Here is a 60,948-nt window from a genome sequence, read left to right as displayed (position 1 = left end):
ATTTATTAAAGAGACAAAGATATTCTTTTTAATTTATTTCATATTTAAAATTAAAACTCAAAAATAAGGGAAAATAGATTTATATTATTTCATCTCACTTTTTAATAATAAATAATGAGATTTTTTATTTATTTTTTTGAATTTTTTACAAAACGATTAATAATAGAAAATTTTAAATATTTGTATTTTGAATTCATATTAGATCGAGTGTAACTCTTACGTACATTTCTAAATTAATGCATTTATTAAAATATATATAAAGGGAAAATCTTATCTATACCCATTACTGATAGACTGAAAATACAATAACATAATAGAATCTAAATGAAAATCAAGTTAAATCTACTTATTGTTGAATATAATTTATATAATAATTAAATCTTCTTTCTATTAATATAAGATCTTAAAAAAAAATAATTCAAAATACCACTCAAAATACGATAATATTTCAATTTATTTTTTTATTAGCGAAATAATTTTTACAGTTTATTCATCGTATTAATATATAAAGTGACATGGCATAATTATTATGTTTGCAGATTTCCATTCTTTAATCAAAATTTTAAAGCCTTAATTAGGTAGCTAGTTTTGCTACAAATTTCTCAATGTTCTTATCAGAACTTCCTCCTTCATCTACTGCTTCTTTAGCTAATTTCTCCCATTTCTGGCAATTTTCTCTAATCTCAATCGCAGTCTCTCCTTCCATGACTTCTCTTATACGTAGATCTATTTCTTCTTTCGCGACGATTCCTTCTTCTCCGACCTTAACCCTAACCCCTACTCTCCACACATCAGCGACAAATTTTGCATTAGTTGTTTGATCTGCCCACTGTGGCATTGCCACCATTGGCACTCCCAAGCTCATGGCCTCAAGAGTTGAGTTCCACCCACAATGAGTCATGAAGCACCCCACTGCCTTATGAGCTAGGACTTGTAACTGTGGACACCAAGTCACCACTAGACCCTTCTCTGATGTCTCATCTAAGAAGCTGCTTGGGATTTTTTCCTTCTCAATTTCTCTAACTACCCACAGGAAATAATGGTTGCTTCTTTTCAGGCTACATGCTATTTCTTCGATCTGCTTTTCTTTCAAGATAAACAAGCTTCCAAAGGACACATAGACTACTGAGCAAGTTTCCCTAGAGTCCAGCCAATCCATGCAACTTTCTATATCAGGTTTGAAGAGGCTGAGGCCATAATCTTTGTTATCCTTCACCCTCTTGTCCATGTAGGTTGATGGAATTGTTGGCCCTATTGGTGTGATTGAGTATTGCCTTCCCATCCATTTTAGTCCCTAATGAAGATTAACAAGTGTGTTTGAGCAATATATACTGAGAAATGTATATTATTATAATTTTCTATTACCAAACACTTCATATGGTTGAAGAGACATGTACCTCATCCTCCAAGCTGTTGAAAGTGTTGAAAAACACCCAATCAGCTTCTTCAATATTGAAAAACTGGCTGGTGCTTAGGCTTAAAGAGATAGGATAATTTTCCAAGTCGTAAAGGAAAGTGGGCAGATCATAAATTTCAAGTGGAGGCATTCCTTCTAATTCTACATGTGCCTTCTCAACAGGAACCTTTAGCTTCCCTTGATAAACTTCGTAATATATTTGAGTAACAGCACAAGATTGGGTGAAGAGAACAGCCCCAAAGAGCCCAAGCTGCTTGGCTATGTCTAGAGCCCAAGGCATCACCGAGTCATACACGAGGCAGCTTATTGGGTAGCCAGACTCACCATGTTTCGCTACGACTTCGGGTAATCTCCTCTTAACTGCAGCATACAAGTTTTTTAGATATACGTAGCCGCTCATTATATCGTCGTCTTCTTGACCAGAAACCGCAGAAAAAATAGTATCATCGAAGATTAACTCGACATTGACAGACCCATGTTCTTCAGATTTGGACCATTGCTTGTCTGTGAAGTTGAGTAGAGTGACTTTGAGTCCTTTGGAGGCTAGGCGTTTGGAGAATTGGAGCATAGGGTTCATGTGTCCTTGAAAAGGCATTGGAAGTGCTAGGATATGAGTTTCGGCGGCGACTCTCTGTTGGCTCCCCATTAGTTCCTTGAGGATTCTCTTAGCTCCCTCCGACTCTCCCTCACTCTCCCTTTGTGCATGCATAGTATTTGAATATTAAGCATACATATAAGGATGTATCCGATATTATTGTTGAAAGTATTGTTCAGAAAAAATCCCAATCCAAGGCATGCAATGGATGGACGCATATATAGTGTTTCTAATTTTGCAGAAAAGAAGTGGATGGTCTCCTTAGCAAGCTTCTTCTATCCATCCATTGTTGGTCTATGGTCTCCTTAGCAAGCTTCTTGTATCCATCCATTGTTGGTCTCCTTAATATTTACCATCCAACAAAATTTGGCTTAATCAGGCTTAATGGCGGTGGTCTATTGACCTAATTCAATTCTTTTTGTTTTTTTTTTTTTCTGGGGAAAGCTGGAAAGCCATCAATCTACGGAGGACAGGATATCACGGGAAGGCTAATTACCATCAATCTATAAATATTTTCAACCAACTTGGATATTTTATTATTATTATTATTGTTATTATTTAAATTGCATATAGAAATATATAGCCCTTCAAACTCACTTTGTACTTGCTATATATTCTAAATATCTTCTTACAGATTTGGTTGGAATATTCAAGTTATCTACTTATTCATTTTATTTACTCCTGTTTGCATTTATTATAAAAAAAAATTACTATTTAATTACTGTGATAGAGAAATTTATAAATTATTTCCTCGATTTTAAAAATATATTAATATTTTATTAATATTTTAAAAAATTTATTAATTAATTTTTAAGTGTTGTAAAAAAGTTTAAAATGTCTTTAATATTAAAAAATTAATTAGTAAAATTTTTAAGAATACGAGTGACCAACTAATAAATTTATTAATACTTAATGATAAAATTAACCGAAAAACTAATTATAAATTTTTTAAAATATTATAAATTTTTTAAAATATTAGAGACGTTTTAATATATTTTTTAAAATTAAAAAAATTAATCAATGAATTTAGGCTAAATAATAATTCTTTCTATTATAAAGGATGGAATGCTAGAGGTGGTCTCTTGAATTAAATTTAAATTTTAAGAGGAAATAAATTGAATATAAATTTATTTTTAATAAATTATTATTTAGCTATTAAATTTTTAATAAAAATTTTAAAAAAGTAATTTTAATAGTTAAATGTATATTTTAACTCTTTTTAAATGAAAACATTGTGTTATACAAAGATATAAATTAATTCATACCTAACCGATTAAAAAATTCAAGCTTTTGAGCAAGGGAACTTCAGATTACTTAATTACCAAAAAGGATTTTCAAAATTTATTGACTAAAAAGGTTATGATTTAACTTTTAAAATTCAAAGTCGTGTAAATTAAACTTATTACAATTTGTTCTACAGCCAGCTTACGTTTCTATATTCACTCTCATTATTCTTACACCTTCTCTGTCTAGGATAATCATTTTATAAAAAAAAAAAGTAAAACTATACAATAGAGGATAGAAAGCGAAACAGAGAAGTTGTTAGCCTTCTCTTGTTTCCATTTCTGTTTGTTTAATTTGTCTCAGAGTATGGGTTTGAGTTTTCGTATGGTTTGGTTGTTGTTTTGTTTAATTTGGTATCTGTTTTGGTCCTGCTGTGTCCGGCAATTTTTGAGGGGGTGAGGATCGATGACAACTCAATGTGATCTGAGATCTAAAAATAAGTAGAGTTTCTATCTGTACGAGAAAACTTAACCTGAACGGTTCATGCCTTTCTCTTTTATTTCTCTGTTTCCTTATTCTCTAGTAGTGACGCATAACCGTCACCCTGCTACAGTGCCATCTGTCACTGTTATTGTCATTGTCATATAGAACTGTATATACGAACATACCTGCCTTCTCACCACTGTCAGGCGGCCATTTAATTCCCCTTCGGCCCTCGTGCTACTAGGATCGTGGTATAGCTGGGCCTGTTTTCCTACTCCCCTATCACGTTAGAGGAGTTGGATCCCCTTCTGAGGAGCCCTGGCCCCGGTCAGCCCGGTCTGCTCGATTGGGGATGGGGTTGCGCACTAATGAGTCATCTTACATAGTGGACTCTGATGGATTTTGGGCCTGACTCTTGTACAAGGGTTCGATTACAGCCCAGACTCTCATACAAGGGCTCAACTACGGCCCAAATGCTAATGGCCCAGTGGTCATCACATAGCTTTCTTTAGGCTTATTTGAGCGTCTCCATGATTATAGTAGACTAGAAACGCTATGGGCCAACCTTTCTTTCTGATGGAAGCCGATGATGAGTGCAAGATGCTTCTGAATTTCGGTCTGGGTGTAGGGATAAATGACTAATTAAACTCCGTCAGGAGTTTTAATCAATATTATATGGCTAATACGATATAAGAGAAATGATAGGCTAAAAGATGAAGAGTCTTATTGAAAATTTTCAAAGATTGCAAAATGAGTTTCTAATAGCCAAGGGAGGCTATTTATAATAGAAATAAAACCCTAATATGCAAAATTACGTAAATATTTAAAATATCCAATAAAATAATTAAAATACAAAATTGACCCCCTAAATGATGGAATTTCAATATCGAACTTTTTAACTAGGTTTATGACCCTCGTCACACTTTTGAAAGTCGTGCGTCTTGAAATTCCCTTTTCGAAGAGCTATCATGAATCTCTATCAGACGTCGACAGCAAAGTTAGGTCCGGTCCAAGTCTGCCATAAAGTCCAAGACTAGTTGCTCCATGTCATTTATAATAGCTAGCGGCCTGCTTGCGGCTTCCGCAGACAGCTGACCGTCCTACACATCGTCATATTATAAAAAATCTAAATTGTATATAATAGCTAGCATAAAACTACTAAATAACTTGGGTTAACCATTTTGGACCAAGTGGAAAGTGGGTCCAAAAGTTATTTAGGTCAGTTTGGACCGGCTGTTTCAATTGATATCAGAGCCACCTTGGGTCAGACAAATTGTGCGGAACTAGTAGGCCTGCGAGAAAAGGGCTACCCGTGAGAGACGAGGTGGAGCCACCCGAGGTACTAGCGAACCACAATACCCAAGGGTCCAGTCTTGGTTAGCAATTGTATCCGATTCAGTTGCGATGAGAGTATCGCAAATTTAGCGGGACCGAGTGTAACGGTCGGCTGCCTGCTTGCGGCTTCCGTAGACAGCTGACCGTCCCACACATCGTCAGATTATAGAAAATCTAAATTGTATATAATAGATAGCATAAAACTACTAAATAACTTGGGTTAACCATTTTTGACTAAGTGGAAAGTGGGTCCAAAAGTTATTTGGGTCAGTATGGGCAGGGTTGTTTCAATTGGTATTAGAGCCACCCTGGATCAGACAAATTGTGCGGAGCTAGTGGGCCTGTGAGGAAAGGGCTACCCGTGAGAGACGAGGTAGAGTCACCCGAAGTACTAGCGAACCACAATATCCAAGGGTCCAGTCCTGGTTAGCAATTATATCCGATTCAGTTGCGATGAGGGTATCACAAATTTAGCGGGACCGAGTGTAACGGTCAGCTGCTTGCCTGCGGCTTCCGTCCCACATCGTCAGATTATAGAAAATCTAAATTGTATATAATAGTTAGCATGAAACTACTAAATAACTTGAGTTAACCATTTTGGACCAAGTGAAAGTGGGTTCAAAAGTTATTTGGGTCAGTTTGGGCCGACTGTTTCATCATTCCCTTCCACTTGTAAAGAATTCGACCTCGAGTTGTTATCAGCAGGGTAGTACTGAAATAGATCCGCCACATTAAATGTATTGAAAATTTTCATCTCATGTGGGAGGTCAAGAATATAGGCATTATCATTGATCTTCTGAATAATCCGAAATGGACCAATCTTCTTGGCGTCAAGATTTTTTTGTCATCCACCACGCTCCTTGCGTAAATATACTATAACTTGGTCACCGACATTGAAGGACTTGAAACGCCTATATTTATCAACCGTAGCTTTATATTTGTCATTGGCTTATATAAGACATTGTTGTACATGTTTAAAAATATCCACGTGCTGCTTTGCCAAGTTCCTTGTTGCAATACTGTTGTGAGCACTTGTGCGAAGGGCAATAAGATCAACTGTATGCACTGGGACTTTTTCCTGTACACAACAGTAAACGGTGATATCTTTGTGGAGCTGTGGACAGCACTGTTGTAAGAAAATTCTACTTTAGTAAGAGCAAGATCCAAAGCAGTTTCTTGTTATTGCAGATGCAGTGCAGAAAATTGCCAAGCAATTCACCACTTCAATTTGTACATCAGTTTGGAGATAGGCAGCACTGTTGCATGGAAGTTCAGATACGGTAATATAATTCACACAATAATTAAACATTCTTGCTATTAATACAAGATCTTTAAAAAAAAAAATTAAAGACACAATTCAGATACGATAATATTTCAATTTATTTTTTCAATATTAATATTGAGCGAAATAAAAATAATTAAAAATATAATTCAGATATGATAATATTTCAATTTATTTTTTCAAAATTAACTTTGAGTGAAATAAATTTTTACAGTTTATTCATCATATTACAATATAGAGTTATTTATTGACATGGCATAGTTATTATATTTGCAGATTTCCATTCTTTAATGAAAATTTTTAAGCCTTAATTAGGTAGCTAGTTTTGCTACAAATTTCTCAATGTTCTTTTCAGAATTTCCTCCTTCATCTACTGCTTCTTTAGCTAATTTCTCCCATTTCTGGCAATTCTTTCTAATCTCAATGGCAGTCTCTCCTTCCATGGCTTCTCGTATACGTAGATCTATTTCTTCTTTCGCGACGATTCCTTCTTCTCCGACCTTAACCCTAACCCCTACTCTCCACACATCAGTGACAAATTTCGCATTAGTTGTTTGATCTGCCCACTGTGGCATTGCCACCATTGGCACTCCCAAGCTCATGGCCTCAAGAGTTGAGTTCCACCCACAATGAGTCATGAAGCACCCCACTGCCTTATGAGCTAGGACTTGTAACTGTGGACACCAAGTCACCACTAGACCCTTCTCTGATGTCTCATCTAAGAAGCTGCTTGGGATTTTTTCCTTCTCAATTTCTCTAACTACCCACAGGAAATAATGGTTGCTTCTTTTCAGGCCACATGCTATTTCTTCTATCTGCTTTTCTTTCAAGGTAGACAAGCTTCCAAAGGACACATAGACTACTGAGCAAGTTTCCCTAGAGTCCAGCCAATCCATGCAACTTTCTGTATCAGGTTTGAAGAGGCTGAGGCCATAATCTTTGTTATCCTTCACCCTCTTGTCCATGTAGGTTGATGGAATTGTTGGCCCTATTGGAGTGATTGAGTATTGTCTTCCCATCCATTTTAGTCCCTAATGAAGATTAACAAGTGTGTTTGAGCAATATATACTGAGAAATGTATATTATTATAATTTTCTATTACCAAACACTTCATATGGTTGAAGAGACATGTACCTCATCCTCCAAGCTGTTGAAAGTGTTGAAAAACACCCAATCAGCTTCTTCAATATTGAAAAACTGGCTGGTGCTTAGGCTTAAAGAGATAGGATAATTTTCCAAGTCGTAAAGGAAAGTGGGCAGATCAGAAATTTCAAGTGGAGGCATTCCTTCTAATTCTACATGTGCCTTCTCAACAGGAACCTTTAGCTTCCCTTGATAAACTTCGCAATATATTTGATTAACAGCACAAGATTGGGTGAAGAGAACAGCCCCAAAGAGCCCAAGCTGCTTGGCTATGTCTAGAGCCCAAGGCATCAACGAGTCATACACGAGGCAGCTTATTGGGTAGCCAGATTCACCATGTTTAGCTACGACTTCCGGTAATCTCCTCTTAACTGCAGCATACAAGTTTTTTAGATATGCGTAGCCGCTCATTATATCGTCGTCTTCTTGACCAGAAACAGCAGAAAAAAGAGTATCATCGAAGATTAACTCGATATTGACAGACCCATGTTCTGCAGATTTGGACCATTGCTTGTCTGTGAAGTTGAGTAGAGTGACTTTGAGTCCTTTGGAGGCTAGGCGTTTGGAGAATTGGAGCATAGGGTTTATGTGGCCTTGAAAAGGCATTGGAAGTGCTAGGATATGAGTTCCGGCGGCGACTCTCTGTTGGCTCCCCATTAGTTCCTTCAGGATTCTCTTAGCTCCCTCCGACTCTCCCTCACTCTCCCTTTGTGCATGCGTAGTATTTGAATATTAAGCATACATATAAGGATGTTAGAGTATTGTTAAGAAAATTTTAAATATTTAAAATAAGATTTTTTTAAAAAAAATTATTTTGTTTTAACTTAAAAATTAGGAATCAAACGTATAAAATTAAATTTCTCATATTTATTTAGATATACTCGTCACAGACTAAATTAAATTTGTGAGGTGTTAAAAAAAATTAATATTTAAAAGTAATATTTTTTTAAATTTAAATATTTATTAAATTACGAATGATAAATAAAAATAATATACATTTAATCATATATATATATATATATATTCATTTATACAAAATTTTTACCTATTTAATTAACAAAATTACTTGATTTAAAAAAAAAAAAAAAGAACAGAAACCAATTACTGCAGAAGAAGTAGAAAAGTGTGATTCGGCTGAAAAGGAGAGGTTTCCATACGACCAAACAGAAATGCTTATAAGCATAACTGTGGCCACATAGATTGATTGTCGTTTTAAGGTTATACTGATCTTTATGTTTATGACTTCTGAGTTGGTATATCTATGTCTTGTAGTTTTGTCGTTTACGTTAAACGACAATTAATTAATTGACAATGGGGCAGCCGATCGGTGTATTGTAATGGGTAAAAGAACAACAATCGACTTTGTCTGAACTCTTACAAATACATAGAGCAGCTTAATTGGAAGTTGAATTAGGCAATTAATCAAAACGAAGGAAAACAAAACATGAAACGACATCCTTGACATAATTGCCTGTAAGATGGAGATATTCATGGAGAAGACAACGGCAAAATTACAAAAACATCATTATATATTGGGAGGCACGTGCGTTGAATGTTACCACACGTATATTCTAAATTAATGCATGTATTGAGACACCTACCATCAGGGGCATTTTCGGTATATCCTTAAACTCCTTTCTTTTATTTTGCATATCTCTTTTTTAAATGATTAAAATTGTATAATTAATTTAAATTTTTTTCAATTTGTACAATAAATAAATTATTTAAAAATAATTAGGTCTATTAGTGTCAAATTAAAAGTTAAAATTTTTCATCAATTTACAATTTAATCTAAATTTTTATTTAATTTTTAATTGAAAAAGTCGAAATTTTTAAAAAGATTAAAATCTCATTAAATTGTTTTAAGAAAAAAAAAAGTCGAGGAATAAATTCTTTTAAGAAAAAAGTTTCCTTTTTTTAAATCGATTTCCTTTTCTTTTAAAGTCTTTTGAATATATTTCTCAACATTGAGTTCTTTGAGAATGATAGAGAATTTATATCTTCTTGCTTTAATTCTTTTTCATTTGAAAACTTAGTTTACAAATAAATAAAAATTATATATGATTTTATAAAAATGGTATTGAATTCTTTTCTTATAAATAATTTATTCAAAATAAAGGATATCTAAAACCAACTTTGTAGTTCAATCAATAATAATTAATGTTTTCCATAGTTAATGAAAAATATTTTATTTTTCTATTTATTTATATTTAAGATATTTAAAAAATTCAATTATTAAAAAATATATTTTTAATTAAAAAATTATTTGAAAGAAAATAAATTTTTTTCTACGTTTTTTAATTCTTATTAAGATTTCTATATAAATTTATTAATAAATTTTATTTTTTAAATTAAAATTAAATAATAAAAAATAAGTTATTTTATGAGAAAATATTTTTTCACGGAAAATATTTTTTATAAAAACTAATTTTTAAATATAAATTATTTTTCATAAATAAATTAAAATTTTATATTTTTTCTCCGTTTATTAAAAAATAAAATTTATTAATAAATTTGTACACATATTTTAATAAAGATTTTAAAATGTGAAAAATGATTTTCTCCTTTTAGAAGAAAGTTATTTCCTTTAAAATTGACTTAATTTTTTTTTAATTAGAAAAATATTTTTCATTAATTAAATTTTTTGAGTACTCTAAACAACAATAAATAAGAAAATATTAAAAATGTTTTTCAAAAAATAAATGAATCTTTAAATTTAAAATTTTGATTTCAACTTGAACTTTAGGATTTGAAATTGAAATATATTATTTGGCTAATTAGGAAGAATTTCAAATTTATAATCACTGGCTTAATTTCATGGCAAGTATATTAAGTTGAATTTGAGAGCTCTTAAATTTAATTTTAAATTTTAAATTTTCTATTAAAAAAATGAAGAATTTCAAATTTAGGCTTGCTTTGTTTGTTTCAATGAAATAATTTATTTTTTTATTATTTAATTTTAATTTAAAAAATAAAATTTATTAATAAATTTATATATTGAAGACTTAATAAGAATTTTAAGGTGTAAAAAATTATTTTTTATTAATTAAATTTTTTGAATATTTTAAATATTAGAAAATATTTTCCGTGAAATAAAACCTTAAATTCAAAATGGAGTTGAATATTAATTTTTTAAAAAAAACCTTTGTTATGTTGAATAAAAATTTCATGTAACATAGTTTATTGTTATTTCAAATCCTTACTTGCTTTAAGTCTTTATATTTATTCTAGATTTGATTGAGATCCAAAATTCACATTTTTAAAACTTTCTAAACAAAATATTTCATATACATCCGCTAATTCACGATATCAATTTCAAACTAAATTCGCTATAACAAATTAAATCTTTTGTAATAAAGTTTTTTAGATAAAAAATCGGTAATAAAACTTTATTATTATAGTTTTACGGCGATTTATCAATAAATTTTAATTTTATCCGATGTATGTAGATATTACAATCAAACCATATTAAAATTTTTGGATTCTTTTTTTTTTCTCTCATTTATATCATAATCGCTAAACGTTAAATATGTATATAAATAATATTATGTATTTTTTTCAATATATAAGTTTTAATATTTATTATATTTATATATTTAATCTAATAATAAGTATATTCGAATAAATTTAAGAGATCTCAAATTTTACTAATTTTCATTTCAAAAATAAAAAATTTAACATTTATTATACGCATACAAGGCTTGTGTTTACAGTTTTATTATGCAGTAATATTACAAGTGACTTCTGCCACAAATCTCTCAACATTCTTGTCAGAACTTCCACCTTCAGCTACAGCTTCTTGGGCAAGCATTTTCCATTTCTCTGAGTTCCTTCTCAATATACTGGAGCTCTCTCCTTCCATGACTTCCCTTATACACATCTCTATTTCTTCTTTCGTGACAATTCCTTCTTCATTTACCTTAACCCTAACCCCAACCCTCCACACATCAGCAACAAATTTTGCATTAGTCGTTTGATCAGACCAGTAGGGCATTGCAACCATTGGCACACCCAAGCTCAATGCCTCAAGCGTTGAGTTCCAGCCACAGTGAGTCATGAAACAGCCCACAGATTTATGAGCAAGAACTTCTGGCTGCGGACACCAAGTAATAATTAGACCCTTCTCTGATGTCTCATTCATTAAGTTCTTTGGAAGTTTGTTCTCTTCAGATTCTCTGACTACCCACAAAAAATTGTAGTTGCTCAGTTTCAGTCCGCTTGCTATATCTTCCATCTGCTTTTCTTCCAAGGAAGCCAAGCTTCCAAATGCTACGTAAACTACTGAGCTAGCCTCCTTGGAGTCTAGCCATTGCATGAAACTGTTGGTTCTGGGTTTGAAGAGGCTGAGGCCGTATTCACTGTCGTCCAGCTCCAGTCTCTTGCTTAGGTACTTTGATGGTATTAATGGTCCTATTAGCTTGAGAGGGCATTGGCTTGCCATCCAGTTCATGACCTGATGAGAATTTAGGGATGTCTTATTTGAATGGACTAATTCTCATAAAATCTAAAATAATTATTGAACTTTGAATAACTGATAAAATGAGGGTTAATTCCACAATTCATATAACTAGATTTGAAAATGATGTATTTTGGTTAATTTAGTGAAATAAAATTATTTTTGAGGATTTTGTCATCTTTTTTATAAAATTCTAGTTTCCAAAGAGGGTGTAAAATGTCCGCTCAACACGAATCAAGCAAGATTTGAAGAATTTTTCAGAGTTAGAATATGTACTTACCTCTTCTTCTAACTCGTTGAAAGTGTTAATAAGGATCCAATCAACTTCCCCGACATTCGAAAACTGATCACTCATTAGGCTTATCATGGCTGGGCAGTTCTTCTCCAAGCCGCAAGCTGAAGAAGGCAGGTCACAGCTTTCAAGTGGAGGCATCCCTTCTAATGATACAAGGTCCACATCAGTTGGAATATTTAGCCTTCCTTTATAAACATGGTAGTAAATGGCTGAAACAGCACATGACTGTGTGAAGAATGAAGCTGCAGCAACACCAAGTTCTCTGGCCATGTCCAGAGCCCAAGGCATGATTGAATCATACACAAGGCAACTTATTGGACAGCAAGACTCGCCTTGTTTTTCGACGATTTCTGATAATTTCTGCCTTACCAAAGAGCTAAAATTTCTCCAGTAGTCTTCCATGGTCGAAATCTTAAAGTTTTCTTCACTGTTATTCGAAATAGACTCGACTACGACTGAGCCGTGTTTGGCTTTTGTCAGCTCGTTGTCGATGAAGGTGACTAGGGTTACTTTGAGTCCTTTGGAAACGAGGCGTTTAGAGAATTGGAGCATTGGATTAATATGACCTTGCGCTGGGAAAGGAAGTGCTATGATGTGAGTTTCGGCGGCGGCTCTTCGGGGGCTCTCCATTAATTTCTGCAATTCTTTATCAGTTTTGCTTCTCTGATCTCATGCAGACTTGTAGGAGATATCGTTAATTAAGAAGGCAATGGAGGAATAACTTGAGGTCGAATACTGATACAGAGATGGTGCCAAAACAAAAATTGACATGGTATTCATGTACATGCATTTGTTAAAGATTAAGGGAAAAAAATAAAAATAATAATAATCCCTCGTCAATGGTTTCTAGATTGATTGTGCAGTAAAATCACTAATTAATGATCTATAATTTTCTTTTTTTCTTTTTGGCTTTTCTCCATAAGAAAAAAATAATTATGAAATTTCATTAATAAATAATCAGTAATTTATTTTTGATTTAGGAAAAATTACTTTGTAGTCCCTGAGATATAGTATAATTAATGAATTCGTCCCTCTATTTTTAAAATCTGACACTTTCGTTACTGAAGTTTAATTCCGTCAAAATTAGAGGTCTCTCCGTAAAAAATGCCTGTTAGTGACAGAAAAAATGACTGAACTACCCTTTATAGAACCCAATATTTTAATCCCTGAAATTTAATTCTTACAAATTTATAGGTCACTCTCTCAAAGAATTGAAAGAAAAAATATGTTTTTATCCCTAAGATATTACATAATTAACATATTTGTCCCTCTATTTTTCGAATTCAACACTTTAGTTCTTGAAGTTTAACTTCGTCAAAATTCAAGAAAAAAAAATCTCAAACTCAATCTTCATAAACAAATAAAAATTTCAATAAATTTAATATTCAAATCCAGTAAAGATAATAAAAATCAAAATATATAAAATTTAAATTATTAAAAATAAAAAGCTAAAACTTAATAGAAATTACTTTTGTAATGCCGCTTGCTGTCGATCACTTCTCACTATTTGAAAATTTTATTAAAATGTCTCTAACATTTTAAAAAATCTACTAATTAGTCTTTTCGTTAATTTTAGTCGTTAAATATTATAAAAAAGTCTAAAATACCCATGATATGGAGGGACTAATTAGTAAATTTTTTTTAATAATTTGAGGGATCAACTAATAATTTTTTCTAAATTATAGGATCTAAATAGAAAAATATTTAATGATAAAATTAATAGAAAAATTAATTAATAGATTTTTTAATATGTCAATGATATTTTAATATATTTTTTAAAATTGAGAGGCTAAATAACGAATTTTTCTATATTATAAAAACTAAATAATAATTTTTTCATTTTAGTATTGATTATTTTCGAAATTATATTTATCCTCGACCAAATGAAAATCATACTTAATAGAAATTTTTGATAAGAGATTTTGAATTTTGATAGAATTAAATATTAAAAATAAAAATATTAAATTGTAAAAATAGGGGATAAATTTTTTAATTATATTATATTTTAAAAACTAAAAAAAAATTTCTCTATTTATAATTTCGTCGAATAAATTTTATGCAGCAATTAAGCTCTCTTTTGAGCAGAATCCAAAGCTCATAGATTCAGCCCATTCTCCTTTCCCGCCACATCTTCCTCGCAACACCCACCTGTTTAGAAGCTTCTCGCCATGCCTAAACCATCAGCCACTGTTTATGCCCATCTCCAATCACCTTTTCAAACCACCCACTCGATCTTCCACTGTTAATGCCACTTTCATCCAACCAAGATTCCTTCAACTGCTTTAATTAATCTGCTCATAAATTAAATTAATTTTAATTATTTTCTTCACTATGTTTACCTTAATTAATTTAACAAGGATCAATTGTGATGTGCCAGGCAGGATGGGCATATTAATTCCCTTAAAATTCAATTTGTAAATTCGGATAAAATTCGTTCAATTTGCATAATGCTCTTTATTTTGTCAAAATTATAAGACTAAAGGAAGGATTTGAGTTTTTAATACGGAACATCATTGTTAAATTTTATTAAAGATTTGGACCAAATTCAAGTTATAAGGAAACAGATGTAATTGTCAATTACCTTTAAGTGATGCCAATATGCTTGACATATGTCATTTCATATTCTATCACCGAACACTACTACTAATCGGTGAAATTGAATTAATTTAAAATTTTAATTTAATTTTTTATTATTTTTAATTTAATTTAATTTTTATTTTAAAATTTTAAATTATTTTGATTCAGTTTAATTTTAATTAAAAATAATTGATAAAATTAAATCAAATCGATTAATTATAATAATATATTATTTTTAATAATATAAAAATATTAAATTATAATTAAAATTAAAATATTTTAATTAAATTTTAAAATATTAAAAATAATATATAAAAAATAAAAAATTTATTAAAAAATACAATCGATCAAATCGAATTAAATTAAATTGAATTAGATCAATTCGATTCAAATTGATTTTTGCTTAAAATCAATTTAATTTTCAAAAATATTAAAATTCGATTCAATTATAAATCGAAACAACCGAATGCTTATTTATAAAAATAAATTTAGGACAATATTTATAATAAATTACTGTATTATATATTTAACTGTAATAATAAATTGATGACAAGTGTTTGCAAATTTTCAGTCATGGTTTTAGATGCAATGCTGCTTTTCCGCGATGATGCTGTTATCTATGTGCCCTGTGTAGAATGTGATCAGTTATGCCTTTGGGAAAGCTTTCTCATGAACTTACTTCTTTGGCTAATCCAATTTTGCTGATTGGTGATTTTAATCATTTTTTCATTTCCTCCATGTGTTGTTGGCAGAGTAGGTTGATCGCATCTCTATGTTTGTTGCTATACCAGTAGATCGTGTGCTGCCAATTCCTTTTTTTTTTTTCTTTTGGTTGACTGCTTCATTTGTTGTTGGTCACGTTTTTTCCTCAGCACGCCTCTGCTTTTAGGACGAATGTATAGGGATCATTGATATAGCTAAAAGTGTGATTAGCCTTGGAACTTGCTGAACTTGGAAGAGATTGTAATCGGAACATCTTCAGGCTTTTCTCTAATGGGACAAAGTACACTGATCAAGCCATCCATAGACACTATCCTCCAAAAAAGTGCAATCATAGCTTGATCATTTATCTCCAGCCAGCTCTGCCATCCATCGAAAAACGATGTGCGTAAGTTGCAATTGCAGGCATTAGATCAAATAAGGAATAATACGTACGAAAGTGCAAGAATTTACAAGGAAAAGACTAACACTTTTCACGACAAATCAATCTCTCAAAAAAATTTCAAAGTGGTTTAAAATTATTTTTAAAAAAATTAAAAACTCAATGGATTGGATCATTCATAGTGATAAAGTCATTTCTCATGGAACTGAGCAAATTCAAAGTATAAAAACTGAAAAATTTTAGACCATTTGCTATAATTAGACAATGTATTGCAAAGCTTAGACCATTTGCCCATCACATTCTGGTGGCTAAAAGGGCGGAGCAAAGCCTAATTGCAGAGTGAATCCAAATGTCAATAGCATGATAGCATGAAAAGATACGATCTGCTGTTTCTTTTCCACTAAAAAAGGTTAATCTAGAGAGATGGTAATTACAATCAATGGCGGATTTACTGTTGGGCCACCCCTGAAATTTTTTAAATTATGAAAGTGTATTTAAGTAATTTTTTTAATGTTAAATAAACAAGAGAAAATTATTATTAAATTTCTAAATTTTTTAAAAAATTATTATTCGATCCCTATTTAAAAATTCTACAATTGACCTACATTGAATATTTATCTTTTAGTGTATATAATTTTAATTATATATATTATTTAGTACTTAAAAATTTAAATATTTATAATAATTTTAATATAAAAATAAATTAGCGAAACTCTAAAAATTGAAGAACTTATAATAATTCTCTCATAAATAAAATAATAACTTTAAATATTATTTTCATAGCAAAAACTACTCCGTTCTTTTCCAATTCAAAAAAATTATTTTTAATTTTAAAATTTTAACTTAAATAATATTAATATTTTTTCTTTTAAAAATATTTATAAACTAAATTATTCACTATTATTAAATTTATTTTTATATAATAATTTTTTAATAATAAAAAGAAATAATTATTTTTATTTATTTCTATTTATACAATTAAAATTATATGTTAGACTATTTAGATTTATAAAAATTAATTTTTAAATTTTTAAAAAAGAAAAAATCTACTGATAATAAATTAATTCAATTTACTTTTTTTTGAATTATTTTGATTCTCAATTTAAAAATTTTGTGTTTAATTACATCTATATAAACAAACTTTTTTTTTTTTGAAAAGATCAAAATTAAAAATTTTGCTAAAAAATACAATTCAACTCTTTAAATTTAAATTTTTGGATTCGCTATTGATTATGATTACGAAGAAGGAAATTACAAGGAAACCTCCATAAGCAGAAAATCCAAAGGAAAATTAGGTGGAAAATGACAAAAAGAAAATTTAATTTAAAAGAGGTATTACGTTGACAACTTGACCACTGTACCTTAAATATATAATTATTATTTTTTATGACTAATGAGAATTTAATAAATCTATTAAGAAAAAGATTTCTTGCTAATCAAGTATATGATACGCATCTTTATGACTGGTCAGAATTAGTTTGCCGGTCACATACTCATCTTTTACTATATTTTCCGGTGGAAACATCATCACCCATCTTTTTCTCCTTTATAAAGGACTAGTAGATAATAATATTTTGACTTCGTTTTTTTGTTTTTATGCAGATTTCAATGGTTTGATAATGAGAAATGTTTATCTGTATGTCATTTTTTAGAGGTTTGTCTCTCTGCATGATATATATATTTTAAAATCGTACCTTTATGCTCGATGAATTACGCTCTTTTAGACCGTTAATTAGTTGAGACTTGCTGTTTTTTTTTTTGTGAGTCACTTATTTTTTTATAAAATGGTCTAATCGAGCGTTTTGAGATTCTTTTATTTAATATATGAAAGCTTATAATTATAATTTTTATTGCTTTTTTATTAACATCGTGGTATTAAAATCGAAGGTCACCACTTGATCGATTGATTTTCCTATTATGTGCTTGTGTTGCAATGTATTAGGCAGTTTGGCAGTGGATTGATATATTGAGCCAATTAGGTCGATTTGATTATGAATTTTGAATTGAATGTATTGAATTCTCGGCAGAAATCTTAAACTTAGTTTTAATTTTGGTTTTGTAGTTGGTTTGATTCACTTTTTTAAGGCCTTTTGATTTGATATTATCCTCTGTACCTGTGTTTTACCTATTTAGCCAATATAAAATACAGTAAAGTTGCATTGTTCAAAAAATTATTATTTAATTTTTTTAATTATACTTTTCTCCTACATTTAGATCATTTAGATTTTTTTTATTCATCCATATGAATTATTATATAATCATTAAATTGTAATTATTGATAATTTTAAACTTAATTTTATAATTATTTTTTAATTTTATTTTCTATTTCTCTCCTCCTAAAAATATATGTATAGTGCAAGATAAAAGAGTAGAAGTATAGGTTTCTAGTTTAGTGGTCTAAGACACCTTATAATTTATTTTTAGAGCGGAGATTGAGTTTTCCCTTCCCTTTAACATAGAATGTAGTATTTAAAAATACTTTAATGTATAGAAAAACATTATACTGAGAGATTAAATTATAAAAAAAATTACTAGTTAATCTCTATCTTGTAAAAAAATTTACTAGTTAATTTTTTAATTTTAAAAAATATATTAAAGAGGATTGTTAATCATTTAACGAATAAAAGAAAATGAAAGTATTTTTTAAGAGAAAGCGAATATAAAATCAGATTTAATCCAAAAGAAGATAAAGAATTCAATGGATTAATTTCAATAATAGAATTAAATAATGTGACTGTAAATAGAGTTTAACTAAAAATACATACCTTGATCTTCGTGTACATTTATTTTTATACTATAAGAAGATAGAGTTGATTATTAAAACTCTTAGAAATCCGACTAATATAAGCTAGTGCATAGAAAATTTCGCATTTATAGGTGTATGAAAATATGTTAGATTATATCTACCGGGTAACTTTCCATAAACACTCAACCTACTTAGTAGATGGCAAGTTTTGGTAAAAAACCAAACGCTAAAGTATCATGATCTTTTTTTCCATGAATGAAACTTCTGTGACCGCGTATCAGTTATATTAAATTTTGCCACTCGACCATATCTTATGATGACAACTCATAATTTACTTTAACATGCCGCATCAATTTCTATCGATAATTTCAGCAATAACAATTTATCTTAATTTTATTTCTAAATAATTTTAAAAATTTTATTAACTATACTCACTTCGGTTTATATTTTTTACCCATTTTATTAAAAAATTTTATTAACTATACTCACTTCGGTTTATATTTTTTATCCACATTATTTTTTACAGAAAAAAAATTATTAACTTTTCAATTACATTCAACTTTACGAATCAAATGCTGAAAGATATTTTAAATATTCATTTAAAAAAATAATAATTAATAAAAAATTATTTTAAAAATAAAATAAAATAAAATTATAACAATTAATTTATACGTCATGAGAAAAGTGAATAATAATTTTAAAATAATTAAAATAAAAAAATAATAAAAATTATGGGAAGCAGAGTATTAATTATGAAATATTAAAAATTAATTTAAAATAATATTTAATATTATTTAATTTTAAAAATTAAATTTACTCTTTTAACTATTTACTGTGACTAACATACTCATGATTGTTAAAGCTAAAAAGTTAAATTTACTCTTTGACTATTGTTTTATATAAATTTGTTATTTAAGACTATCACTACTCAGAAATTAACAACGTGATCTACACTCTTTTTAATTTGGCCTTCTTTAATCTTTTAATAATAATTTTAAAGTAAATCTAAAAAAAGTCAAATTTAATATTTTTTTATCTGAATATATAATTGGGTTTTTTTTTTTAATATTCAATCGTTTACTTAATAACTAATTTTTTTTCTTCCATTTCCCATTGTATTTATGTGGAGATGCTTAATGCTTTAATCAGAAAAATTCTTATCCGCTCCGCGAATAAGACCCTTAGATTATTATTCAGGCCAGGGCTCCCCGGCGGTATCCACTCCAAGAGAGATGGAGAAGTGTTACAAAGGCCATGTCCTCTTACTTCCATATCCAGGCCAAGGTCACATCAACCCTATGCTTCACTTCTCTCGCCGCTTAATCTCCAAAGGCCTCAAAGTCACCTTACTCAATTCCATTTTCATTTCAAACACCATGCACTTCGGTTCCTCCATCGGCTCCGTTCACCTTGACGTCATCTCCGACGGTTTCGACATCGGTGGCTTTGCAGAATCTGCCAGTATCGACGACTATCTTTCCCGACTAAAAGCTGCCGGTTCAAGAACTCTATCAGATCTTATCAAGAAATACAGGGAGTCTTCCGACCCAGTTGACTGTGTAATTTATGAGCCTTTCTTGCCTTGGGCTTTGGACGTGGCCAAAGAACATGGTCTGTTTGCTGCTGCGTTTTTTACTCAACCGTGTGCGGTTGATTTTATTTACTATAATATTCATCATAAGCTGTTGAAGTTGCCGGTTTCTTCCACGCCGGTGTCGATTTCTGGGTTACCGTTGCTTGAGCTTAGGGACTTGCCGTCATTTCTTAATGTTCCTGCATCATATCCGGCTTACTTTGAGATGGTGTTGAATCAATTTTCAAATACAGAGAAAGCTGATTATATTCTTATCAACACATTCTACAAACTAGAGAAAGAGGTAACTTATTTATCCAATAAATATATAATTTTTAATTAAAATTTTATATTTTTTTTATCTTATAATTTTTATTCACTTTATTATTAAAAAATATAATTTTTTTTATTAGAGCTATTGAATATAAAGAATCTCATATAGCTAACCTATACATTGGTTTTTTTTTTTTTTTTCTTACATTATGGCATGGTAATTGATGCATAGGTGGTGGATGCAATGTCAAAAGTTTGTCCAGTGCTGACAATTGGGCCAACAGTTCCATCAAAATACTTAGACAAAAGGATTCAAAATGATGATGAATATGGTCTAGATCTCTACACATTAGATGCCTCCATTTCCCTCAACTGGCTCACCACCAAGCCACCAAGGTCAGTTATATATGTAGCCTTTGGAAGCATGGCTGATCTAAGCAACAAGCAAATGGAAGAGCTTGCATGGGGTTTACAAACAAGCAATTTTAACTTCTTGTGGGTTGTTAGGGTTTCTGAGCAACCAAAACTTCCAAAAAGCTTCCTGCAATATTTGGGTGACAAAGGCTTGATAGTGAACTGGAGTCCTCAGGTGAAGCTTCTGCAAGATGAAGCTATTGGCTGTTTTTTTAGCCATTGTGGTTGGAATTCAACCATTGAAGCCTTGAGCTTGGGTGTGCCAATGGTGGGAATGCCTCAGTGGACTGACCAGCCACCCAATGCTAAACTTGTTGAAGATGTGTGGAAGGTGGGAGTTAGAGTGAAGGTTAATGAAGAGGGGATTGTGAGTAGAGAAGAAATTAAGAATTGTATAAGAGAAGTAATGGAGGGAGAGAGGAGTAGAGAGATTAGAGGAAATTGTGAAAAATGGAAGGAATTGGCTATTGAGGCTATTAGTGAAGGTGGAACTTCTGATAAAAATATTGATGAATTTGTGTCTAAATTAATTAGCTCTAAATGTATTTGAATTAAAAAGAGAACATTGGGTAAAAAATAAAACTTAAAGAGTATTGTTTGCCTATGTAATTTTCTTTTTACTTAATGTGTAAATTATAATTTGGTTTGCTTATAAATAAAAAGGTAATTTCATTTTAGACTTTATTCGGTTTATTCGGTTCAAATGCGAAAAGTAACTCCCTGAGGTGCGCAGTAATCAGTTCAAATCGAAAAAATCAATTGAATCGAATTAATTTGAAAATTCAGTTTGATTTTTTATTTCTTTCAGTTTGGTTCGATTTTTAATTTCAAATATTTTAATTATTTCAATTCGGTTCGATTTTAATAAAAAAAATTTAAAAAATCAAAAGCAAATTAATTAATAATAATAGTATATTATTTTCAATAATATAAAGAGATTAGATCATATTAAAGTAAAAATATTCTAATTAAATTTTAAAATATTAATAATAAAGTGTAAAAAATCAAAAAGCTATTAAAAATTCAAATCGATTAAATCAAATTGAATAGAACTAAATCAAACCGATTCAGTTCGATTTGATTTCTGACCAACATCAATTCAATTTGATTTTCACAAATATCAAAATTTTAATTTTCAATTTATTCGATTCGGTTCAATTTAAAATTAAACCAATTGAGTGCTCACTCCTACAAAATAACTTAACTAGATTGGAATAAGCAAATTATTTCTCCTCCACTAAGGGAAGAAAAACCTTAGATTTTCTAAAAAGTCAATAAAAAAATGTCAATTAAATAGAAACAATCACTTCTTGAAAACTCAATTTCCCTAATCAAATTACCTCCAACCAAACAATGTCTTATAAGTCAATTTAGAGTTTTTTGTCATATTTTAAAACTATTTGATTTTTTTTAATTAATAATAAATTTTTTATTGCTAATAAAAAAAATCTATTATTACATTTCTAATAACGAATTAAACATTTGTTATTATAAATTTTATTATTAATTTAATCATAATGAATTTAACGATACATTATTAATTTTGCAATGAATTTGAAATATATTATTAATTTAATAAAAATTAAAAAAAAAATAAAAAATATTAAAATTAAATCATTTATTAAATTTAATAACGGAATGAAATGATGTAAAAATCAATTATTGAAAATTTAATCCGTTACTATATATATATTATGTTAAATTATTGTTATTGTATTTTACATTAAAATATTAATTTAAAAAATTTATCATAAAATTAAATGAGGAAATTTTTTTAAAAAAGTAAAAGAAAATGTGAAAAAAATATGAGGAAAAATAGAGTGTGAAAAAAAAAAGGGAAAATGAAAGAAAATTATGATAGAAAAGTGAAGAGATATCGAGAAAAGGAGAAAATATTGAAGAAAATGAAAAAAAAAAAAAAGGAAAATGAGAAACATATGAAGAGAAATTGAGAGAAAGCGGAGGAAAATGATAGAAAAAAGATGAGAATAGGAGAGAAAATGAAGAACATGAAAGAAATGAAGAAGAAAATAAATAAATAATTAGAAGAAACTAAAAGAGAAGGAAAGAAAAATGACCAAAAAATTAGAGAAGAGAAATAATTTGGAGAGAATATAATAAAATGGGAGACGAATTTCTAAATTTATTACTAGTTTTTGAATTAATAACGAAATAAATATTTTATTAAATTAAAAAAGTATAAAATTTAAAATAAAAGGTAATTCTTTTATTTAAAATTTAATGAATTAATTACTAATTTAAAGAAATTAGTAACGAATTAAATTTATTATTTTTAACTATTATATAATTTAAAAATATATTTAACCTTTTTTAAAATATTAAAATTATTTTAACATATTTTTTAAAATAAATGAATTAATTAATAATTTCTTTTATAATACAAGATTAAATAGTAAATTTTTTTATTATTTTAATAATAAAATTAGAAACTGGATGTCAGCGAATCAAAACATTCAAAATCACACACTTGTCCATCCTAAACAGAGAAGGTAAAGGATCCTAAAAAACCAAGTGAAGAACTTGAGGATCTTCCCTTTCGAACCAGAAAGGAGAATTGGCACGCTCCAATCTCCATCTCCATGGACTTGTAACCTCGGAATTGCAGAGTTTGACAGAAACTGCTTCTTCTTTCTACTGAAACCATGAAACCTCTCAGAAAATCACTTCCCCACCGCCTTCTCCTTAGATCCAACCCCAGCATTTCATCCCTCCGACCCCTTTCTCCACATTCCACGACTAATGAGCTTGCCGAATCCTCCTTGTTCAATTCATTCAAACAACAGCATCCCACATCCAGTTTAGCATTTCTTTATCCCAATTCGTCCAGAGTCATTGAGACCAAATCATTTTCTATGTGCAATGGAGCCAGGGATCCCCTCTGTGCTAATTCGTGGAAAAATTTGAAACCCATTTTCTTTTCCTCGTTTTCTAATTCTCAAAATGGGCGTTTGTTAAATTCAAGTACAGTTTCAACGACGAAGGCTCGCTCTCTCAATGAATCCATCATGAGTACCCACTTGTCTAAGCTATCAACAGAATCAAAACTTCCATTCAAAATCTCATTCCGTGATCGAATCCCATGTTTTTTCATGCAAACGAGATATTTTTCAAGTGAAAATTCGGCCCCAAAAAATGGAATGCCAATTAGTTCACCACTTGAGAGCTCAGTTCCAATCGATGCAGGCTCTTCGATTCGAAAACCTATCACTTTATGGCCTGGAATGTATCATTCTCCTGTAACAAACGCTTTATGGGAAGCAAGATCAAGCATATTTGAGAAGGCTGCCGATTCACTTGATGGCACTTCGCAGGGTGAATTGGCAACAAAAACTCCATCTAAGAGCAGGACTAGTATTCTCTATAACTTTTCTTCTGATTTTGTACTCAGGGAGCAGTATAGGAACCCATGGAATGAGGTCAGGATGGGGAAGTTGGTTGAAGATCTCGATGCTCTTGCTGGAACCATTTCCTACAAGGTATAAAGGCTTTTGAAACTGTGTTTATCATTACCATGATCTCCAAGTGAACTGGGTTCTAATTGGTATTGAATATGGATTAATTATTTGCTTGAACTTTGAAATGATCATGAAATTTTCTCTCGATTTGGTTGCCTGATATTGCTTTGATGCTAAAGCCAATCCAAGCTTCATTTTATATTTCTTCAAAAGATGAACGATTTAGATGCTAAACTCTTGTAAGAGTTTCCACCAGGCAGCTAGAGCTAAATGGTGTACGAATGAAATGGCACTATGTGTATGTTCTATTAAAATTTTCCTATGAGATAAAGTACATGTCTGAATATTTAGTAGTAGAATTCTGTCTTAGGTTTTTACATAAATTGGCATAATCTGGATTTTCATTTCATTTTGTTTATTGATTGCTTATATGTTCATTATTTTGATTAGTAATTCACTTCTTGACCAGCACTGCAGCAATGAGGATGGCATGACAAGGCCTCTTTTATTGGTCACTGCTTCTGTTGACAGGATGGTTCTGAAAAAACCAATACGTGTTGATGCTGATCTGAAAATAGTTGGTGCTGTTACATGGGTTGGGCGGTCATCCATGGAGATTCAGTTGGAGGTGATTCAATCAACTGAAGGTACTTGATCGACAATGGATCTCTTCTCTCTCCATATCTCTCTCAAGCTAGATAATGATTGGGTCACAGTTTTTTAATTAGTACAAATTTGAGAATTGTTTCTCATCCCCTTTGAGTGTTCTTGGAGGTTCTACATCAACACCTTCTCAAATTTGAGAAGAAAGAATACTCAAGAATTAAGCTCTGGTACCATTGTTGAATCTATTGCTCTGATGCCACTTTTGAGATGTGGAATGTGATATCTGAGATTGTTTTGAAATGAAAAAGAGAACTTAGAATAGAACTTCCTTCTTCCATCTCCCCTTAAATTTCTAAATAATTGATATTCTAGAATAATTTATTTTCAGAAAACCTAATGACCAATGTGAAAAACTAAGGGTCTGTTTACTTATAGAAAAATAGTTTTAAATGAAGGCTTAATATCTTCTTCAATTACATTTTCTAAATATTTCAAGCTTGTTTTTTTCCCCTCTTTAGCAATGTTTTAGTGCGGAAACTTGTTATGCAGGGAGCTCCAATCCTTCAGATGCACTTGCTCTTACGGCAAATTTCACATTTGTGGCTCGTGACTCAAATACAGGAAAATCAGCTCCAGTTAACCAGATATCACCAGAAACTGAACAAGAAAAATTGCTTTGGGAAGAAGCAGAAGAAAGAAATAAAGCAAGGAAAAAGAAGAGAATAGAAAGTAAAAAAGATACTGAAAATAAAGACATGGAAAGGCTCAATGCACTGCTAGCTGAAGGAAGGGTCTTCTGCGACTTGCCAGCATTGGCAGACAGAGATAGCATTCTTTTACAGGATACTCGCCACCAGAACTCTTTGATATGTCAACCACAGCAACGGAACATTCATGGCCGCATCTTTGGGGGATTTTTGATGCGCAAAGCTTTTGAGCTGGCCTTTTCGAATGCTTATGCATTTGCTGGTGCAGCACCACGCTTTGTTGAAGTTGATCATGTTGATTTCTTTATACCAGTAAGTCAAAACCCTTCTTCTAACTAAGATTCATTCAGATTGCAAGACCTACTTAAAGTAGGCATGAACCTCAGAAAAAACTTGGAGCTCCATATCCTTCAGAGTGCATCTTACACTGTTTGAAAGGAGGTAAAATAAGATTTTCTAAAATATTGTTTTATAAGATACTGTTTTCATGATTTTTAAATCTTAATCATATTTTATTGTTTGGGACAAAGAGAAGGTTTTTTTAAGGTATATGGAGGTTTTCGAAGAGAAAACTAATTGGTGGGTTGAAATTAGAATTTTTTCAAGAATCTCCAAAAACCTTACTTTAAAAGACCTGCCCCTCTTCTAAACACTGATTTGGGGGTTTTAAATCTTGAAAAATCTTCCATTACTTCAAAAAACCCCTTTCCAAATAAAGGGTTAGTCAGTTTATTCTAGTTCCGTTTTCTGGCAGGGACTTGACACCATAAGATAAAATCACTTGTGTTGATAGCGATTCCATTAAATTGTGCAGAATGAACTTAGATGTTTTACTATTATACATAATTGATGCAGACAAATTTCATAGTTTCTGGGGCTGGCTACAATTTCATATTCACTATGTATTGATGGGATTGCAATATTTTTCACTGATGCAGGTGGATGTTGGAAATTTTCTTCGCTACAAGTCTTGCATTTTGTACACTGAACTTGAGGACCCGGCTAAACCTATGATAAATGTGGAAGTTGTAGCTCATGTTACAAGGCCTGAGCTAAGATCCAGTGAGGTAAGTACATGAATTCAAATAGACAAAAATGAAGGAACTGCAAAAGGAACCATCTTCTAAGTTTTCAATACTTTGTAATTCAAAGTAGAGCTTTGGCATGTAAAATATTTCCACCTCCGTTCTACAATATCTATCATTCTCCAAAACGACAGTTACTGAAGGGACAAACAGATGGGATGTAGAACACCAAAAGTTTAATGTAAAAGTGATTCCAGACAATTAAAATCCAGAAAAGTTCTCTCATTCCTCTAAACATATTAATTCAATATGAAGGAAAAATGGAATAGTTTTCTTGCATATCTTGATATCTAGTCATTTACAAGTCCAATTTCTTTCATCTTTCCATTCCTCATACTTCCACATCAACATTTTCTTCTGTTGCAATTTGAACAGGTATCTAACAAGTTCTATTTCACATTTACTGTCCGTCCTGAAGACATTAGAGCTGGATTAAAGATCCGGAATGTTGTTCCAGCTACAGAAGAAGAAGCTCGTCGAGTACTTGAACGTATGGATGCTGAGAACTCCCAGATCACAAAATCATGAAACTGCATCCATCCTCACCCAGTTGCTTCAACACTTGAAGTGCAAATGACATGTTTAGCTCTTGGGTTAAAATAAAAGCACTTTTCAATCATGTTTCTCCTGTAAAACCATGCTTAATTTTTTAATAAAAATAAAATTGACCACCTAGTTACATTTTCTTATAGGAATAATGCAATTTCCATGGCCATTTTGGGGCGTTTGCACTTGAAAATGTCAAATACTCCAGTGAACTATCTCCATTAGCATGCAGAAAAAATAGCGAAGTTGCATATTCTTGAGTTGATTTCAAGTTTGCAGTAATGACATTAACAAAATGACTTCAATTCAGCTTCTAAACGATTTACATCAGAGGAACAATAAGACTTCCAATTCAGCTTCCAACAAATTTACAAAGAAAGATTCAGCTATTCTAGCATTAGTACTTTATTACATCCTGACGTAATTTTTTTGGTATATTACACAAAATAAACAGAACCAAGATCTTGTAGAAAAAAGGCCAATCCATTAACCCAAAGACTCCATATCAAGAAAGCTCTAACTCAGATCCTCTTTTGAATGTGCCACTGATTGTCTGACAGGCATCTCAGTGAGGGATTCAGCAGAATTGCAGTCTCTCTCATGATGGAGATCAATATTGGGACAAGGATAAAGTTTCATCATCCAGTGTACCATAATGTTGTCTTCCAGTGAATCCTGGAAAAACTGGCGGAAGGTTTGAGTTTCCCGGCATTGGCCGGACTGAACTGCATATAGTTCTCTCATTGATCTTTCCAACTTCTTTGCATACATGATCAAGAATGGAAAGAAAATCCCTTACCACCATAAATATCCGGAATGGATGAGCTTCTTCTTTAGACGAGTTCCCATGGAAATACTCGGTTATTTCCTTCACCAGTGAGAGAGCAAGTTTCTCTTGTGCTTGAACCCTGACAATTTCTTCCTCTGCCTTCTTCAGGAATCTGGTCATTGATTCCGGGAACTTCCTGGTACTCTCCTTCAATGAAATATCCTCATTTAGTTTAAGAACTTCGCCGACTTTTGTAATTCCGATGCTCAGTTTTGCAACTTCATTGCTAAGCACATCTGAATCCATTGCTGCAGCTTTCTTCACGTTGGTGAGCTCTCCGCTCAAACCCGAAACAACTCGCAGGCCAAGCTTCTGAAATTGAACATCATCCTGGAATGTGGATTGTTGAGTTTTCTCTGCCATTTGATTATGATTTATACCAGAAACACGGGAACCTTCAGATCTGATGATTTCCTGTACAACAAAATGCAAGAGAGTAGTCTTTCCATCTGTCCCCTTAACATCAACCAGCTTAAGGAGTGTGTCAAGCTTGAAAGCATGAGCATCGCCACGATTAGTGCCAACATTCATGCGGTTCCCAGTTTTCAGTACTGCTTCTAAAAGCTTCAAGAACATTTTGCTGTTTCTCAATTCTTCGCAAGCTGCCTGAGGAAAAAGGAACAAATGAGATCAGCAGCTTAAAGATTATAAAGCACAGAAACAAATAAAAGTTATAAGCAAATTAAGATTTACCTCCAAAGTTTCAAAGGATCTTTTGAGGTATTCAACTTCTGAATCAAAATTAGCAATATAAAGCATAGCATCAATCCTCTTAAATGCAAAAGGAATATCGAGCACCGCTTTGAGAAATTTCTCTGCAGGACCAAGCTTAAATGGTGACTCATCCTTGAACTCCTTTAGTTTGCGCTCTTCTTCTTTAGTTGGTGCCATCTTTAATAAACTCTCCAGAAGCTCTGTTCCTAATGTATCCGAGTTTCCTGTCAGATCAGAGATGCATTAAAAATTTTTAACAATGGCCCGAGTTATGAGTGGACTGGTGAAGAAGATGTATCATCTTGTAGCTTTATAGAAAATCCAAAACAAGGGCAGTAAGCAGAGTGATTCATCTTTCAGTGTTGATGGAAAATGTTTTAAATGATCTCATATAGAGGTAGTAAGCCATTACCTTCCAAAAGGGCCTCGCATACTTCGGCAGAGGTCACATTTAACGCCCTCAACAATATTGCAATGTTCTGAGACTTCTTGGGATCAAGAACACGATTCTCCTGGTTCTGTAATGGCAGAGACTGTCGCCGAGCATTATTGTCTTTCACATTCAAATTTGAATTATTCACAGTAAACAGTGTCTCAATCATTTCCTCATTCAATCTGCAATCAAACCCACATTCTACAAACTTAAAAATCATATAGAAATCAATCAAATGGAACAAAGCAGAAGGAAAATCCATGTCAAAACATGAAAAGCTAAAAGATTGGCGTTAGAATCTCACTGAAAAGAACTGGAACTGATCTGATCCCACACCATAGCTCTATCAGAGCTCGCTCTAACTTTGTCCCAATGTAAAGGCTTCAACTTGGGCTTCATGGTCTCCTCACTCCTCTCTACGCTTAATTGCTCATTAGCTAAAATTGGCATTGCACTCTCAACAAAAACGGGCCTTGAAGCAGTAACAAGCACCGGAGGCCCAGAACCCCCTGAGCTCACACCCTGAGCCGGTCTCACCCCCACAGGAATCTCCCAAAACCGTGAAGGAGGAGGCGGTGGAGGAGGAGGCGTCAGTTTTGTGGGTGCAAATTGCTGAGAGGTACTCTCGATTCTCGTCGGGGAAAGGTTATTCTGGCCAAAAGAAACTGAATTTCGCTCCGGAGAGTTCTGGGTATTCCCTGAATCTCTCCCTGAAAAGGTTGGTGAAGAAGACAAAGAACTGGATAATGTTGATCGCTTTATCGACTGAATTGGAGCAGGGAAGCTGATAATAGTCTCCGGTGATTTAGATTTTGTGCTTATAGGACTCAAATTCGACAATGGAGAGGAACTATTGGGGATAGAATTTGTTGGAGAACAAGAATTTGAATATGGATATGAAGCAGTTCTGGAATTAAAACTTCTAGACCCAAAATTCCTTCCTTGAAGCTCTCGTCTAGAACTCGATCCTACACGTACTGGACTCTCTTGAATCGTCTCTTTTCCCCCAGATGATCCTCTCGGCGAAAAGAACAACTCTTCTTCTGTATCTGTAACAGCTTCATCATCCTTGCATGGCCGAAACGGAACTTCTCCGCTTCTATAAGTCGGCGTATAGCTATGTCTGGGTAATGGAGGAAGTGGGTTGAGCTCTGGAGAATCAAGTTTTTGATAAGGAGAGGATGATAAGCCAATCTTGATTCCAGCATTGCTCGAATTCGCAACATTCTGATGATCATCGATTCCACTTCGTGAGTTTACTAAGGTACCAAGGTACAAGAACTCTGAGCTGGTGTTGGGAACTTCTGGCCGACGTAGAAGTTTGGGGGGCTTAGGAGAGCCGTCGGAAGGGATACTGTTTGGTGGGAAAAGACGAAGGCTGTCGGATCGTAAAGTTTTATCGGAAGTGGTGGCGTAGTGGTGGTGCTGGCGACGGGAATAGAGAAAGAAAGCAAAAAGAGCTGCAAGGATGGCAACAAGGAGGAGAGAGAGGGAAATAGAGATGGCGATGATAAGGTGGCGGTGGGAGGTGGGGGAAGGTGGATGAGGAAAGAAGAGGGAGGAAATGTTGGCCGGAAAAGTGGTTGGAGTAGAAACGGAAGGAGGAGGAGGTGAGGGAAAGGAAGGAAAGAAAGGATTTTGTGGGATGTTGGGAGTGGTGGAGAAAGGATATTTTGGTTTAGAATGAGGCAGAAGAGGTTGGGGAGAAAGAGAAGGAGGTTGGCTTGGAGGGACAGTGGAAGCAGGAGGCAAAAAGGGTTGATGAAGGAGATGACGGTGAAGAGAGGAGGAGGTGGTGGTGGCCGCCAAGGTGTAAATGAAGGAGACAAGAAGGAGAATACTAGTGAAGGTAGCCATTATACACACACACAGTCTCTCTAATCAACTTGGTACCTCTTCCAATCAAGAAAAAGAGAGAAGAAAATGATTAAATGTAAAGTTATGATTAGTGGGATTGTAAGAGAAGTTTGTTCTGTAAACAAAGCTTCCACATTTCCTGCTCTGTGTCTGCTCTATTCTTGAAAGAGAAATTAGAAAAAGATGAGCTTTCAACTTCTGTTCTACAGAGTGAACAAAAGCCAAAGGAGAGAGACAGAATGGTAGTTGAGGATTACTCAGCAAAGCTTACAGAGCTTGGTTGATTTCCAACTACACAAAAACACTCTGCATTTTCATCATCATCAAAAACAAGAAGATGATAATAAGCCACTGTAAGCTATGCTTACATGTGAAAGATTAGGTGGTTACAGTTTGAAGGGAAAAGGGTCAAAACTGTAATAAAAGAAAATTATATGAAATGGCAGAGCCGAAAGCTTTTAGCTTTCACACTCTTTGCCGTTGAAAAGCGGTGATTTTGGCTTTGTCCTTTTTTTAGGGCTTTTAAACCTTTAACTACGATCACTGACCAGATAAATCCTTTTCGCTGTTTTTACAACACCCCCTTTGTCGCGCGTGGACATTCTGCAATTTGTTTTCATGTAAATTAGCTAAATTCTTGCCTAAAACAAGATTTATTATTTAATTTTTATATTATAAAAAAATAAATATTTATAATATTTTAAAAAATTTATGAATAATTAAACCAATTTAATTAATTTTTTTAATTTAAATTAAATACCATTACATGCCAGATCAATATTCCACTATTAGGGTGAGCATTCGGTCGGTTCAGTTTAAAATCGAATTGAATCGAATAAATCAAAAATTAAAATTTTAGTGTTTATAAAAATCGAACCGAATCGATTTTGGTCAGAAACCGAATCAAACCGAACCGGTTTGATTCGGTTCGGTTTGATCAATTTCAATTTTTAATAATATTTTTATTTTTTACACTTTATTTTTAATATTTTAAAATTTAATTAAAATATTTTAAGATTTAATTTCTCTATATGATTGAAAAAATATATTATTATCACTAATTGGTTCGGTTCGATTTTTTTAGTTTTTTCTGATCAAAATCGAACCGAATCGAAATAATTAAAATTTTTAAAATTAAAAACCGAACCGAAATATATAAAAAATCGAACCAAATTTTCAAATCGATTCGATTTGATCGATTTTTTTCGATTTAAACCGAATACCGGTCACCCCAACCCACTATTCCATAGTTGGAATATAGAAACTAGCATTTAGCCTATTGCCCGTTAATTAAACCAAGCTTTAATTAAACAAATATTTATTTATTATTTAAAAATAAACAAAAAAAAACAATTTGCAAATTTTATTCGATTTTCCAGCTACTGCATAGATGCTACTGCTTTTTCAAGCTTATAGAACAAAACAACGTTTAAAATGTTTATGTTATGTAATGAAATTAACATCAATAAAACTACCTTAACGAAAAAATTAGTATAAATGTTAACTGAAATTAGACAATAAATATTAACATAAAGTTCAACAATTTATGCAATAATTTATATTTAAATTTTCTCTAGAAGGGTAAAGAAATCCAACTAAAAAGTCTTTTAGCGATACTACAAAAGAAAGAGAGAAAAAAAAAAACTGCGTGTTACGAAAGGATATTCTCTACAGAATTTTCTATTGACATTTTTTAAATAGCTAAGTTTATTCATTTAGATTTAATTAAATATTTTAAAAGTGGATATAAAATTAACATATATTTGAAATTGTTTATTATTTCATCAATACTTTATCTATCTATTATTTTAATCTATTTTGTATAAATAATTTAAAAATATTATAATATAAATAAATTTAGAGAAAGATTGACATTTTAAAAAAAAAAAAAAAAAGGAATAGAGCTCTTATTTTATTAATCTAAACTATGAAAGCCCCAACCTATCAGCATTCAGTAAAAATTTAATAGTAACAGGAGGCCATTGATGAATTTTCAAATTAAAATTATCACCAATGTTTAAACTAGTCAAACGATCCGCTACCGCATTTGCTTCCCTATAAATTTTTACCATCTTGACTTCCCAGCTTCTATTGATAAGATCACGGCAATTCCTCACCAAATTAGCAACTCTAAAAACTCCTGCACCTCTACCTGCAAATAAATCTAACGCGAGTTGAGAATCCGTTTGAACTTCAATCTTCTTCCACCCTGAATACCATGCTAATACTAAAGCATAATATATTCCTCATAGCTCAGCTTCCATTGCTCTACAATTGCCCAAAAATCGTTGAAAGCCCAAAAGCCATCTATTTTCATTGTTTCGAAAACAACCTGCACAACTTGCCCTTCCTGCTGACAACAATGCACTACCATCGAAATTCACTACCACCTAGCCTGTTTCTGGCGGCTTCCACCCAACATACTTCAAATAAATAATTTAAAAATATTATAATATAAATAAATTTAGAAAAAAAATAAAAACTATATATTTAGTGTCTTTAAATAAAAAAGAATTAAATAATTAGTTTAGATTAAATAATAATTTTTTAATTAATAAATTTTATATCGTATTTTTTAATATTGATACTATGGGATCTAAAATAATAGATTCAAAATAATGAGATTTACTGTAGTTATTTGAGTTTAGATAGAGAATAAGAATATCATTTCCTTTTATTTCTTTTTATTTGTCTACTAGCGATATCCAACGACCTTCCTGTTATAATGCCACTTGTACATGTCATTCATATTCGTATATATATAAGCGTCAGACCCCTCTCTACGTCAATCGACCATTTAATTTTTTTGTCGCTTATACGGATAGAGTTGTAAAATGACTAGACTTGCTGTACTTCCTTGCGTCACGTCATCGAACTAAACTCTTCTTTACAGGTCTTGGGCTTGTGAGCGACCCGCCTTGGTCCTTATATCTAGGCTGGAATCGAAAATATCGGGTCAGACAAACGAGATGAGTTTTCAATGCTCGGATTTTATAGAATATTTTTGAATTCGATCTTTCTTTTGCGTGAATGAGTCCGACAGTTATTAAATACATTTATTTCAAATAATAATTATATATTTGTTAAATATAAACTTCCATAGAATAATTTAAAAAGAAGGAAAGAATGAAAGAAAGCTAATAATCATGGATAATTTTATAGTATTTGCACATTTTCAACGTCGAGCAGAAAGGAAATAGGAGTAGCATTTAAAGGGCAAGTGAAGAAAGAGGGAGAGGGCCCACAATCCTCACCACCAGCTCACAGGACAAACGGAGAATGGGAAATTGGGGATGCCCCACCTAATCTCTGTTTCACTCTTTTGACATTTTTGATTCGATCTCACTCTTTTTACATATAGTTTATTATAGGAAAAATATTTAGAAAAAAAATTGACCTTATATGATATTCTGAGATTTATGAAAACGTACAATTTCCATATGTATAGAAAAATTTTAGTTAAGAAACGTTACACTTCCCTTTTTTATTTTTTATTTTTATTTTTTAATGATATATAATTGCTATATTATTACAGTAACACTTGTTTCTGTCATGTAAAATCATAAAAACTGTAAGTACAATGATATTTATTTATTTATTTTTATCAGATGGCCATTTAATTTTTTTTCGGCATCCGTACTAATAGAATCGCGATTTAATTGGATTTACTCTCTTATACTTCGTCACATCAAACCAGCCAGGCTCTTTTCTAGTAGATTCGGACCCTCAATCAATTCAGCATGCTTTAATCGCGGATTGGATAATATATTGATGATCAGTTTGTTTAGTGGACTCTAATTAGTTTTGAACCTATCTCTTTCTCCATAACTTAATTTCACGATCCGCAGTATCAAAATAATATTTTATAATATTATATATATATTAAACAGTAAAATTAAAAGATTTTAAATGCAGTAAAAAAATATTAAAATAATAAATAAAATATAATTATTAATACTTTTTAAAAATATTTTTAAGAAAAATAAAAAAAATCATGTGATATTATTTTTTTATGTGATGATTTATATTTCAATTAGTATTAAAGCAGCATATCACGTCAATATTTTTTTAAATATTATTATTATTTTTTAATGATATAGCAGTGTAAAATATCATTTTAATATAAATTAAACTATAAATTTTTAAATTAAATAATTTTAGTGGAGAATTTATATCTTAGAGAGATATAATCAATCAATTGAATTGAGAATTTGGTATAAATTAATGCAATTGTTTTAATGATAAATTGCAAATTGAAATGTTAGTTATAAGAATATTTGGCCTCAAATCAATCTATTGAAAAGATCTCAAAAACCCATTAATAAATTCAAACAATAAATAAACAAATTAGGAAAATTATGGGTGATACGTAACTTCATTTGTTATCAAATGGGTACAAGTGTTCAAGTGATATTCATATGGAAATGGCAATTACCCTCTTTTATACTTGCAAAATTCTGCATAAATTCTTTTCTTTTTTTATTTTATTTTGTAGTTGGTAGGACAAACTTTTACCAATATTGAAATTTAACCCTCAAGAATTAAATGTACATCCAATTCAAGTCCTAAGAAAAGACAACAAAAGCTAGGCTTGTTTAAAATATTAATTAAAATTTAATATCAATTAATTAAATTGTTTATATGATAAAGATAATAATATATAGTATATCGTATAAATTAATTTAAATATAATTAAAATTAATTTAAAAAATTTATTATAATTAGAATAATTTTATATTTTATATTTTTTATTTAAAATTAAAAATTTAAATTATAAATATAAAAAATTATAAAATTATTGTCTTTTTAAATTTATTAGCCTCTATGAATTGATAACGACGTAGTTTCATTGTCGGTCAAAAGTGGAAAATGACTTGGGAGGAAAGTGAAAAAGGAGAAGCGTGACGCCATAGTAAGTAAACCCGTGAAGATCGCCGACGCGAAATCTGATAGATAACGCTTTGCCTCACAAAACGACACTCCTCCTCCGTTCATAGGGTCGCGTGCCTCACTGTTTCCTATTGACTACTCGCTGTTGGTAAGTATTTACCGGACGATTTGAAATTTAATTTTAAATATTATTATTATTAATGAATCAATTTTTATAATTTTAAAAATTTATTCTTTTATCAATAAAATAATATTTTTATTTTTTTTCTGTTAAAAATATAATAAAAAAATTAAATTATCTCCTTTATTTTCTACATTTTCTTTTTTCTTCTCATTCATTCATTCTTCCTTTTTCTGTTCCTCTTTGATTCTTTTTCTTATTTAATTTTTTTTTATTCTTTTTAATAAGGAAAATGATATTTTTTTATCGTTTATTTTCTTTTTTTTTTCTTTTTTTCATCATTATTTTTTTATATTTTTTTAAAGAAAATAGGTCGTTTCGTTGATAAAAAAAATAATAAATACGTTTTAAAAAAAAATAAAAATATTTTAATAAATTTTTAAAATATAAAAATTAATTTATTAATAATAATAATATTAAGAACTAAATAAGAAATTTTATTTGAGAGCAAAATAAAATTTTAAAAATTTTTTCTCTTATTAGAAAGAATAAACATATTTTAATAAATTTTAAAAAATAAAAAAATTAATTTATTAATAACAATAATAATCAAAGATTAAATAATAAATTTTTCATACATATTTCATCGTCCTAAATTAAAATATTTTAATTTAAAATTTTAATTTTAATTTATATTAAATTAATATTTTTTAGTATTTATTAATAATATAATATTATAAATATTATTTTAATATAAATTAATTATAAATTTTAAAATAAAAAATCAATAAAATATTTTTTATATTTTCTTTTATATTATATTATTCATTATATGATTGGTTGTATTGCATTTCATTGTGTAGCTCACCACATTATGATGACTCCATCATTAAGCAATTGGCTGAATAGCATAGGGGAAAACGGAAAACGTTATTCTTACTATCCACATGTAGTAATTAACAAATCTTACTTTTTCCTGGATTAAAAAAAATTACTTTAATAAGGAGTGGAATGCCATGCCAAAGTAAGAAGAAGAGAGAAAGGAAAAAATAAGAGGGAATTTTCTCTAAGCGAGAAGAGAGAAAAGGAAGAAAGAGGAATAAGGGAAAATAATTTTCTTGTGCTTTAGGGTTTGATTTATCATTTCATTCCTATTAGTCTTTACTTGAGTTTTCTTAAATTCTAATTGTATCTTTCATATTTTTTATTTTAGAGCACGAAAATGTAGGTATTTTTTGAAGCGACCGATCTTCTCAAACTTTTTTATTATGGATGAATAAATTAACTTTTATTTTTATTTTAATTTGTTGTTCGTTAGGTCTTCAATGTTGACAAATAGGGATGAAGTGAATGATCCAGTTAAAAATTATAATCTGAGTCGTGTTGAACACTGTTTTTAAAGATTTATTTTATAATTTTTCATAAATATTTAATAACCATAAAATTTTTAACAACCATAAAATATTTTAAAATTTAAATTAATTTTATAACAATTATTATATTTGAGTAATTTATTTCTCACTTATTATCATAAAATTCTTTATCTTTTAAAATATAAAAATTTTATTATCTTTTAATAAAATTGCATAAAAATCCCTTGGAGATGGTTGGTATGGATTCCTTTTCAAGGGTGCGCATATTCCTGAACTAATCAAAAAGATTTTACCATATCAACCAAATTGAAATTGTACTCAAATTTCAAAATTTAAAAAAAAAAAAAAACTGTATCCAAAAACTCAACTATTAATTTAGCATTCTAATTTGGTTTTGATTATTTGTTAAAAATTGAGTTGCAACTAGAATGAAATTATATCAAATCATAATCCAATTCAAAAATAATTTGAAAAATAATTTATTAACTATTTAAATATAATTTTATTAATATAAATGAAAATTTATTATTTAATTTCTAAATATTGCTATTATTAATAAATCATTTCTTATATTTTTAAAAATCTATTAAAATATTTTTATTTTTTTATTAATAAAATAGTCATTCCGCTAATTTATTTTTAAAAAATAGATGAAAAAAAAAAATTCAAATCTAATTTTGCTCTCAAATAAATCTTAATACCCGGATATTACCATTATTAACAAGTCAGTCCCTATATTTTTAAAAATCTATTAAAATATTTTTATTTTTTATCAAATCTATTAAAACGTCTTTATTTTTTTTCGTAAATAAAATAGTCCATCCTCTTTCTATTTAAAGAAAAAAATAAGAATATTTTAATAGATTTTTCAAAACTAAAGACTTACTTATTAATAACAACATATTCAGAAACTAAATAATAAATTTCACTAATAAAAAAATCGGTTAAGCAAATAAAAATCAGCAACAATTAAAGAAAAAAAATTAAATAATAATACAAAGAAATTCCCCCAAAAAATCTGATTAGTTATATTGTATTTTTTTTTCAGTTGAAAATTTGATATTTTTACACTGAAATATTGATATTAGCAATTACTTTCCCAGTCGCATTCTTGGATTATGAGTTTTGGTCTTTAATTAGTATTTGAATTGTTAGATTGTTATAGTGTAAAGACAATAAACTAATTCCTTTTAGCCTGTAGATACTAATTTAAGGGTTGCAGGATTTTTAGTGTAACAGCCCGGAAACCGGTACCCCTCTGTAACGGTCCGAACCATCACTGGCATTAAGATCCAGATCGGCTTAAGGCCGCCGGGACCCGTAGCAAGCCAACTATACTCTCTGTGTGCCTGATAAATCCCATACATGATCAAAAATACTCAACAATCCTGTAAAACTCTACAGGCTTAATTACTGCTACTCAGATATGCCAATCTGAAATGGCCCTCAGGGTCTATACCAGTGACTACTATCTGCTGTGGGTCAAGGGATTGAAACCCTTTTAATTTGTAACACAAACCACTGGTATCTCATCAAAGCCATACATTAAGCCTGATACACACATTTCTCATCAAGAAACGTAAAACAGGATTCATGTACAAGGGATTAATCATACATCACACTAAAGCAAAGACACTAGGGAAAGCACAAGTCTATCCAGTATATGACAGTACATATCTATACATTACATTACAACTAATCTTTTATTTACATCATGTCCACGATGCTATTACAAACATACATTCATGCATATCTTTCTTTACTCTTGCTGACTCTGACTTCCCATAGCTATCTCGGAACCTGCAAAACTGGGGTTAAGGGAGTGGGATGAGCTCTATAGCCCAGTGAGGAGGAACAATAAAACAAGTCATTCATTACATGCTCTCATGGAATGCATCACATCACAAACATAACATCTCAAGAATGAACTTGTCACCAGAGCCCTCTACATACATAGTAGTATGTCCAACTGCGCCAGGGGCGATTAGGCCTCACCTGGACTTCTCTTAACTGTCTGACATCATAACATGTCCAACTGTGCCAGGGGCGATTAGGCCTCACCTAGTCTTCTCTGCTCTGATCTGACAGGCTGACTGTCTAACTCATAGTACCAGGAGTGACCTGGCCTATCCAGGGGCGACCTGGTATGGCTATCTCATGCCATAACTCTGTATCTGCTCTCTGTCAAGGGCTAAGGATCATCCAACATTTATCCACACAACTATCATCTTATGCAATGCATCATATTCGTGGATTCTAATGCAATACAACCTAATACATAACATGGCATTTTATGATGCATGGATCATGCTAGAACCGTGTCATTTCTCAAGATCAAATATGAAGTTTCGTTCCACTCACCTGTAGCCACTGCTTGGCTAACTCTGGGCTACCTCTAACTCTGAAGCAGCTACTACTGCTAAACACCTCGGTTCTTCGGGTCCAATCCTACAATGGAGAACGCAAATGAGGCACCAAACATATGCTATACACCTGATAAATAGCTCCCCAAAACTCCTCTAGAACATCTCAAAACATGTATGCAAAACAAGTAAAGAACGGCTGGACAGAACACTTTCGGTGACAGGTTCGGCGGCCGAATGTCCTCTCCAGAGCCGAAACTCAAGCACCTTCGGCGGCCGAATCTCTACTTTCGGCTGCCGAACCCTTTCGGGGGCACGGTTCGGGGGCTAAAACTCACTCCAGAGACGAAAGTCTCTAACCTTCGGCGGCACCTTCGGCGGCTGAATCCCCCTTCCAGAGCCGAACCTCAAAACCTCTCGGGGGCAAACTGTGGCAGCCAAAGCCACCATCCAAGGGGTTCGGCGGCCGAATGCACCTTCGGCGGCCGAATCTCTACTTTCGGCTGCCGAACCCTTTCGGGGGCATGGTTCGGGGGCTAAAACTCACTCCAGAGACGAAAGTCTCTAACCTTCGGCGGCACCTTCGGCGGCCGAATCCCCCTTCCAGAGCCGAACCTCAAAACCTCTCGGGGGCAAACTGTGGCAGCCAAAGCCACCATCCAAGGGGTTCGGCGGCCGAATGCACCTTCGGCTGCCGAACCTGAGTTCATCCAGAACTCAGCTTCGTGCACAACCAAGCTCCTCACGCCAACTCTCAAAACATGCATACTTCAACTCCTCAACACACATATACTCAAGTATATGTACGAAGGGGTCCAAAACTAACTTACAACCCCAACAAAAACAACAAACATAACACATAAACATGCTTTCATCATCAAAACATCAAAATCATGCTTTTAAACCTAAACATGCAACTCTACCTAAAACCTCCAAAAAAAACCTCTATAAATCCTCACAAGAAGCTCAGAATCTTCACTTACCTCTTGATAACAAGAAGCTGAACGATCTGCACTCAACAATATGGAGAAACTCCTCTTCAAACTCACCAAACCTCAAAACTTAGCTTTTTCACTCAAAACCTTCAAAACCACAACAAAACACTTTAAAACTTTGATAAAACCATGAGGATGACTCATGGAGACGTGGCCTCACCTCAGGAAGTGAAAAGAAGGCAATCCTTATCCATTTCACCGACTGGAGGCACTGATATAGAGGGCTGACCGACTCACCTTCGGCAGCCAAACCTGCATGCAAAACCATGCAACGTTCGGGGGCCGAACATGACCTTCGGAAGCCGAATCTAGAACACTTTCGGCAGCCGAACTTTACCTTTGGCGGCCGAACCTGCACTTTGCCACCTTGGTCTTTTCTCTTCAAAATCCTTTCTTACTTAAAACCTTCAAACACTTAAAATATTTAAGAAAACATTTCTCTTACCCTTCTAGATACCTCTGACATCCTCGAATTTCACCGGACGGTAGGAATTCTGATGTCTGCATCTAGCCGGGTATTACATTCTTCCCCCCTTTAAGAACATTCGTCCCGAATGTTCACACAACAAACAAATAAACAACGAAGCGGAAATCTACCCTCCAAAGAGAAACACAGATATCGCTGGAGTAAGAACTCCCGGGTGTAACGACCCGGAAACCGGACCGCTACCGGCGCTAGGACTCAGGTCGGCTTAAGGCCGCCAGAACCCGTAGCAAGCCAAACATACATCCTGTGAACCTGTTTCATCCCATACATGGTCAACATCATACATAAAAATTTAAAACTTTTTCTTTCATTCAAACATTTCTTTGCCAAGCCTAGCCTGTGCATGCACAAACATAACATAAACCTCTCATTGGAGTCCTCATCAAATACTCCAATGGGGTAACATAACATAACATAGGCTTGGATTACATAGGCATCATAAAAACATTATATCTCATACAAGACCATGTGTACAGGGAATACAACAGACTCTAGTCAAGCACATCATTAAACTTACATTACATTACATCTCATACTTTTACATTACCAACAAACCATGTCCACAGCTAAGCTATTACATAAACTTCTCTTACTCTGCTGACTTCTCTATCTACTCTGCACCTGCAAGACTGGGGTTAGGGGAGAGGGGGTGAGCTATAAAGCCCAATGAGCAGAAACTAAAAACATTTGCTTTAATTCCTCCATTTTTAGGTATATTATTATTCATTTTATTATTATTATTATAATTCCTCCATTTTTAGGTATATTATTAATTAACTTTTTCTTATTCATGCTTTCATGAAATGCAACACATCACAGCTAATCACATAAAGGATGGTATTGTCACCATTAGTCCTCAACATCTCCAAATGCCAGGGGCGTAGAATGGGCCTCACTGGTCTTTCTCTTACATAACATAACATTCTAAAGTGCCAGGGGCGTAGAATGGGCCTCGCTGGTCTTTCTCTTACATAGTGCCAGGGGCGTAGAATGGGCCTCGCTGGTCTTCCATAACATATCATCATAACATAACCTCAGAGGACTATGGATCACCCAACAACCATCCACATCAACATCAATTTATGCAATGCAGCATATTCGTGAATTCTAATGCAAACATCCTGAAATATTGCATGGCATAATGATGCATGGGCAATGCTTTATGATTCATTCATTTATTCATTTACTTTACTTTAAAACTTAAAGGATTGTTCCACTCACCTGGTGACTGAAGCTTTAACAACGAACTCTGAACGACTATCTCACAACCGGGGGTCTCGGTTCCTCGGGTCCGAACCTACACAGGTGGACTCAAATGAGGCACCAAACAACAAGAACATAACTCTAAACATACCCCCAAAAACCTCCTAAAAACACCTCAAAACACTCCTAGGAAGCATGCAAGAAAAGGCTGGACAGGGCACTTTCGGCGGCACCTTCGGCGGCCGGAAGTCCCTCCAGAGCCGAAAGTCAGGCAGGTTCGGCGGCACCTTCGGCGGCCGAAACTCCCAGACAGAGGCGAAACTCATGCATGTTCGGCGGCACCTTCGGCGGCCGAAAGTCCCAGACAGAGACGAAAGTCTCTTTTCGGGGGCAACTTCGGCAGCCGAAAGGCCTGCCTTCCCAGCCATGTTCGGCGGCCGAAACTCCCTTCGGCTGCCGAACCTGGTTTCTGCCAAAGGGCATAAACTTTGGCTCCTCTATGCACATTTGCCTCCCAACTCTCAGATCAAGCATAAACTTGTTCTAAAACATGCATAAGCACCATACATCACACCTAGGGGTCTCAAACTGTCAAATACCCCAACTACAACACTTCAACACACACACACAACATACATTGTTCATCAAAACATCAAAACCCATAAACTCATCAACAAGTCTAAACATGCATCTTTACTCATAAAACAACTTAAAACTTACTTAAAACATATAAGGAGCTTAAGATCGGCTCTTACCTCTTGAAGATCGAGAGGAAGACGACCTAAACTTGGAGATCCACGAAAATGAGCTCCTGAGTTCCCAAAGCTCCAAAACTTGTTTCAAAAGTTCAAAACCTTCAATGCAAGCTTAAAACTCAAGAAAATGGTGGGGATTTGAAGGAAGAACACTAGATCTGAGGAGAGGGAGGTCGGAAGCTAGCTGTGGCCGAAAATGGGAGAAAGCTCGCCCATTTCGGCTAAGTGACCCTTTTATAGTGGCTGGCCAGGCCACGTTCGGGGGCCGAACTTGCCTCCGCATGCATGCCATGTTCGGCGGCCGAACTTGACTTTCGGCGGCCGAACCTGAACTTCCCTCACTCATGCTTTCGGGGGCCTAACGTGCCTCCAAAATGCATGCATGTTCGGCGGCCGAACTTGACTTTCGGCGGCCGAACCTGGGTTTTCCTTCAAAGACTTTTCATGCAAAAACTCATTTAATTTTCATACTTAAAACCATGAAATACCTTAAAACATTTTATAAAAACATGTTTCTACCCTACTAGAGGCTTCCGACATCGGAGATTCCACCGGACGGTAGGAATTCCGATACCAGAGTCTAGCCGGGTATTACACCGGGTCTCCTATCTATACTACACTCTTGGGGTGATTCTAAGGGATTTCTCTTCTCAGATCTTTCTATTCTTTTATTCTGCGAGCTGAATGTGTATAATCCGATCTAACTATGCTATACAGGTGAGATTTCCTAAGATCTCCACCTCTGGTTCATACAGAACCTCTATTGGCTCCAACACCACTCCAGAACAAAAGAAATAAGGAAACCAAATGGTTCTCCTCTTAGAAACAGTTAAATCCTATCTCTTTAATCCTCTACAGGACTCCATGGATTTAACCTTTTATCTTTCACCCCTCAACGGCTCACCACATACTGGAGACGTCATCAACAACAGCCAGCTGATCCAATCGATTATCAGTCTGGAGTAACACCTGTTCTTATAGGATAAACTGGTAAGCGACTTCTAACTGAGGGCAGTTAACATCTCATCTGCCTCGCCCAGTAGATATTGTTTTGTATACTCAGAGTCGCTGAGCAGTTTTACCCCTTACCTCTGTTTTAGACTCTTCACTATAAAATCCTTTGATCAATAAAGATCTCATCTCTATTCAACTGCTAAACTGACTTTTCTCTAACTTTTGACATATAGTTCCCGGATCTCAGATCTATCGTGGAAAATAACCAGTTTCTACTAGCTGTTCTTATAGATCATCCATTCTGTATGGGAACACCTTTCCTTGGTAGTGATTTTGTTGAACTGCTCACAGTCGTTACACAATCTCAAGGTTTCATCCTTCGTTTCTCACACTAACACTGGAACATTCCAGGGTGAGGTACTAGGTCCACTACAAAAATTTCCCGGATTAGTAACGGAAATTTCCGTTACTAATTATTAAAAATCCGTTACTAAAACCATTTTGTAACGGATTTGTAACGGAAATTTTCCGTTACAGTGAACCTCGTTGCTAATGCATTAGTAACGGATTTTATAGTCCGTTACTAAATTAGTAACGGATTTGTAACGGAAATTCCGTTACTAAATTTGGTTTCCGTTTAGTTGATTTTAGTAACGGAATTTTTTGGTAACGGATTTTTCCGTTACAAATCGGTTACTAATTTAGTAACGGATTAGTAACGGAAATTCCGTTACTAAATTTAGTTTCCGTTTTGTTGATTTTAGTAACGGATTTTTCCGTTACTAATCCGTTACTATTTTTAACATATCAGTAACAACTTAATCCGTTACTAATCCGTTACTATTTATAAAATTATAATAAAATATTATAAATTATATAATCTAATCAGACAAACCTGTAAATACACTCACATATTACAACTAACCTGTAAATACACTCACATATTACAACTCATCTCAATAACAACATGTAAAAACCAAATGTCATGAATGAACTCAAATCCAATATCATATATTATGTAAATCAAATCAAACATATATCCAAACATCCAGCTGTTCAATTTTAAACTCAAAAAATTAACAAATTCTTTATTATCCTAGTACATATGTGTAATGAAAAAAGAAACTATAAATGTGTAGTGTTCTCGTCCTCGTCCTCATCATTTGTTTCATCTGCTTGATAAGGAGGCTGTGCAGGCTGTGCAGGCTGTGCAGAAGTTCCCTCACCGGGAGCTGAAGGCTGGTTGCCTTGTCTTTCACTCACAAGCTGCATAAGTAAATCCTTCACCTGTGAGAGCTCAGAGGTAATCCGCACATTTTGCTCAATCAATGCTTGTTCATTATCCTCACGCTCCTGTAGCTTGCGTCTGAGATCAGCCATTTCATCTTGAAGATCCTGATTTTGCTGAGCTGATGTGAAGGATGTATTAGCAGAAGTCTTGTTTGGGAAGAAAACTGAAGCCTGTGATCCAAGACCGTACACCCTTCTTTTTTTCTCTCCACCTACTGCCTCAAAGTATAACTGAGCCTCATCAACGCGGGATGCCTGACTACTGTCATTATCTGTCTGTGATGCTTGCTCTTTCAAAGTCAGAAAGCGATCCTTCAAAAAAAATACCATGTGATATAACAGTATAAACTACAAATCAAATAATTTACTATAAATTTATTTAATTTCTCACATGAATGGACTTTGAGCGTGCATCAACAAACTCTGAGGAACCCTTCTTCTTATGCGTAGCCTCAAATAACTCATGAGGTAGAGGATCTCTGCCTAGTCTTTCGCGCTGCAAGTAAAATATAAATAGTAATAACATGCTTCAATATAAATTCACAATAAATTGGATAAATTTAAAGTATTTGAAAAAATTTAAGTGAGAATGAATATTACGTACCATCTGTTGTTGATGCCTATACTGAGATATGGATCCTCCACAATGTCTTGATGGGCCAGCACCTTGCCCACCTGTTTCACTCTTTCTGTTATTTGAGAATTTTTTGCATTTCTCTTTATACTCAGTTGCTCCCCAAGCGAATTGCCATGCATCCATTACTCCTTCTGTCAGTGATAGTCTCTTCTCCTTCCCATTCCTTACGCTACACATAAGGCTACGATATCGCTCGGCAGCTTTCTTCCTCCAAGCTATCTTCATCAGTTGTTCTATTGCCTCCTCCCATAAGAAGTGTTTCTGTAATTACTCACATTTAGCTACAAATAATGCACAGTAAAAATAATTACATGTACAATATAATTTGTATTACCTTAAATTCTTGCCAATAGAATTCTTTAACCTCTTCTGGTACATTCTTCCAACAAAATCCATCTGCTACTAACTTTTCCTTGAAGATCAAGGTAATCCGCCTAGCAATCGGATCAGAAGGCTGCATGCTGTAAAAGAATAATTGACAAACAAAATAATTTTGAAATAAGCAAAAAAATTAAATGCATAGTTAAAAATACTTATAAATTTTACTCACACTGAATTTACTAAGTGAATATGTGGTCTGAGCCCTGTAGGTGCACAACTACCAGAAGCAGATGCAGATGTAGCCGTAGATGCAATAGGTGGCAAACCTATGGGTGCTGAGGCAGTAGCAGATGTGTGCACTGATGCAGGAGTGGATGATGCAGCACCCGGTGTGGATCTCTCACCCTGGTCTGGTCTAGGAATCAAAGCAGTGTGTTGTACCAAATCTTGATTGACATTTTCTGATTCAGTTGTGTGGACACTACCCCTGCCATGGTCTCCTCGACCCCGTGATGAAGATCCGCGTCCTCGTCCTCTCATCCTGTACAAATTTACATTATAAAAATCAAGATGTAGTTAACATATTTAATAACTAAAAGTAAAAATAGATATCAATTATGTTATACCTTCTATTCACTATCTACATCTAAGTCATCATCATCATCATCATCTGTTTCTGTTGCTATTATAGTTTCATCTTCATCATTTTCTTCACCATCATCAATTTCAATAACATCCCCAGTTGGATCATTTAATTGTTGTGTTGAATCATCAATTTCTCTAATTATGGCAGTGTGTTCCATTTCCTCTTGTTGAAATGGTTCATCAGCAGGTTGTGTATTTTCTTGTGTTGGAAGTTGAATTACAGAACGTGCTTTGACTTTTATAGCAGCCCACCAGTCAATTTTATCTCGCTTTAGGCTAGGATACGGAGTATATATCACTTGCATTGCTTGTACTCCCAGCACAAAAGGCTCATATCTATTAAAAGATCGTTTATGATTCACATCGACAAGTTTATATTTACTATGGATCTTTGTGCCTACATTTGGAGTGGGGTCAAACCAATTGCATTTGAAAAGTACAACTCGCTTGATTGGAAGACCTGGATACTCCAAACGTATAACTTCAAGCAATTGTCCATAGTAATCGCTTTCTTCGCTGCTGTAATTTGACCCCTTAATACACACCCCACTGTTCATTGTTGCTCTACTTGCACAGTATGACTTCGATTGAAACTTATATCCATTCACCATATATCCATTGTATGATGTCACACTTCGTAATGGACCCATTGCAAGCGATATGATAAACTTATTGGATATGTTATTGCACGAATCATGAGCAAAATTGTTGAACCATATAGAGAATTCACTCTCCAATTTGATGTCAATCTGAGAATCATTGACCAACGGATCATTTGAGCGCAATTGATCAATGTAAATGCTGGAAAAACCTCAACTCCATTAGAAAAAGTAATTTATGAACATAATATATAAATTACTTATTTACGATAACTTACTCAATATAGGGTTTCACTTCTGGACAATTTAATAATATGTACACTTGTGCTGCTTTATACTCATCCTCCATAAGATATCTGGTTGTCCCTTTTCCTATTGGTCGACCGGACTGCATGAAGATTGATAGATTGCCTTCATAATTTTCAGTACTTTCTGAAATATCAACATTCCTTGGCACTTTTCGATGTCTAGTTTGGACATACGATTCAAAGTAATGTGCACAAAATGAAGTTGCTTCTTCTACTAGGTACGCATTACATATTGATCCCTCGACTCTAGCTTTATTTCTGACATTATTCTTAAGCCGTCGCAGATATCTATAAAATATATGACCAACATTAGTAAACATTATTAAATAACTTAATTAAAGTGAAGTTAAAAGAACTTACCGTTCAAAAGGATACATCCATCGATATTGCACTGGACCTGCCAGCCATGCTTCATATGCTAGATGGAGAGGGAGGTGTTCCATACAATCAAAGAAGCTTGGAGGGAAAACACGCTCAAGCTTGCATATGATTAAAGGAATTTCACCATGCAACCGCAACATATCACTCTCACTTATAGTGGTAGATGTTAACTCCTTAAAAAAATTACTCAACTCTGTTAAGGGTTGCCACACATTTGATGGAAGCAACTCACGAAATGCAATTGGCATAATCCGCTGCATGAAGACATGACAATCATGACTCTTCATACCAAACATCTTCAGCTTCTTCATATCAATACATCGCCCCATATTGGAAACATATCCATCGGGAAACTTGAGATTTTTCAACCAATCACATAATACTTGCTTACTTTGCTTATCTAGAGTATAACAAGCTTTGGGATATCTCCTAGTGACTTGATCCATTTCCAACTCTGGCCGATCACAGATCACATTTAGGTCTGCCCTTGACTTGGCATTATCCTTTGTCTTTCCCTCAACACTCATTACAGTGTTGATTATATTTTCAAAAAAATTTTTCTCAATGTGCATTACATCAAGATTGTGTCGAATCAAATTTGTTTTCCAATACGGTAAATCCCACAAGATGCTTCTTTTTCGCCAACCGCATTGCTTTGATAGACGGGAATTTATTTCAAATGCATCCTCATCTATAACCCTCTTAAACCCCAATTCATCAATCTGTTTAAGTATTTCTTCACCGGAAATAGGTGGTTTAGCTTTCTTAGTAACAGATACATTCTTCCTAAAAGCTGTTTTGTTTCTTCTAAAAGAATGGCTAGGAGGTAAAAATTTGCGATGATTATCAAACCATGATTGCTTACCTCCTCTTGTCAATGTGAATGCATCACTATCTTCCATGCAATAAGGACAAGCAGTTCGTCCTGCAGTGCTCCATCCAGATAACATTGCATAAGCAGGAAAATCACTTATAGTCCACATTAAAGCAGCTCGCAAGTTGAAATTTTCTTTATTGAATGCATCATATGTTTCAACTCCATTCTCCCATAAATCTTTCAACTCAGTTACTAGGGGTTGCAAATACACATCCAACTTATCTTTTGGATTTCTAGGCCCTGGGACAAGTATAGTGAGAAACATATACTCACCTTTCATGCATAACCATGGGGGTAAATTGTACGGTGTCAATATGACAGGCCATGATGAATATTGCTGACCAGATTGTCCAAAGGGTTGAAAACCATCGGTACACAGTCCAAGACGGACATTACGTTTCTCAGCACTGAAATGAGGCCAATTATTATCAAAAGCTTTCCATGCATGCGAATCAGCTGGATGATGCATTAAATCATCATTAGTCCCATGATTTGCATGCCAAGTCATATCCTTAGCTGTAGCATTAGATGCGTACAACCTTTGTAGTCTAGGTGTGATTGGCATGTAATACATTTTACTATAAGCAACTTGGGTTTTACTAGAGCTCTGGCTAACTTGCAATCGTTTGTACCTCGGATGATCACACACCTTGCACCTGAGCAATTCATTATCCTCACCCCAATAAATCATACAACCATTTAAGCAAGTATGAATCTTCTGAATTGGTAATCCCAAGCCTTCAAGCAATTTCTTTGTAGAGTAGAAATTATCAGTAAACAAATTATCAGTAGGTAAAATCTCTTTGATGAATTGGCAAATATTGTCAAAACAACGTTCGGACAAATGATGTTCAGATTTGATATTCAATATCCTTGCCACAGCTGACAGTTGTGAATGATTTTCACAACCTGGCCACAATTCCTGATTAACAGCGGCCAACATGTCGTACAATCTCTGAGTAGATTGATTTGGAGGCTCATTACTAATTGATGGGGAGAAACTCGGTCCTGCTGCATCTACAACTAGTTGTTCATAAGCTTTAGAGAACTCAGTATGTTGATATTCCACATTGCAAGTGTTGTAAGTCGAATCATTACTTCTCCCGTGGACCTCATTGTAGGTTTGCATTTCTCCATGCAAATACCATACATAATAGTCCCTAACAAACCCATATTTCATCAGATGAAACCTAACTGTACTCTCATCTTCAAAACTGCGATTTTGGCACTTAAATCGATTACATGGACACCTAATAAGTTCTCCATTCAAACAGTCTGGAAACTGTTTGGCAGCTGATATGAATTCATTTAATCCTTCAAGGAATAAAGGATTTAGTAGACCATCTTTTAGTCTTGCATACATCCAACCTCTGTCAGAATGCATATTGTACCTATTATACCTAGAATGTATAACAATAAATGAAGAGTTGGTCACAAGGATGTCCTCATCTAAAAAAAATATTAATAAATAAAGTAATGGTTATGTAAATAAAGCAACTAAGTCCCAAGTCAAAGGAAAGTCCACAGGAATCATAAGGAGAGAAAAGAAAGCAAAATAAGCCACAAACTACCATGAATGATACTAAAAATAATCTCCAATCTAATCTCCAAAAGTAGTATTAATTTAATTTAATTAATCTTAAGTATTAATTTAATTTTAATTTAATTAATTTTAATTTAATTTGAAGTATTAATTTGAAATATTAATTTTAAGTATTAATTTAATTTTAAGTATTAATTTTAAGTATTAATTTTAAGTATTAATTTAATTTTAAGTATTAATTTTAAGTATAAATTTGAAGTATTAATTTTAAGTATTAATTTAATTAATTTAATTAATTTTAAGTATAAATTTTAAGTATTAATTTAATTTTAATTTAATTAATTTTAAGTATTAAAATTAATTAATTTAATTTTAATTTAATTTTAAAATTAATTAATTTAATTTTCATTTAATTTTAAAATTAATTAATTTAATTTAATTTTAATTTAATTTTAAAATTAATTTAAGTATTTTTTCCTGGACTTCAGTATAGAATTTCTCTGTATCTGATATAAGGAGCAGTAGAAAGCTCATCACATGCATAGTTCATTTAATCATTTCCTAACAAAAAATGCAGAAAAGCAGGGGAAAAAGTCTTAGATGATTGATATATATATTATGTCCACAATATTAGGAATTTGGCAAATAGAGGATCCCTAGTTAGGTGTACATCACCAACCTCCCAATCTATTATTTGCTGGGTGTAATTAAAAGAACTGTCCTCCCTTTTTCAAGAACCTATAAATTAAGGCACTTGTCCAATTCACCATAAAATTCAGCTCTCACTACAACTATCTAAAATAGGAAGAAACAGTATAGGATATTAGCGAAACCTCAGGACTTACAAGATTTGGCATAACATTATCAAGTGCTCAAAAACATCAATAAATGAGCTTGTAAATAATTTCTCCAAAAGGACTTGTAAACTAATTTTCGCACAAACACAGGCACAAAAATAAACAAAAAAAGAACCCACAGCATTTCACCTGAATAAGTGTCATAAATGCTGATTATGAACTGAAAATAAGCTGAAAAAAGAACACCCATGGTACAGTAGAAGCAGCCGCTTTTCAACATGTACAAAAATAAATAAATAAATAATACCACAGACAGTAAAACTTTTACTAACATTAGCAGAGTTGATACAAGTTGTGAGCTTAATGCAACATGACTGAGGTTCCTTCCATCTATCAATTTACTTCAACTCCACCAGCCAAGGAAAGCAATAGCATAGCGCCTAGTAGCTCAATGACTATCCTCAAAAATCCACGCTCTTCTCCTCCTTCATGTGCTTTATGTCCTTTCACGTGATTCCCTCTACTCCCTACCTCTTCCTTTGTAACCCCTTCCCCTCCAAAAATAGAAAAGTCTGTAACACTATTCTAAATCGTTCTTACTGTAGCTAGAAGATATTATATTATTAGAATTGTTCTCCTCCGAATAATTCAAGGGTGTTGAGGGATTAGTCTTCCAAATGGAAAAAAAAAAATTCAGCAAATATCAACTAAGAAACTAGAGCATTCTACTGCAGCATCATATTCCATCTTAATCCCCATATAAATCAGTTCTCAATGATTTAACAACATTAGAAATGCATTAATTCACCCAAAATCAAACAGACATACGGATCAAAGTCCAAAGAGAAACAAGATCATTTTTGGCTCTGAATGATAAAACAATCGTTCCAATACGACACAATGCATAAACAGAGCAATGCCACAAACAGCAAACAGGAACAATTTCAAGTTTGCAATAACAGTGTCCACAAATAATCAAGTTTATGGGTCTTCAAAATTAATTCAAACCTGCAGTGATTGGACCAGCGGATGACGCGAAAATCAGCAGAGGCTTGCTTGACGACGAGGAACAGCACCGGACAGTAGAAGAACGGGACCAGCGGATGCGCCGATGAGAGGGAGACGGACTAGACTGACGGAAGCAACGACGACAATCAGAGGGAGCGATGGCGAAAATAGAAGAAGTAGCCACCACCAGCGGACGCAGCAACGGTGGTGACAGCGGATGGTGACAGCGGGTGGTGACAGTGGGTGGTGACAGCGGGAAGAGAGGTTTTTGTTGAAATGCCGGGAAAGGAGAAGTAAATCTGTGTGATTGAGAAAGGGAAAATACCCTATTTCGTATATTAGGGATTTTAATTTTAGTAACGGAAACATCCGTTACTAATTTTAACTTCTGTAACGGATAGTTTATCCGTTACTAAATAAACTGAATTGAAAACAATTTAGTAACGGATTAGTTAATCCATTACTACTTTTGTGCCCGTTGAACCAATTCTGTAACGGATATTAATCCGTTACAGAATTTAGTAACGGATTAATAACGGATTATTTAATCCGTTACTATTTTTGTTCTTTACATGATATCCGTTATTAATCCGTTACTAATCAGTAACAGATATTTTCCGTTACTATTTTCCGTTACTGTTCCGATAAATTTTTGTAGTGGTCGGATATAACCTTTATCTACCAAGCTTCTCTATACTACTCTGACTATGCTCTCTCTCTGCAGGTGCCATCTTGTAGGGTAGAAGGAAAGAAATGGTTCCGCGTCCAGACACCACTCCTATTCCAAACTCTGACTCCCTGACAGATGGTAAACCTGACAGCTCGTCTGGGAAAAACATCTAGAACTCACTAGCAACGGGCACTAAGGCTGATTCCCTGATCTGACTACTAAACTCGCTCACAAGAGCTAGAACCCTCTGACAAACTTTCATGAGTAAACAATGAGCCTAATGGGCTGACATTAACTTCTAGGCACCCCTATACTGTCCCCCTAAAGGCCTCCCTCTGATCCATCTTAGCCTCTGAACTCTGAACTCTCCTACCTTGTCTCTGCAGACACAGGTAGTACTATGAGTAGTTAGCCAATCCGCCCTAGATTGACATCACCAGTCAACTCTAGAACCATAAGGTCAGCTGGATTGCATCTACTCTCAACAAACTCTGAATTGAACCGACAGACTGACTCTGCCTCAGATGGATCACACTTAGGTCCACTGACCCAAGGAAAACACTCTAAGCCCAGAAGTCATCAAACCCACTCTATCACCGGCTCACTAAGCAACAAGGAAAGAGAAACACTCGGGTTCCAAAACAAATAGCATACACGTCCGAACATTCACAAGTGAACGTACCTGACGTCACCATGTTCGATGTGATAGCCTACTACTGAGTCAGGGTGAAGATCCAAGCTAAAGCTTACGGAACTTCCCTCATGAATCTACTGAAGAAAAGACTGACCCTTTTCTCTGCCTCAATTACCACCTATTCCCAGACTGGTTTTATCCTCTTTCTAAGCGTAGTCTTTCTTCTTTTCTCTTTCTCGTACTCTGAGCTATCTCACTTACTCTTCTTATTCTCTGTTACTTTCTCTTTATACTATGAGATGAGAAGATTAATCTCACTATATCTAGACTTGTAACACTCTCGAGCTCTTTCCTGGCTTACTAACTCTAGTTACTTACTCGTTTGGCTTTCACTATCTCTCTCACTTTACTGGTGCCATCCTGCAGAGAAGACTAGGAATGGTTCTGGGTCTAGATACCATTCCTATATCCCATTCTATTCTCTTAGCAGGTGGTAAACCTGACGGCTTGTTTGGAACAACATCTAAAACTTTTCTCTGGCTGTGGGCACTAAAACTGGTTCCCCTCCTAATCTGACTAACTGCTATACTCTCTGACACAAGCAAGAAACCTCTGATAACCTCTCCTAAACAGTGTAAGAGCGTATAGGGCTGATATCAAATTCCAGGCATCTCTACACTGTCCCCTCAACAAACTACTTGTGATCCATCCTGATCTCTAAACCTGATTACTCTGTCTCTGTTATCTAAACAGTACTATGAGTAGCTAGCCCATCCACCCCTAGAATGACGTCAAACAATCACTCTAGAACCACTAGGTCAGCTGGAAGGCACCTACTCACAACTAGCACTGAACTCAACTGGCAGACTAACTCTGCCGCTGATGGATCACACTTGGGGCTATTGACCCAAAGAGGACATTCTAATCCCAGAAGCTATCAAACCCCTACTCTCTATGGCTCTCAAGGCACTAAGGAAAGTGAAACATCAGGGTCTCTAATAGCAGACACATCAAAACAAATGGAAATGAAAAGTACCTGTCACCGCCATGCTCGATGTGTGAGCCTCCTGCTGTGACAAAACGAAGATCCGTGCTGGTACTAATGGACCTTCACCTGGGGAACCTGTGGAAGAAGGAGTAATCTCGCTCCCTCTGCCTCTGCCCAGCGCCATGGCTAGAGCTCCTGGCTGAGCCACTCTATCTGAGGCTGTCTGCTGGGACTGTGTTATCAAAGTCGCGGTGGAACACTCACGTGCTATGTGCCCCTCCTGTCCGCACCTGAAACATGTTGTTGTCCCTACTAGACAGACTCCCTTGTGCGGCCTACCGCACCTCGGACATTTAGAGTTGTTCAAACCAGAACTCGATCCCTCACCTATTCCCAAACCAGACTTTATCTGCTTCCAGAACTTGTTCTTCTTTGCTTTTCTGAGGCCTCAGCCTCCCTTCTTACTCGTTGTACCAGCCTCATGCAGAAGGGAGAGATTAACATCGCTTGTCCCTGCAAGTTTGGCACTAACCTCTGTCTTCTGTGCCATATCTACTATATCATGGAAACTCTCCCTTGAGCTATCTGGAAAAGCCCATCCGACAAACTATGTAGCAAACTGCTCCCAGGATAAGCTTTCTACCCTCGGGTCCACATACTGGTTGAACCATTCCCTTGCCTTCTTACATTTCAATGTGACCCCTGCCATCTGAATGGCTCTACTCTCACTGACTCCCAGCTCATCAGTTATCATCTTGACCATTCTAAGATACTCCAAAGGGTCATCACCTGTAATACCCGGCTAGACTCCAGTATCGGAATTCCTACCGTCCGGTGGAATCTCGGACGTCGGAGACCTCTAGAAGGGTAGAATCATGTTTTATAAAATGTTTTCATGTATTTTAATGTTTTAAAGTATGAAATTTAATGAGTTTTTGCATAAAAATAGCATTGGAGGAAAACCCAGGTTCGGCCGCCGAAAGTCAGGTTCGGCCGCCGAACATGCATGCGTTTTGGAGGCACGTTAGGCCCCCGAAAGCATGAGTGAGGGAAGTCAAGGTTCGGCCGCCGAACCTCATGTTCGGCCGCCGAACATTTGCATGGATGCGGAGGCACATTCGGCCCCCGAACGTGGTCTGGCCAGCCACTATAAAAGGGTCCCTTAGCCGAAAACGGGCGAGCTTTTCCCCATTTTCGGCCAAGGTGAGCTTTCCGCCGTCTCTCACCCATTTTTGATGTTCTTCCTCTAAATCTTTCAAGATTTTCACTTGTTTTCACTTGGTTTGGAAGATTTAAGCTTTTGAAACAAGTTTTGGAGCTTTGGGAACTCAGGAGCTCATTTCCGTGGATCTCCAAGTTTAGGTCGTCTTCCTCTCGATCTTCAAGAGGTAAGAGCCGATCTTAAGCTCCTTATGTGTTCTAAATAAGTTTTATGCAAGATCTAAGGGTAGAAATGCATGCTAGGGTATATATTGATGTTTTGAACAATGTGTGTTGTTTGAGTATGTTTGAAGTGTTGTAGATGGGGTATATGCATGTTTGAGGCCCCTAGGAACTTGTTTGCATGCTTTGGTTGAAAAAATATGCATGATGGGTAGGTTTGGAGGCGAAATGGGCAAAGGGAGCCAAGTTTCTGCCCTTTGGCAGAAACCAGGTTCGGCAGCCGAAGGTACTTTCGGCTGCCGAACATGGCTGGGGAGGCAGGCCTTTCGGCTGCCGAAGTTGCCCCCGAAAGGAGACTTTCGTCTCTGTCTGGCACTTTCGGCCGCCGAAGGTGCCGCCGAACCTAGCTGAGTTTCGTCTCTGTCCAGGACTTTCGGCCGCCGAAGGTGCCGCCGAAAGTGCCCTGTTCAGCCATTTCATGCATGTTTTCTGTGATATTTTCAGGATGTTTTAGGGGGTTTTCAGGGAATATTTTAGAGTTATGTTCAGGTATGTTTGGTCCCTCATTTGAGTCCACCTGTGTAGGTTCGGACCCGAGGAACCGAGGACCCCAGCAGTGAGTTCAGCTGCTTCGGTGTTGTCAGAGTCAGCCAGAGGTGAGTGGAACTAAATTCAATCTTTTAAATTAAATGTTTTACCATGTTTCATGCATCATGATTATGTAATAGGATGATTGCATTAGTTTCACGAATATGCCGCATTGCATAAATAGTTGTTGTTGTGGGTGAATGTTGGATGACCCAATTAGTCCAAGACAGGAAGACCAGGCCCCATGCTACAGGCCTGGCACAGAGTAAGAAAGACCAGGCCCCAGTCTACAGGCCTGGCACAGAGTAAAACACAGTTATGGGACTCGAAGACCAGGAGCCCAGAGGAGGCCCTGGAAAATGGTAAGTAATGTATGTATGACAGGAAGACCAGGACCCCATGCTACGGCCTGGCACATAGTTAACTTGGACTATTTGGTGACAAGTTCACCCAACCCTTATGTGAATTGTTTGTGTTATGATGCATTTCATAGAGCATAGTGTTAACGTGTTTTAATAGCTCTGCTCACTGGGCTTTTAGCTCACCCCTCTCCCTTTTCCCCCAGGCTTACAGGTACAGGATATAGTACGGGAGTTCGGATAGAGTGAAGAAGTCATGCTTATGTAATAGATAGAAATGGACATGATCAAATTGTAATGTAAAAGTACAGTATAGTTATGTAATGAGTTGTATGGATGTTAGTATGTGCTTGACCATAGAATGTTGTATCCCTTTTTGTTACATGATCTTAGAGATTTTTATGATGTTTATGTAAACCAGCTCAACAGATGAATGTTACCCATTGAGGGCATAGATGAGATCCCACAGAGGGATCAAAGTTATGTTAATGTTATGCACAGGTTGAGTTTGGTTGATGTTCAATGGAAAGAAAAGTTTTAATTATTATGCATGTTGTTGATCATGTATGGGATTATACAGGTTTACAGGTTTTATGTTAGGCTTGCTACGGGTCCCGGCGGCCTTAAGTCGACCCGGATCCTAGCGCCGGTAGCGGTCCGATTTTCGGGTCGTTACAGAATGGTATCAGAGCCCTAGGTTCATATGGTCGGACCTAGAGTGTCGGGCTCATAGAGGTTATGGAAGGTCAAGCACAATAGGAAAAGATCATGTCCACTAGGATAGGATGTGGAGTCCTGTCTTGCATGATGATGTGAAATGCCATGATTTTATGCATGTGCATTAATGATATGCTATGATATGTGATGTATGTGATGAGGGAACATGGCTTGTATGCCAAGTTCTCTAAATGTGAGTTCTGGCTGAGGAGCATTTCGTTCTTGGGGCATGTAGTGTCAGAGAATGGTATTGAGGTAGACCCCAAGAAGACAGAAACTGTGGCTAACTGGCCTAGACCCACTTCAGTGACAGAGATCAGGAGTTTCTTGGGTTTGGCAGGTTACTACAGGAGGTTCGTACAGGACTTCTCAAAGATAGCAGCTCCTCTGACCAGACTAACCAGGAAGAATCAGAAGTTTCTGTGGACCGACCAGTGCGAAGAGAGTTTTGAAGAGCTTAAGAAGAGGTTGACTTCAGCACCAGTTTTAGCTCTGCCATCTAGTGGTGAGGACTTTACAGTCTTTTGTGATGCGTCCCGAGTGGGACTGGGTTGTGTGCTTATGCAGAATGAGAGGGTGATTGCTTATGCTTCTAGGCAGCTAAAGAAGCATGAGTTGAATTATCCCACACATGACCTTGAGATGGTAGCAGTAATCTTTGCACTCAAGATGTGGAGGCATTACCTCTATGGGGTAAAATGTGAGATCTTCACATATCATAAAAGCCTACAGTACATCCTGAGTCAAAGAGATTTGAATATGAGACAGAGGAGATGGGTAGAGTTGCTGAGTGACTATGATTGCAAGATTCAGTATCATCCGGGTAAGGCGAATGTCGTGGCAGACGCTCTAAGCCGGAAGTCACTAGGCAGTCTATCCCACATCACGGCAGAGAGGAGACCAGTGGTGAAGGAGTTTTACAAGCTCATTGAGGAAGGTCTACAGTTGGAGTTGTCTGGTACAGGTGCCTTGGTCGCTCAGATGAAAGTGACACCCGTGTTTCTGGAGCAGGTGGCTCAGAAACAGCATGAGGACCCAGAGTTAGTGAAGATTGCCAGGACTGTTCAGTCGGGCAAGGACAGGGAGTTCAGATTTGTCAGTAAGGGGATCCTCCGCTATGGGAGTCGATTGTGTGTACTAGATGACATAGGGCTAAAAGGAGACATTATGAGAGAGGCTCATAATGCAAGATACAGCATTCACCCCGGAGCCACCAAGATGTATCAAGATTTGAAGAAGGTTTATTGGTGGCCAGCGATGAAGAAAGAAGTGGCACAGTTTGTGTCCGCCTGCGAAGTATGTCAGAGGGTGAAGCTGGAACATCAGAAGCCGGCTGGAATGCTTAACCCGCTACCTATTCCAGAGTGGAAATGGGAGAACATAGCTATGGACTTCGTAGTGGGGTTACCGGCAGCGTCCAACAGAGTGGACTCCATATGGGTGATTGTGGACAGACTCACCAAATCTGCTCACTTCATCCCTGTCAGGAGTGGCTACTCTGTGGACAAGTTGGCGCAGGTGTACGTAGATGAGATAGTCAGACTGCATGGGGTTCCTGTTTCGATAGTGTCAGATAGAGGGCCCCAGTTCACCTCCAGGTTTTGGCGGAGTCTGCAGAATGCCATGGGTACTAGGTTGGATTTCAGTACTGCCTTCCACCCCCAGACTGATGGACAGTCGGAAAGGACCATCCAGACTATTGAAGATATGTTGAGAATGTGTGTGCTGGACTTTGGCGGTTCTTGGAGGCAGCATCTACCTTTGGTGGAGTTTGCCTACAACAACAACCATCATGCTAGCATCGGGATGGCTCCATATGAAGCTTTATATGGAAGGAAGTGCAGATCACCTGTTTGCTGGGAGGAAGTTGGAGAAAAGGCCTTGGCAGGGCCTGAGTTAGTAGAGATCACCAGCAGGGTGGTACCCATAATCAGAGAAAGAATCAAGACTGCTGCAAGCAGACAGAAGAGCTATACAGACGTCCGCAGAAGACAGTTAGAGTTTCAGGAGGGGGATCTGGTATTGCTCAAGGTGTCTCCAATGAAAGGAGTGGTTCGCTTCGGAAAGAAAGGTAAACTAGCCCCACGATACATCGGACCCTTTGAAATCTTACAAAAGATTGGGAATGTGTCGTACAAGCTGGATTTACCTGCTTCGATGGAAAGAATCCATCCGGTTTTCCATGTTTCAATGTTGAGGAAGTTTGTGTCAGATCCGAGCAAGGTTCTTAGTGAGCCTGATGTGGAGGTCCAAGAGGATCTCACCTATGTCGAGCAGCCAGTACGGATCATAGACACCTAGATCAGAAAGTTAAGAAGCAAGGAAATCCCGATGGTGAAAGTCCTGTGGAACCACCACAATATGGAAGAATGTACTTGGGAGACACGGGAGTCCATGCTCCAACAGTATCCCCATCTCTTTTAAGGTTAGATCTTTATGTGTTTATGTATGTATGTTATGTTGATTGCTATGCATGTACTAGTTGAGGAACATTCGGGGACGAATGTTCTTAAGGGGGGGAGAATGTAATACCCGGCTAGACTCCAGTATCGGAATTCCTACCGTCCGGTGGAATCTCGGACGTCGGAGACCTCTAGAAGGGTAGAATCATGTTTTATAAAATGTTTTCATGTATTTTAATATTTTAAAGTATGAAATTTAATGAGTTTTTGCATAAAAATAGCATTGGAGGAAAACCCAGGTTCGGCCGCCGAAAGTCAGGTTCGGCCGCCGAACATGCATGCGTTTTGGAGGCACGTTAGGCCCCCGAAAGCATGAGTGAGGGAAGTCAAGGTTCGGCCGCCGAACCTCATGTTCGGCCGCCGAACATTTGCATGGATGCGGAGGCACATTCGGCCCCCGAACGTGGTCTGGCCAGCCACTATAAAAGGGTC

The 60,948-nt window shown here is 34.5% G+C and overlaps 8 protein-coding genes across 8 annotated transcripts; 2 read left to right on the top strand and 6 right to left on the bottom strand.

Annotated features, from left to right (window-relative positions):
* Positions 1-574: 574 nt before the first annotated feature.
* Positions 575-2,248, bottom strand: LOC110625876 (UDP-glycosyltransferase 74E1). Its single transcript, XM_021771565.2, has 2 exons — positions 1,398-2,248; positions 575-1,294 (listed from the first exon to the last, which is right to left on the bottom strand). Exons 1-2 carry the CDS (start codon positions 2,124-2,126, stop codon positions 575-577), a joined length of 1,449 nt encoding a protein of 482 aa, XP_021627257.2. The 5' UTR covers positions 2,127-2,248.
* Positions 2,249-6,476: 4,228 nt separating this feature from the next.
* On the bottom strand, positions 6,477-8,183 carry LOC110614139 (UDP-glycosyltransferase 74E1). Its single transcript, XM_021755625.2, has 2 exons — positions 7,471-8,183; positions 6,477-7,367 (listed from the first exon to the last, which is right to left on the bottom strand). The coding sequence occupies exons 1-2, from the start codon at positions 8,134-8,136 to the stop codon at positions 6,648-6,650; spliced, it is 1,386 nt and encodes a 461-aa protein (XP_021611317.1). The 5' UTR covers positions 8,137-8,183; the 3' UTR covers positions 6,477-6,647.
* A 2,958-nt stretch (positions 8,184-11,141) lies between these two features.
* LOC110611471 (UDP-glycosyltransferase 74E2) lies at positions 11,142-12,887 on the bottom strand. The gene is made up of 2 exons (XM_021751845.2): positions 12,216-12,887; positions 11,142-11,932 (listed from the first exon to the last, which is right to left on the bottom strand). The coding sequence occupies exons 1-2, from the start codon at positions 12,858-12,860 to the stop codon at positions 11,198-11,200; spliced, it is 1,380 nt and encodes a 459-aa protein (XP_021607537.1). The 5' UTR covers positions 12,861-12,887; the 3' UTR covers positions 11,142-11,197.
* Positions 12,888-19,783: 6,896 nt separating this feature from the next.
* Positions 19,784-21,592, top strand: LOC110618815 (UDP-glycosyltransferase 74F2). The gene is made up of 2 exons (XM_021762073.2): positions 19,784-20,532; positions 20,734-21,592. Exons 1-2 carry the CDS (start codon positions 19,888-19,890, stop codon positions 21,463-21,465), a joined length of 1,377 nt encoding a protein of 458 aa, XP_021617765.1. The 5' UTR covers positions 19,784-19,887; the 3' UTR covers positions 21,466-21,592.
* A 1,800-nt stretch (positions 21,593-23,392) lies between these two features.
* Positions 23,393-27,464, top strand: LOC110624648 (acyl-coenzyme A thioesterase 2, chloroplastic). Its single transcript, XM_021769871.2, has 5 exons — positions 23,393-24,412; positions 24,861-25,038; positions 25,547-26,016; positions 26,643-26,771; positions 27,165-27,464. The coding sequence occupies exons 1-5, from the start codon at positions 23,579-23,581 to the stop codon at positions 27,315-27,317; spliced, it is 1,764 nt and encodes a 587-aa protein (XP_021625563.1). The 5' UTR covers positions 23,393-23,578; the 3' UTR covers positions 27,318-27,464.
* A 132-nt stretch (positions 27,465-27,596) lies between these two features.
* On the bottom strand, positions 27,597-31,649 carry LOC110624641 (formin-like protein 2). Its single transcript, XM_021769860.2, has 4 exons — positions 29,616-31,649; positions 29,291-29,493; positions 28,858-29,102; positions 27,597-28,770 (listed from the first exon to the last, which is right to left on the bottom strand). The coding sequence occupies exons 1-4, from the start codon at positions 31,166-31,168 to the stop codon at positions 27,946-27,948; spliced, it is 2,826 nt and encodes a 941-aa protein (XP_021625552.1). The 5' UTR covers positions 31,169-31,649; the 3' UTR covers positions 27,597-27,945.
* Positions 31,650-45,434: 13,785 nt separating this feature from the next.
* On the bottom strand, positions 45,435-47,097 carry LOC122721737. The gene is made up of 5 exons (XM_043950382.1): positions 46,787-47,097; positions 46,571-46,697; positions 46,204-46,497; positions 45,991-46,095; positions 45,435-45,911 (listed from the first exon to the last, which is right to left on the bottom strand). Exons 1-5 carry the CDS (start codon positions 47,095-47,097, stop codon positions 45,435-45,437), a joined length of 1,314 nt encoding a protein of 437 aa, XP_043806317.1.
* On the bottom strand, positions 46,956-50,751 carry LOC122721736. Its single transcript, XM_043950377.1, has 4 exons — positions 48,470-50,751; positions 48,080-48,397; positions 47,184-48,003; positions 46,956-47,098 (listed from the first exon to the last, which is right to left on the bottom strand). The coding sequence occupies exons 1-3, from the start codon at positions 50,749-50,751 to the stop codon at positions 47,187-47,189; spliced, it is 3,417 nt and encodes a 1,138-aa protein (XP_043806312.1). The 3' UTR covers positions 46,956-47,098; positions 47,184-47,186.
* Between the last annotated feature and the right edge of the window lie 10,197 nt (positions 50,752-60,948).

This window comes from Manihot esculenta, chromosome 1 (assembly GCF_001659605.2).
Source record: "Manihot esculenta cultivar AM560-2 chromosome 1, M.esculenta_v8, whole genome shotgun sequence".
NCBI lineage: Eukaryota > Viridiplantae > Streptophyta > Magnoliopsida > Malpighiales > Euphorbiaceae > Manihot > Manihot esculenta.
The sequence above is the reverse complement of the archived record's forward strand: the minus strand, read 5'-3'. Positions and strand labels throughout refer to the sequence as shown.

Coding starts and splice junctions, on each gene's coding strand:
- LOC110625876 (XM_021771565.2), bottom strand. CDS start 2,126: ATGCATGCACAAAGGGAGAGTGAGGGAGAGTCGGAGGGAGCTAAGAGA. Junction 1,295..1,397: donor TCAACAGCTTGGAGGATGAG/GTACATGTCTCT, acceptor AATCTTCATTAG/GGACTAAAATGGATGGGAAG.
- LOC110614139 (XM_021755625.2), bottom strand. CDS start 8,136: ATGGGGAGCCAACAGAGAGTCGCCGCCGGAACTCATATCCTAGCACTT. Junction 7,368..7,470: donor TCAACAGCTTGGAGGATGAG/GTACATGTCTCT, acceptor AATCTTCATTAG/GGACTAAAATGGATGGGAAG.
- LOC110611471 (XM_021751845.2), bottom strand. CDS start 12,860: ATGGAGAGCCCCCGAAGAGCCGCCGCCGAAACTCACATCATAGCACTT. Junction 11,933..12,215: donor TCAACGAGTTAGAAGAAGAG/GTAAGTACATAT, acceptor AATTCTCATCAG/GTCATGAACTGGATGGCAAG.
- LOC110618815 (XM_021762073.2), top strand. CDS start 19,888: ATGGAGAAGTGTTACAAAGGCCATGTCCTCTTACTTCCATATCCAGGC. Junction 20,533..20,733: donor TCTACAAACTAGAGAAAGAG/GTAACTTATTTA, acceptor ATTGATGCATAG/GTGGTGGATGCAATGTCAAA.
- LOC110624648 (XM_021769871.2), top strand. CDS start 23,579: ATGAAACCTCTCAGAAAATCACTTCCCCACCGCCTTCTCCTTAGATCC. Junction 24,413..24,860: donor CTGGAACCATTTCCTACAAG/GTATAAAGGCTT, acceptor CTTCTTGACCAG/CACTGCAGCAATGAGGATGG. Junction 26,017..26,642: donor ATGTTGATTTCTTTATACCA/GTAAGTCAAAAC, acceptor TCACTGATGCAG/GTGGATGTTGGAAATTTTCT.
- LOC110624641 (XM_021769860.2), bottom strand. CDS start 31,168: ATGGCTACCTTCACTAGTATTCTCCTTCTTGTCTCCTTCATTTACACC. Junction 29,494..29,615: donor ATCAGTTCCAGTTCTTTTCA/GTGAGATTCTAA, acceptor GTTTGATTGCAG/ATTGAATGAGGAAATGATTG. Junction 28,771..28,857: donor GATCCTTTGAAACTTTGGAG/GTAAATCTTAAT, acceptor CTTTTTCCTCAG/GCAGCTTGCGAAGAATTGAG.
- LOC122721737 (XM_043950382.1), bottom strand. CDS start 47,097: ATGAGAGGACGAGGACGCGGATCTTCATCACGGGGTCGAGGAGACCAT. Junction 46,698..46,786: donor ATTCACTTAGTAAATTCAGT/GTGAGTAAAATT, acceptor ATTCTTTTACAG/CATGCAGCCTTCTGATCCGA. Junction 46,096..46,203: donor ATAGGCATCAACAACAGATG/GTACGTAATATT, acceptor TTTTACTTGCAG/CGCGAAAGACTAGGCAGAGA.
- LOC122721736 (XM_043950377.1), bottom strand. CDS start 50,751: ATGCATTCTGACAGAGGTTGGATGTATGCAAGACTAAAAGATGGTCTA. Junction 48,398..48,469: donor TGGATGTATCCTTTTGAACG/GTAAGTTCTTTT, acceptor TATATTTTATAG/ATATCTGCGACGGCTTAAGA. Junction 48,004..48,079: donor GAAGTGAAACCCTATATTGA/GTAAGTTATCGT, acceptor AGGTTTTTCCAG/CATTTACATTGATCAATTGC.